Source organism: Corylus avellana, chromosome ca2 (genome assembly GCF_901000735.1).
Source record: "Corylus avellana chromosome ca2, CavTom2PMs-1.0".
Classification (NCBI taxonomy): domain Eukaryota; kingdom Viridiplantae; phylum Streptophyta; class Magnoliopsida; order Fagales; family Betulaceae; genus Corylus; species Corylus avellana.
In genome coordinates, this window is record NC_081542.1 from 49,965,012 (window position 1) to 50,035,241 (window position 70,230).

The 70,230-nt window shown below is 36.2% G+C and overlaps 9 protein-coding genes and 1 pseudogene across 9 annotated transcripts; 6 read left to right on the forward strand and 4 right to left on the reverse strand.

The window, feature by feature from the left end:
• The first annotated feature begins 1,788 nt into the window (after window positions 1-1,788).
• LOC132171071 (calcium-transporting ATPase 12, plasma membrane-type-like) lies at window positions 1,789-5,242 on the forward strand. Its single transcript, XM_059582287.1, has 2 exons — window positions 1,789-2,314; window positions 2,425-5,242. The coding sequence occupies exons 1-2, from the start codon at window positions 2,069-2,071 to the stop codon at window positions 4,843-4,845; spliced, it is 2,667 nt and encodes an 888-aa protein (XP_059438270.1). The 5' UTR covers window positions 1,789-2,068; the 3' UTR covers window positions 4,846-5,242.
• Window positions 5,243-9,085: 3,843 nt separating this feature from the next.
• Window positions 9,086-12,335, forward strand: LOC132171072 (putative calcium-transporting ATPase 13, plasma membrane-type). Its single transcript, XM_059582288.1, has 2 exons — window positions 9,086-9,331; window positions 9,442-12,335. Exons 1-2 carry the CDS (start codon window positions 9,086-9,088, stop codon window positions 11,857-11,859), a joined length of 2,664 nt encoding a protein of 887 aa, XP_059438271.1. The 3' UTR covers window positions 11,860-12,335.
• A 3,151-nt stretch (window positions 12,336-15,486) lies between these two features.
• On the forward strand, window positions 15,487-15,894 carry LOC132170183 (uncharacterized). The gene has a single exon (XM_059581075.1). The coding sequence runs from the start codon at window positions 15,487-15,489 to the stop codon at window positions 15,892-15,894; it is 408 nt and encodes a 135-aa protein (XP_059437058.1).
• A 3,155-nt stretch (window positions 15,895-19,049) lies between these two features.
• On the forward strand, window positions 19,050-20,126 carry LOC132172723 (glucan endo-1,3-beta-glucosidase 4-like). Its single transcript, XM_059584280.1, has 3 exons — window positions 19,050-19,160; window positions 19,312-19,563; window positions 19,906-20,126. The coding sequence occupies exons 1-3, from the start codon at window positions 19,094-19,096 to the stop codon at window positions 19,938-19,940; spliced, it is 354 nt and encodes a 117-aa protein (XP_059440263.1). The 5' UTR covers window positions 19,050-19,093; the 3' UTR covers window positions 19,941-20,126.
• A 1,796-nt stretch (window positions 20,127-21,922) lies between these two features.
• On the forward strand, window positions 21,923-24,147 carry LOC132170958 (CASP-like protein 2B1). The gene is made up of 3 exons (XM_059582120.1): window positions 21,923-22,267; window positions 22,372-22,504; window positions 23,720-24,147. The coding sequence occupies exons 1-3, from the start codon at window positions 22,035-22,037 to the stop codon at window positions 23,972-23,974; spliced, it is 621 nt and encodes a 206-aa protein (XP_059438103.1). The 5' UTR covers window positions 21,923-22,034; the 3' UTR covers window positions 23,975-24,147.
• A 670-nt stretch (window positions 24,148-24,817) lies between these two features.
• LOC132172553 (protein NAR1) lies at window positions 24,818-30,148 on the forward strand. Its single transcript, XM_059584068.1, has 11 exons — window positions 24,818-25,143; window positions 25,354-25,424; window positions 26,162-26,315; window positions 26,588-26,774; window positions 27,043-27,169; window positions 27,815-27,989; window positions 28,082-28,131; window positions 28,213-28,384; window positions 28,784-28,910; window positions 29,097-29,188; window positions 29,723-30,148. The coding sequence occupies exons 1-11, from the start codon at window positions 25,018-25,020 to the stop codon at window positions 29,873-29,875; spliced, it is 1,434 nt and encodes a 477-aa protein (XP_059440051.1). The 5' UTR covers window positions 24,818-25,017; the 3' UTR covers window positions 29,876-30,148.
• Window positions 30,149-31,039: 891 nt separating this feature from the next.
• Window positions 31,040-34,043, reverse strand: LOC132170386 (uncharacterized). Its single transcript, XM_059581351.1, has 5 exons — window positions 33,400-34,043; window positions 32,321-32,539; window positions 31,770-31,868; window positions 31,454-31,558; window positions 31,040-31,371 (listed from the first exon to the last, which is right to left on the reverse strand). The coding sequence occupies exons 1-5, from the start codon at window positions 33,949-33,951 to the stop codon at window positions 31,159-31,161; spliced, it is 1,188 nt and encodes a 395-aa protein (XP_059437334.1). The 5' UTR covers window positions 33,952-34,043; the 3' UTR covers window positions 31,040-31,158.
• A 1,819-nt stretch (window positions 34,044-35,862) lies between these two features.
• Window positions 35,863-38,830, reverse strand: LOC132170385 (cytochrome P450 71D8-like). Its single transcript, XM_059581350.1, has 2 exons — window positions 37,942-38,830; window positions 35,863-36,794 (listed from the first exon to the last, which is right to left on the reverse strand). Exons 1-2 carry the CDS (start codon window positions 38,824-38,826, stop codon window positions 36,171-36,173), a joined length of 1,509 nt encoding a protein of 502 aa, XP_059437333.1. The 5' UTR covers window positions 38,827-38,830; the 3' UTR covers window positions 35,863-36,170.
• A 10,974-nt stretch (window positions 38,831-49,804) lies between these two features.
• On the reverse strand, window positions 49,805-52,769 carry LOC132170185 (cytochrome P450 71D8-like; annotated as a pseudogene).
• Window positions 52,770-66,877: 14,108 nt separating this feature from the next.
• On the reverse strand, window positions 66,878-69,713 carry LOC132172394 (cytochrome P450 71D8-like). Its single transcript, XM_059583883.1, has 2 exons — window positions 68,829-69,713; window positions 66,878-67,705 (listed from the first exon to the last, which is right to left on the reverse strand). The coding sequence occupies exons 1-2, from the start codon at window positions 69,711-69,713 to the stop codon at window positions 67,082-67,084; spliced, it is 1,509 nt and encodes a 502-aa protein (XP_059439866.1). The 3' UTR covers window positions 66,878-67,081.
• Between the last annotated feature and the right edge of the window lie 517 nt (window positions 69,714-70,230).

Sequence of the window (70,230 nt, forward strand, 5' to 3'; positions counted from 1 at the left end):
TAGGGTTTCATCTCTAGCAGAGAGCGCTGTCACAGGGGGAGAACCCCTGTTCTCTCTGTTCTCCCCCTCCTCCTCCTCATCCTCTTCTCCCCTGGCTTAGAACTAACCTATTTACTTAATGTCCCTTGCTCTTTAGGCGTTTTCTTTCTCTCCCTCCCTTTTATGATTTTAGGATTTTGGCCCGCCCTTCTCCATCCGCCATGCATGTTGCTAGATCAGGTTTGGCCCCGGTTTGTGTCGTCCCTGCCCGATTAACAGCCCGTCACTTGGTCCACCTTGCTACCCGGATCCGCCAGTGCCCATCACACCTTTTGCGCTGGATTCGTCTCTCCAGATGTGGATTGATTTCGGTTTTTCCTTTATGTATGTCTTTTGGCGTGTATTTTGGTGTGTTGTTTTTGTTGCCTTACCTGTTTGTCACACTTTGTTGGTAATCTCTTGGGAGATTCACTCAAACTCCTCCCCCAGTTTGTTCTGTGTGTGACGCCGATCTCCTCCGCACCCACTCTGCCGCCCACTGTCCGCTGTCGGGTCTTTCCTCGTGTCCCCCCGCGATGAGCTCCAACGCCACCTTCCGCATAGGTTTCCTGCCAGCACGCAATCGGCTTCCTTCTGGCTGCGGTTACTCACTTAATGTGATTCTCCGGTTTTATTCTATTTGTATTTCTGTTTTAGTTCCTTTATTTCCTTGTACGCTTTTATTTCCTTTTTTTTGCTTGTAATAAAGCTCTGTCCCCTTTTGATCTATATGCGTGATGCCTTCTGAGTTATTTGCTATGGTCCAAACCTTTACATTGGGGATGTGAACGTTATCCTGGATTTCGGCTTGAGGAAGAAGAGTTTCAGTTGGGGGTTTGTCTACCTCAGTTTCGAGGAATAAGCACTACCTATGCATTAGTTTGAATCTGTTTGGCACATATATGTTTTTTAATATATAGATTAGTCATGGGTTAGTGGATTGGTTTTGGGTTTGGAATGTAATACGTCATCTATGATGCTTGTAACCTCGTAGCTTTGGTTATGGTTGCTTGTAAGAGCTTTATACTCATGCTTTTTATGAATGAGACTAATATAGATTCCGTTTTTTTTTTTTTAAAAAAAAAAGCAGCTAGCTGTACAGACTCCAAGGAAAAAAAAAAAAAATAATGAGGAAAAATACAAACCCTAGCCACCTCAAAGAAAATAGCAGAAAACTTTGAAAATTTGAAATATTATTTTTCCAAAAAATAACACAAACCATGCATATGCTTAAGTTTGTAGTGCTCTCTAAGCAAAGAGATAATATTCCGAAAATAAGATATTACAGTGCTATTAATTTTATGCCCCCTCCAGCTCCATTCCTCCAAAACAAAACAAAAAAAATTGTTAAAAAATATTTTTTAACCTTTAAATTTTTTTTTTTTTTTTAAATTACCTTTTTCCCTTTTAAAAAATATTTTTTAACCTTTAATTTTTTTTTTAAATTACCTTTTTCCCTTTTTATTTTGGCAGCTTGGATTTTATATATATATATATATATATATAGTCCGGCCTCCTAAAGCTAAATTCTTAGCTCCGTCCCTGTAGACTACCGATCCTAGAATGACAACCGAACTCCCAATCTTCAATTTAGAATTTTGAACTTAACCATAAATGCTCCTAATTATTTTGTAAGTATCTTGTGCATTTAGTGCAAGACAATGATTATAGATTGGAGAAGAGAGAGAAAGCTTCAATTTTTTCTTCTTTAGTTTAACAGAAAATTGAAAATGACGTCAGAAAATATGAAAGAACAATCTAGATTCGCATATAGTAACTAATTATTCCTCATAAAGACAACATAAATCGTTATTTTACGTTATAAGTAGTATCTGCAACTGCGTATGATGTTTCAATGTAATTTCCCTCCACGCGGTCCTTCCCTTCCCTATAAATACCCGCCGCACATTCCTAAACTCGCAAACTCTCTGATCCTCGCATATTCATTTCATTTCTATCAGCATCTTCTACTACATTTGGCAACATTTTAATTAGCTTTCTTCCTTCCCTGAGAAATTCAAACAAAATTAAAAGACTCTACTTTGGAGATATGTCAACCGAGAGCTCTGACCATGATGGAGATCTGGAGTCCCAGCAAACGGTTTTGCTAATAGCAGCCAGTGGTAACAGTACTCCAAGAACCCGTTGGAGCAGGATTTATCTGATTCTTAGAGAGCAAAATCGCAAGTTGAGAGAAGATGGAGCTGCTCAGAAGGATTCTCTCGGTCTTGAGAGATCAACTTCATCATCTACTTCTTGTTACAGTATCATCAGCACCGATATGACAGGAGAAGCAGTAAGTTTTCTGTCTTAGCTTGTCTCTCCTGGATTTCTATGGTGCCTCATTATATGCAATTTTGGTTACTTCTATCACCATGTATCTTCTAACTGATATTTTAATTACAGGATCTACAAAGCAACGGAAGTGATCAGGAAATCTTGTCCGCATCAAATGAAGTTTCAATAAATATTGTAACTACTACAATATTGGATGGTGCAAGTAACGCAAAACTCCAACAAGAAAACATAGCGAGAATGGTAAAGGAGAAGGACCGAGATTCCTTACACAATTTTGGAGGCATCCAAGTAATCGCAAAGGCTCTGAATACTGATTTAGAGAAGGGAATCCATGGTGATGAGCAGGATCTACGCTCTCGACGCCTAACCAGCACGCTCTCCACAACACAGGCTCCTAAGCAAGGCTTCCTTCAAATTCTCGTAACATCTTGCAATAGTTACATTATTGTCCTTCTCTCCGTGTCCGCCGTGCTGTCAATTGGCTTTGGGATGAAGGAGGAAGGCCGGAGGAGTGGCTGGGAGGATGGAGTAGTCATAATTGTTGCCATAATAATACTTGAACTTGCACCTTCCCTGCGTGACTTCTGGCTCCAGCATTCACAGAAGACGTCTCCAATGTCAAGGCAAAAGCCATTGGAATCAGTTGATGTCTTCAGAGGGGGATGCCCGCAGAAAGTTTCCCTAGGAGATGTTTTGGTGGGTGACATAGTATGCCTGGAGAGGGAAACTCAGATCCCTGCTGATGGTTTGTTCATATCTGGGGAGCTTCTAGAACTAAATTATGATGGTGTAGAGTCCACCATCGATGAAATGAACCCGTTTCTTTTCTTTGGCGCAAAGGTGGTTGGTGGAACTGGTCGCATGCTGGTTACATCTGTGGGGATGGATACGACATGGTGGCAGTTGATGAACCAGGTTACTCAAGCCCTCGACAGGGCCCCATTACCTGCTAAAATTGACAGGGTGAGCACTGGCTCACAGATTGTTGGGCTCTCAATCTTGATCCTCATCCTTGTGGTGTCGTTCCTCCATTTCGAGCTTAGCAAGGAAGATGCTGGCTCTAACCAACCAGATTTCAGGGGAAAACCAACTGCAAGCAGAGAGATAATAGATGCAATAAAGAGAATTGTCATCAAACCAAATGGGAAGACCAGTACCTTAACAACTTCACTTACTATGTTGCTGGTTGGCGTAACGGAAGGAATCCCTTTGGTAATTGCGCTTGCCATCACTTATTGGAACAGGAAGATGCTGTCTGACAAGGCCTCTGCTCAACAACCTTGGGCTTGTCTCACCATGAGTTCAGTCACAACTATTTGCATTCACTCGCTGGCATTTGAAATGTTGTGCACAGGGGAGACAAGAAAAGCAATACAAGGTTGGGCAAATGCTGGAGTTCGTGTCATTTTTGTTTCAGATGCTAATGTCTCCGTGTTGGAAGGCATAGCTCTCGAGTGTGGGCTGCTTCCCAGCCCAAACAGATTGGTGCTTGAAGTTGAAAACTTCCAAAAATACAGCGACAAGGAGAGGATGAATGAAGTAGATAAAATCATGGCGATGGGAAGTTCCTCCCCTCCAGACAGGCTCCTTCTAGTGCAGTGTTTGAAGAAAAAAGGCCACAAAGTAGCAGTCGTTGGAGGCAAAATAAATGACATTCCAGCCCTAAAAGAAGCTGATGTGGGGATTGTGATAGATAGTAGTTGCAGCTGTGAAATGGCCAGAGAATGTTCTGACATCATCATCAGGGATGGCGACGATTTCAGTTTCTTGGTCACCATTATATGGTGCGGAAGATGTACTTACGACAACATTCAGAAGTATATCCAGCTTGAGCTTACCATGAACATTGCAGGGCTGTTGATAACCTCCATCACAACAATGTCATTCGGATATTCTCCAATTTCGGCAATCCAATTGCTTTGGGCTAATTTCATCGTGACCCTTTTGGGTGGCCTTGCATTACTGAGTGAGCCGCTGATGGAGGAGAACAAGCTGCCACTCATGAGGCAAAGTGGACCACTGATCACCAAGGCTATGTGGAGAAACCTAGTCAGTCAAGCTCTATATCAGGTTGCCATCTTATTGACCTTCCAATTCAAAGGGCAAGCAATCTTGGGCATCAGCCAGAAGGTTAGTCAAACCATTATCTTCAATAGTTTCGTTCTTTGCCAAGTGTTTAACCAAGTCAATTCAAGGGAGCTGGAGAAGAAGAATGTCTTTAGAGGCATTCATCGTAACCCATTTTTTTGGGTGGCCGTGGTTGGTATTCTGGTGCTGCAGGTGTGTTTTATTGAGATTGCACATATCCTTGTCGACGATCCAAAATTGAATTGGTTGCAATGGTCCGTCTGTCTTGTAATTGGGATGTTATCATGTGCTAACGATTGGGGTACAAAGTGGGCTGCAGGTTGCATCAGGGGTTGGTTTACTGGGCCATTTTGCCCAAATATGGGGGGAACCACTAGCATGACACCCTCCGCTCCCTCAGACTCTGCAACTCTTGAGCTGCCACTAATGAAAACTACTTGACACCACTCTCATCATTCTAGGTTTATACTAATTTATACTTTTACTAAAAGGGCATTTACTAAGTGAATTCAAGTCCATTATCTTAGGTTTTTGGGTAGAAGTTGAGTCGTAATATGTATATTAACTTGTTTGTATTCCTTCTGTTCCCTACGCACCATATATAAAGATTTGTGCACATTTAATTTGACTCCCTTTCTAAGCACCATATATAGAGATTTGTAAATCTGGCAAACAACATTCTGATAACAAGGAAAATAGAGCAAGTTCTGATACAAAGAATCACAAAATAAAATTCAATTAACAGCTTGCAGACGAAGGGTTTGAACCATACTAGAGGCAGCCATATTCATTCATATTCTTTGAATTAAAGAGAGGAAAAAAAAAAAAAAAACAGAAAGTTTGTGAAATGGAAAGCATAGAAGAAGAAAGAGCAACTCAGAATCAAAGAGAAACAGAGAGAATACAAATGACATTTACTTGAGCACTTGATTGGCACACTTGCCACTGGGTATAAGTCGAACGGCTTCAACAGCAGCGTTGACTTCTGTTGAGGAAGACAAAGACTTAACGACTTAACGTCCGTACGCCTCGCCTCGCGTGTGTATGAGACAAAGTGGTAGATCGTGCAAGCGACTTGAAAGATTTGGGCGGCTGAGTCCGGCTTTTGTAATAGTTTCGTGCCTCATGGGCTGAATTTGGCTTCATGATGGACTGGGCTCGTTTCATTTATCAATGTAATTGCCGAGCAATCATGATACCCATCTCATTTCGCAATAAGTTGATAATTTTTTACACGAATTTAACATGAAATTAACCGATTTAAGATTGAAAAGTTTGATTCATTTAATTAAATAGGTCGGATTATAACTCACATATATAATTTTATACTCATGTCACGATATGATTTGAGCCCAACATTCCAAATAATATGAGACATGTGATTTCAATATAAAACCTTCTTAAAGATATATTTTTCTTTTTTCCAATGAATTTCAGTTATTTTCTAATGGATTCCAAATTCCTTTAGGTTAATATTGGTTAACTTTTGTTTCTACACCCTCCATTGTGTCGAAAATTATATAAGTTACACTTGGATTTTACCTCCTTAGGCTTGGGCTAGGAGCTTAGATTTGGGTGTGTTTGTTTTTTTTTTTTCTTGGTTGAATAAGATTTGTGTTCTTAGACCTCTCTAAGAGCATCTCTAATAGCATTAGGTATTTTACCTAGTGAAAAAGTACAATTCTTTATTTTAACTATTATTTTTTCACTGCACTCTCTAATAGATTTTCTATTTCATTCTCTACTTGCTTTAAAATATTATTTCTCATTCTTTTTTTACTATATTATTGACAACACTTAATTAAAGGAAAAAACAAACACATATATAAAAATCATTCATAAAAACAAAAATAAACACATATGAGGAACATTCATCTCACATGCAGGAACTAATTCTTAAAATTAATAGCATAAATAAATTTTTTTCATCCAATTGCAATTGATTTGTTTTCATCTGTGTGTTTCTATGCAATAATTTTTTTTTTGGATTAAATTTTTTCATCCAACTGCAATTGATTTTTTTCCATCTATGGGTTTCCATGAAATAATTTTTTTCTGCATTCAATTTTTTCATCCAACCGTGTGAAAAAATTTTGTGAGCGAGAGAGATATAAATTTTGTATGAAGAAATTTTGTGTTTTAGAGAGAGACGTCGCAGATGTGAAGAGATGTTCAGAAGAAATAAAAGATGTTGGGAGAAAATGGGTGAAATAAAGAAATAATGAACAAAAAAAAAATAAACAATATTTTATTTATCTAGTGTGCTACAGTGAATAGCTCCAAGCTATTTTGTTGGAGCTAAAAAAAGAGTAATAATAGTTAAATATAACTAATATTAATCTTTTAGCTAAGCTACTGGTGATGCTCTAACAGTTAATATTCTGGTGTGAGAGTTCTAGAGTCTCTTAATGGGAAAGATACTGCACTTCTTTTTGTATTATAATTAGGGCCTATTTTTTTTATTTTTTTTAAAATACCTGTATTATTTTTCTTTATCAATAATACTATTATTAGTGATTCAGCCCGAAAACGGAAAACTGCTCCAATAACTTTGACCAAAAGAAAGAGGAAAAGAAAAAAAACTCTTATTTCAAGGACTTCATCCATAACAAATAGAAAACTCATACGAGAGCTTGAAGCTTCGAGGGAAAGTCCTGGAAAGACAGGGTTGTCCATCTGAAGCCGCAACCACAAAGAATTCAAAGGGCAGAAGCCGCAGAGCTGCCAAAAAGTCAAAAATGATTAGTCAACCAAATGTGCACGTACGCAATTATAACAAGAATAAAGTTCTCTTCAATTAGGTTGGAAGAATGTTGTTGATTTTTTTTTTTTAAAAAAAATAGTTTATTAAATTTATGATGTCAAACCAAATTAGAATTGTTCTGCGTATAAACCATAAACATAAACTAATTAAGAAAAATACAAACCCTAACCACTTCAAAGAAAACAGCAAAAAAATTTGAAATAATGTTCTTCAAACTGAATTGAAAAATAACACAAACCATATGCTTAAAGATAATATTCCGAAAACAAGTTACAAGATAGTACAGTGCTATTAATTCAGTATCTAACAACTCAGCATATGCCAACAAAGGCAAAGGTTATATATGCCCCCTCCGGCTAGGGGTGTACAACCCGGTAACAGTTATTTTCTTATAACCGTAACTGCAACCAGTTTAGGCTATTATTCCATTTTAAAAAATTGCAACTGCAACTAACCTAAACCGGTTATTTGGTTATTGAAGATAGTTATAAACCGGTTTTCATAAATAATTTCATAATTTTTTTTTCTTTTTTAATACAAAACTTCAAATTTGTTAATTCAAAGAAGAAACAATGTTCATATTTCTTGTTAATTCAAACTACTAATATATTAATGCCATTATTTATTTTTGTTTTATCTCATATCTCAAAATGTCATCAGATAATTCAAAACAATTACAAATCCAAAACAATAAGTAAAAAACCCTACAGCTTGGTTACATGTACACCCCTAAAACAAACCACTCTACTTGTACACCCCTACCTCCGGCCCCTTTCCTAAAAAAAAAAAAAAATTCAAATTATTAGAAAGATTTTTTTTAAAATAGCATAAGGTCTTATATATATATATATATATAGGATTTGGTTTACATGCTATTATTAAAATTACAGCATGTATGTTGTAGCTTAATTAACGGTTAAGATTGAATTTCTCAAAATCTCTATTCATTTTCTCTCTCCTATTAAATGATTCTAAAAATAAGTCGACTTTAAAATTGAATCTTGACCGTTGATTAAACTACAGCATACATACTGTTATTTTAATAACAGCATGTAAGCCTTATATATATATATAGTTCGCTCCCTAAAGCTAAATTCTTAACCGCGTCTGTATGTTGTAGTTTAATCAATGGTCAAGATTGAATTTCTCAAAATCTCTCTTAATTTTTTCTCTCCTATTAAAAGCTTTTAAAAATAAGTCAACTTTTTTTTAAAATTTTTTTTTGACATGTACACAAGGGAAGGGAGAGAGAGATTCGAATTAGTGACCTCCACTTCATTAGGCGTGGTTCACAGTCAATTAAGCTATCCTTTGGAGACATAAATAAGTCAACTTTAAGATTCAATTTTGACCGTTTTAATATATGCTGTTATTTTAATAACAGCATATAAGCTGAATCCTATTAACTTATACAAGGTCAATTTAATTAAATGCTCCTAATTATTTTGTAAGTATCTTTTTTCTATGTGCATCTAGTGCAATTAATTATAGATTCGAGAAGTGAGAAATAGTTTCAATTTTTTTATTTTTTATTTTTGGTTCTTTATTAGTTTAACAAAAATTGAAAATATGACGTCAGAAACATTGAAAGAACAATCAGTAGATGAGATCGTTATTTTGGAGTCTTTTGACCGATCGAGCCAACGCTTGTTCCAACACCTGCGAGATGGCTACAATTGTTGCATTACGATTACGAAATTTCAATGTATTTCCCTCCACGCGGTCCCGAATCCCCGTGGGCCTATAAATACCCCCGCCAGCGGGCGCACATTCCTAAAACATACACTTGCAAACTATCTGATCCTCACATATTCATATTCATTTCATTTCTAAGATTATTGTCTTCTACTACTTTTGGTAATTTCTTCCCTTGAGAAATTCACACAATTAAGTCTTCTACTACATTTGATTGGAGATATGTCAACCGAGAGCTCTGAACATGATGGAGATCTGGAGTCCCAGCAAACGGTTTTGCTAATAGCAGCCAGTGGTAACAGTAATCCAAGAACCCGTTGGAGCAGGATTTATCTGATTCTTAGAGAGCAAAATCGCAAGTTGAGAGAAGATAGAGCTGCTCAGAAGGATTCTCTCGGTCTTGAGAGATCAATTTCATCATCTACTTCATTTTACAGTATCATCAGCACCGATATCACGGGAGAAGCAGTAAGTTTTCTGTCTTAGCTTGTCTCTCCTGGATTTCTATGGTGCCTCATTATATGCAATTTTGGTTACTTCTATCACCATGTATCTTCTAATTGATATTTTAATTACAGGATCTACAAAGCAACGGAAGTGATCAGGAAATCTCGTCCGCATCAAATGAAGTTTCAATAGATATTGTAACTCCTACAATATTGGATGGTGCAACTAATGCAAAACTCCAACAGGAAAACATAGCGAGAATGGTAAAGGAGAAGGACCGAGATTCCTTACACAATTTTGGAGGCATTCAAGTGATCGCAAAGGCTCTGAATACTGATTTAGAGAACGGAATCTGTGGTGACGAGCAAGATGTACGCTCTCGACGCCTAGCCACCACACTCTCCACAACACAGGCTCCTAAGCAAGGCTTCCTTCAAATTCTCGTAACATCTTGCAATAGTTCCATTATTCTCCTCCTCTTCGTGTCCGCAGTGCTGTCACTTGCCTTCGGGATCAAGGAGGAAGGCTGGAGGAGTGGCTGGGAGGAAGGAGTAGTCTTAATTGTTGCCCTCATCATACTTGTACTTGCTCCTTCGCTACGTGACTTTTGGGTCCAACATTCACAGAAGACAAAGCAGGAGCCATTGGAATCTGTTGATGTCTTCAGAGGGGGATGCCAACACAAAGTATCCATCGGAGATGTTTTGGTGGGTGACATAGTATGCCTGGAGAGGGAAACTCTGATCCCTGCTGATGGTTTGTTCATATCTGGTGATCAGCTTCTAAAACTAAATTATGATGGTGTAGAGTCAACCATCGACGACATGAACCCGTTTCTCTTCTATGGCGCAGAGGTGGTTGGTGGAACCGGTCGCATGCTGGTTACATCTGTGGGGATGGACACGACATGGGGACAGTTGATGAACCAGGTTACTGATCAAGCCCTCAACAAGGCCCCATTACCAGCTAAACTTGACAGGGTGAGCATTGGCTCAACCATCGTTGGGCTTTCAATCTCTATCCTCATCCTTGTGGTGTTGTTCCTCCGTTTCGAGCTTGGAAAGGAAGATGCTGGCTCTAACCACCCAGATTTCAGGGGAAAACCAACTGCAAGCAGAGAGATAATAGATGCTATCAAGAGAATTGTCATCAAACCAAATGGGAAGACCAGTAGTGCCTTAACAACTTCACTTACAATGTTGCTGGTTGGAGTAACGGAAGGAATCCCTTTGGTAATTGCGCTCGCCATCACTTATTGGAACAGAAAGATGCTGTCTGATAAGGCCTCTGCTCAACAACCTTGGGCTTGTCTCACCATGTGTTCAGTCACAACTATTTGCATTCACTCGCTGGCATTTGAAATGTGCTGGACAGAGGAGACAAGAAAAGCAATACAGGGTTGGACAAATGCTGGAGTTGGTATCATTTTTGTTTCAGAAGCTAGTGTCTCTATGTTGGAAGCCAAAGCTCTCGAGTGTGGACTGCTTCCCAGCTCAAACAGATTAGTGCTTGAAGTCGAAAACTTCCGAAAATACAGTGCCAAGGAGAGGATGAATGAAGTAGATAAAATCATGGCGATGGGAAGCTCCTCCCCTCCAGACAGGCTCCTTCTAGTGCAGTGTTTGAAGAAAAAAGGCCACAAAGTAGCAGTTGTTGGAGGCAAAATAACTGACATTCCAGCGCTAAAAGAAGCTGATGTGGGGATTGTGATAGAGAGTGGTTGCAGCTGTGAAATGGCCAGAGAATGTTCTGACATCATCATCAGGGACGGCGACGATTTCAGTTTCTTGGTCACCATTGAAGGGTGCGGAAGATGTACTTATGACAACATTCAGAAGTATATCCAGCTTGAGCTTACCATGAACATTGCAGGGCTGTTGATAACTTCCATCACAACCATGGCCTTAGGATATTCTCCAATTTCGGCAATCCAATTGCTTTGGGCTAATTTCATCGTGACCCTTCTGGGTGGCCTTGCATTACTGAGTGAGCCGTTGATGGAGGAGAACAAGCCGCCACTCATGAGGCAAAGTGAACCGCTGGTCACCAAGGCTATGTGGAGAAACCTAGTCAGTCAAGCTCTATATCAGGTTGCCATCTTAGTGACCTTCCAATTCGAAGGGCATGCTATCCTGGGCATCAGCAAGAAAGTTAGTAAAACCATTATCTTCAATAGTTTCCTTCTTTGCCAAGTGTTTAACCAAGTCAATTCAAGGGATCTGGAGAAGAAGAATGTCTTCAGAGGCATTCATCGTAACCCATTTTTTTGGGTGGCGGTGGTTGGTATTCTGGTGCTGCAGGTGTGTTTTATTGAGATTGCACATATCCTTGTCGGTGATCCAAAATTGAATTGGTTGCAGTGGTCCGTTTGCCTTCTAATTGGGATGTTAGCATGTGCTAACGATTGGGGTACAAAGTGGGTTGCAGGTTGCATCAGGGATTGGTTTACTGGGCCATTTTACCCAAATATGGGGGGAACCACTAGCATGACACCCTCTGCTCCCTCAGACTCTGCAACTCTCGAGCTGCCACTAATGAAAACTACTTGACACCACTCTAATCATTCTAGGTTCATACTAATTTATATTTTATTTTAACACCACTCTCGAGCTGCCAGTAGTTATATATATGTTGTAGTTGTGCATATGTATATATGGATAAAGTTTTTTTCTCTAAATTTGCTAGCGTTAACGTTCTGTTTGTTTTTGTTTTCCTATTCTCAAGCCAGGAATTACAGTGTGTGCAAATTTAATTTAACTCCCGTTCTAAGCACCATATACAGAGATTTGTAAATCTGGCGAACAAAATTCAGATAACGAAGAAAATAGACCAAGTTCAAATACAAAGAATCACAAAATAAAATTCAATTAACAGATTGCAGACGAAGGGTTTGAACCATACTAGAGGCAGCCATATTCGTTCATATTCTTTGAATTAAAGAGAGAAAAAAACAGAAAGTTTGTGAAATGGAAAGCATAGAAGAAGAAAGAACAACTCAGAATCAAAGAGAAACAGAGAGAATACAAATGACATTTACCTGAGCACTTGATTGGCACACTGGCCACTGCGTATAAGTTGAAGGTTTCAACAGCAGCGTTGACTTCGATTGAGGAAGACAAAGACTTAACGACTTAACGTTCGTACGCCTCGCCTCGCGTGTGTGTGAGACTACGAGTGGTAGATTGTGCAAGCGACTTGAAAGATTTGGGCTGCTGAGTTCGGCTTTTGTAATAGCTTCGTGCCTCATGGGCTGAATTTGGCTTCATGATGGACTGGGCTTGTTTCATTTATCAATGTAATTGCCTAGTAGCCGTCTCATTCTGCAGTAGGCTTAAAAATTTTTACACGAATTTAATATGAAATAAATTAATTAAGATTGAGGAGTTTAATTTATTTAATTAAATATGTTAAATAATAACGACATATATTTTTTTATATCTATGTCACAACACAATTTGAACTCACCATGCGTTGATCAACCATATTTTTCTTCAGAATGATTATAATAGGCTTTGGGGCACCTAGTCTTTCCTTCCACCTTAAAAGCAGCCAAACTATGATATGTTATCGGATTTCTAGGGAAAAGGATCCTCTCCATTTTAAAATCCCTCCATTTCCTTCATTTAGTGCATTTTGAAGGGTATTCTAGACAGCTCGGGATGGAAAAGAAATAGGAGCGCTACTCTGTTCCATCACATGGCAATTGGTATTTAATGCCGCCCGACCGGCAATAAATTGAAAATATCCATTGTTAGAGCCAGTGATTTACTCCCCATGACCCAAACACACGCAACTTAGTCGAAGGGCGACACGTGATAGTACCATACAAGGAAGGCATAACCTTCGACCAAAGAGAACATGGTTCAAAAGGAAAGGTAAACACTAGACTCCTCACTCCTTCCTCTCAAGGAATGGGAGTGTTTTTTTTTTTTTCAAGATCTTTACTAACTTATGGGTCATTGCAATCCCCTTAATTAACATGAATCTTGCTGTACAAATTTCAGCTTCTGGGTATCCATTCAACGGGATACTAAATTTGTAACTTCTTGTTATACATTCACAAAAGAAGTCAGAAGATCTTTCTAGTTTTAACTCTCTCTACGGAATACGTACTAACTTTAAATTGTTTCTTTCTTGGTGTTTGAAAGCATTTTTAATTAAAATGCTCATTTTTTCTTTCATCCGGATTAAGAGTGAGTGAAATCCCCTTCTAACCCTTTCTCCCTTTTAATAAAAAAATCAGAAAAGGAAAAAAAGAAAAGAAAAAGAGCCATCTTGGCCGCGCCAAAGGGACCCATACATCCAGACGCAGACAAGGCGCTAGGCGCTTGCTATAATCACTTACCAGGCATGAGGCACCACATGGGCAATCGCATCTCATGATGAAATAGCCGCCCAACCCTCATTTGGTTGTTGCCTTCTTAAATATATCGGTTGCAGCTTTCAACCAAATTTAGCAACTCTGCTTGAATTTGTGGCCTGTGCTTGTCCCCATAAAATACATGTAAAACGGTAGTGCAAATATAGCTGGCGCTTCTCTTAGGTTGTTAAATAATGATGATTATTATTATTTTTAAATGATAGTTTAATCGGCTGTAAATCACGTCTTATGAAGCAGAAGTTAATAGTTTGAATCCCTTCTCTCCTTCTCTTGTGTGGACATGTTAAATAATAATAATAATAATAATAATAATAATAATGATTATTATTGAACTTGAAAAATAGTCCAACCAAATACAATTTAACCAAAATTAAATAAAGCGGTAAAGGGATTAAATGAGGTGAAAATATTTTGAAATTTTTTTCAAAAGTAAAACCATTATGAGGGTAGCAAAACCATAAGAAATTTATCAAGTATAGGAAATTTAAATTAAGATCAGTTATTCAGTCTCGTTCGAACCTTGTTCAATCGCCCTTGCGACAGATCCTCTTAGAAGCTTGATCTTTAATCCTTTAAAGTCCTCTATTCGACCGACCTTCGATCCCCACTACCCTCGAAAACTTAGTTATTGAGATGCACTGAAACCGCATTTGAATTCCTTTTAACCGGCAGTATTTGATCTTCAACAGCCAGATTTGGACTCCAATTTAAGAACCAACTTGACAACTCAACCTAGACTTACAACAAAGGTAGTTTTTACGCCAAATTTGCCGACAAAAAACCTAACAGTAACTTAGGACTAAATCAATGCATATGTTACAACTTACTTGCCTGCTTATGCTTACATATGTATACTGATATAAATGATAAAGCATATTGGATAGGCCATGCCACTCAAACTGTGCATTTCTATAACCAATGTAAATGGATAAAATGGAGATTTTTAATTGCACGCCTTCTTTATCTATCAATGGAAATATGTCTTCTCAAACCGTCTTTCAAACTTCAAAGTTCGAAGAAAATAATAGAGTTGGGAGTTGTTTGTGCTGCGCAAAATGAAGAAGCATCCAATCCGGCTACAGTAGCATCTGCAGCTTTCATCTCTGCATGCCATTCCCAGCCAAAAACTCTAAGACAAAAACTATAGTGAGAGAGACAGAGAGAGAGAATGTTGGTATGTTTGTCTTTGTCATACATTATTGTTCAATCAAAGCATGATGACTTCCCAAGATTTATATATATTTCTCTCTTCTTACCCTTGTCCTTTTCCTCTCGGACTACCCCCCACCTATTCTGCTTTAACAAAGGAGAAAAATTTATTAGACAGAGGATTTGAAAGAGAAATATTACTTTTAGGATTTGATATCCATGCACCTAAAGGCCACCAAAAAAGGCTAGCTCCATCACCTCCAAAGCTAATTTAAGACCCCTTTTTGGGGCAAGCTGACACTGGATATCATCCAACTCAATATTCCTCCAAACACACCCTTCCATGAGCTAGTTTCAACATTCTCTTGGACTTTTCTCCAAACCCTTTTCTTCTTTAGCAATGCTGTTGCCTCTCTCCTCTCGTACACTACAAACAACCTCCTTAGATTTGGCCACACAGCCTCTTCTCTTTGGACTTTGCACCCTAGCTGCCGATTCTCATTCCTTTTTCCAAATCATTTTAAAATTCATATTCCAACAACTAAACTCGCTTAAATTTAATTCAAAGCAACGATCTTTACAATACCCGATTGCCTATATATATGCGCAAAGCCATTCAAAACTCCTTAACAAGCTACTTTCTCAAATGGGTGGAGAAGACCAGGATTCCACTGTCATCCATTCCTCCATTGCTCTCCTTCAAGAGAGGTTCAGGCAGCTGCAGAGAGTGAAAGAAATGAGAGAGGAAAGAGAGCTGATGAGAATGCTCGCCGAACCAAATAAACATCTCAATCTCCATCCTCCACCCATGCCTTCTGAGCAGCCATCGAAGTTATTTTTCCACTCTGAGCTCATCATCCCACCAAGATCACCTCCCCAAGCTTCTCTCTCTATTTCGCCTCCATCTCAGAGCAGACGTGCAGATTACCCTGTCCGCGACACCCCACTCCTCGTGAATTCATGGCGCCACACAGATGATCATAGATCCTCTGTGAATGAATTCAACGACTCTGATTCTGATCACTCTAAAGTTGATACTTCTCTTCATCTGTAAACGACCACATCCACATATATACTCGATCTAGCTCTTTCCGGTAATGTAATATTGGATGAGTTGCCATATTATTAGTACCATAAGACATGTGCTTGCCTTAATCGTGTTTTTTCATGAAGCCGTCGAAGGTTTTCAGTGTATAAACGTCCGTCGAGCCGGCATAAATATTGTAGCTCGATCTGTTGAAATATTTTGGTGGTGCTGATCAGTAAAATAGATGAATAAAATTTATGGAGTCTATACATATGTACGCGTGAATGTTACAATATTAATGAAATAATTAAATCAACAATCTCTTATTTATTTTGTAAGTTTAATTAATTAACCTCGTATCAGAGTTGAGGTCGTGAATTCTAGGCTTTGAGCCTTGTCTTCATAATTTATTTTTCATTTTAATTAAATACTTCATGTATCTAACCTTACTTATTGAAGGTGAATTCGAGCTTACACTTGAATAGTTAATTAGTTCTCATGTCAATGATAATAAGAACACATGGCTAGAGTCCGACAATTTCATAGGTTGAAAGTGTTATTTAAAACAAAATCACGAAAAATATATCGTTTGAAAGTGTGCTTTTAAAAATTTATAATTTTAAATGTTAAACTGTAATTTTAAAAGCCAAATCGCTATATATTTTACCAAATACTTAATTATATTTTCGGGAATGCTACATTTTAAAGCCAAAAATCCACTATAACATACTTTATTTTTTATTTTTATTTTTATTTTTTTCTAACTTATGACTCAAGTTTTTAGATTCAAACAAAACAAAATGGAAGGGTTTGTTGAATCTAAACTTATGACTCAAGTTTTTAGATTCAAACCGTTTTAACCTGAAAAATTAATAAAGGATTTAAGGTCCGTTTGGAATTATGGTTTCAATAAATGCGATTTTAAAAATAGTATTTTTAAAATCACTACTTTTTAAAATCTCAAAAGCGTTTGGTAAAACATGGTAAAAAGAATTTTTTTATTAAATATTTGTTATGCGAATTCATGATTTTGGTTTAAATTCGTACTTTTTCAAATTAACACCTTCTAGCTTACTTATTGAAATCACATATTTTTTTCCTATTTTAAATTAAGTGATTTTTAAACCGCAATGCCAAATGTCTTACGTTTTGTGATATCTTTAAAAAACGCCGATTATTCTTGCGAAATTGCAATCCCAAACACAACCCTTAGTTATGTCCCTAATTACACATATATATAATTATATATACTCCAATTAAAATTTTAAGGAACCCTTTTGTTTAGTAGTTTGTTATATTTCCAGTACTGCTGATTAGCGGTCTGATTTTTGTTTGCTGATTAATTAGCAGCTTTTATTTTGATTAAAATAGGTAACCCTGGTCAAAACGACCACAGATTAATTGATTGAAGTCTCTAACGATGTAGTTTAGGACCAAGTACACCATTTTATACTACTCTTTGTCGTAGAGTCTCCAGTCAAAACGACAATATGTCGTTTAACTTGAAGTTGGTTGTCCTTGTTTGACAATTGAGTCACTGACAAGCCACACGGAGCTGGCTACGGTCATGGGCCATTGGGCCTCCTGTGGACATGGATATCACCTCACTGCCCCTGGTCCCAACGAACTTGCAAATCACGTCGGAATTCAAAAGGGAAGAAAAAAAAATATATCGACAAACGTTTAATTTCTCAGCTATTATCTTTTAAATCAATCTATTACATCAATTTTTTTTTTTTTAATTCAATCTATTTTATATATAATAGGGCATTTAATTCTGATTATATATGACTTGTTAATTTATACAGAAAATAAAAGAAAACTTATTTATTTCTCCAAAGAAAAAAAAGGAAAAAACAAAAGCAAGATGCACTAATGCTTTTTCCCTTTCAGTTTCCTTGGCAAATGGGTCATCCGGATGCTTTCATGCTGATCATAGATGTGTATGACATCTTTTGAACTTTCATACGAAGACCAATTAACTGTAATAAAATTCCACATGAATATATTACATGCATATGTAGTTGATCACACACCCGACCGGCCGGTCGACAATTCATACTAACTTGAGCATGGGTAGCATTCCCGCCGACAATCCCGACAAGTTTCCGTGCTTCCTACTATTGTCCCTCTCGCAAGCATTTCCACCTGGGATGCTACCCATGCTTAAGTTAGTAAAAATTTCTTAAAGAGAAAGTATGGAAGGAGAAAATCATAATAATAGAGTTTCTAGGTGTCACCTTCTCGTTGAACATGTTTTTAGTAATGTATGGTGCTCGACCTATGTCATCTAATGAGATCTCTTACCACGTATCATCTTCTTATTGAGTGTATTGAGTATAGGCCTACGCGGGTAACAAAAATGCATTCTTGCCTCTAGTGGGCTGCAACTGTTACCTAATTCCTTGTTAAAAATATATAGGACAGTTATGGTGACGTAGCGAGGCAATGATCTCCTAAAATGTGCATATCTTTAGTCCTAGAATGACTAATGGACCAATCCATCTAACTTAGGAGTGTATAAGTGGTTATGGTTGGTGATTTTTTATAACCGTTTACAAAAGCAGTTATGTGGTTAACGGTAATAAGCAATTAGCGGTTATTGGATGGTTATAACCGTTCCACTTCTATACCTCTATAATCTAGCCCAAAGGCTTGTGGGTTTAGGCCTGATTGTCTCTAGATTGGGTGCATCAGCTTGAGTCCAATTTCTAAATTTGGATCCTCATTCTCAATCTATTACATATATACTCTAGAACCAAGAGTCTAGAATACAATACGAATCACTAATTTACCAACTTAAGAACAGAATAACTAATTAATATCAACACGTCAGGATCCAGTCAGCAACAACTGATAAACGGTCGGATAAATATTTGGTAATCATTACATATATATTCAGCAAAATTTACATTGTGAGATTAGAGCAAGCTAAATGGATTATATGATCATTCACTGGTGAACCATTTGGTCCTTTTTTCTCTCTCTAACAGTGAATTAAAGAGGGTAAGTTGGCATGTTAAAGAAAGCTGGTCTAAATTTGCTTACGTGACATTGAAGCAAGGCATAGAGAATAGAATCTCAACTTTCTTGAAAGCTGAGAATTTCTTTGATAATCTCAAAGTTACTTCATAATATATTCGACTAACTATTGGATCTGATGTGAATGTCCAGTTCCCAGATATAGATTGAACCACCTGCAGGCTGCAGCAGCTTCTGGAGAACAATGTCATCTGCTTTGCCAAGAAATCTTCTAGCTCTGCTCCTTTTGACACTTGCTCTGCAAATATCTGGTATAATCATCATGAGCCCTGTTTAATTTTGGAAACAAATCTTTTTAAGGATACCAATGCATGCACATGCACAAATCTTTATTTCAAACCACTCCATTTTCAAAGCACTCCACTTTAAATCATTAAATTCTAACTTGTTTGATAATGTTAGATGGGCAATTCGACGGATGGTGCATAGCTGATGAGCAGACCCCAGATGATGAACTGCAGAAAGCGCTGGACTGGGCTTGTGGAAAAGGAGGTGCGGATTGCAGCCAAATACAAGTAAACAAGCCTTGCTACTTGCCAAATACAATAAGGGACCATGCCTCTTATGCCTTCAACAACTATTATCAGAAGTTCAAGAGCAAAGGAGCTACTTGCTATTTTAACTCAGCTGCAATCGTCACTGATCTTGACCCAAGTAAGATGCCTAAAAGATCCTGCATAAATCATTTCAACTTATATTATTAATTGGATTTCTCTTTTGTTGCTATTTAATTAATTAGCTTCTTAATTGGACCCACAACGCTAAACGAGGAAAGAAAAAGAACTATATATATCCTATTCATGTTCAATATCATTCTTCGAGCCTATTGAATGATGGCAGATGACCAACAATTTTTCTCAGAATTTCTGAAATAGATCTTAGTGACCTCAAAATGAATGTAATCTTGCTTTTCAATCAAGTTAACACAGATCCATAGAACAGATCCATTAATGGAAAAGATCATGATCTCATAATCTCCTCTATCTTTGGTGGCAGGTCATAATTCATGCAAGTTTGAGCATATTCCTTGAATGAAACCATCGAATATCTGCAGTAATGTCATAGTATACAGATCGGTTTTATGCTATGTAATGGCAAATGCCATAATACATGCAAGTTTGGGTATCTTCCTTGAACGAGTTCATCTAGTAATTGCTGTTAAATTCTCTCTCTCTCTCTTTCTCATAGAATCTTTGAAGGGAATGCTTTTGTTTACAGTTACTTTTCTTTGTTTCCAGTAACTTTTGTTTCCTAAAGTATTTATTCTCCTCTCTTTCTTTGGCAACAAATTGAACAACTTTCGTACTAGAAGGAATTCTTTCAAACCGGCTCGATTGCTTGAAGGAAAACTTATTTGGAAGATAAAAAACTAATATCCATCTCATAAGTTAAAATGTGCTGGTCCATATCATATGCAATAAAGGAAGATTGGAAGTATGATCACTTTCACATTCATAGATAGGCATGCATATATATGGTGATATAAAGATGAGAGACGCAATGCTATCGTATTGCTCACATACAGAGATTCGCCCGAAACAAGGGCCGGCGGGGAGTGACAGTGACTCCTCAAACCCCTGAAACTCAATAAATTTTTTCCATTACGGCTACCAATCTCCTTTGCCATCTCTATCAACCAAAACCACACGTCCCAAGACCCCTATTGTTGAATTCAAAGCGAAAAACAAAACAAAACAAGAACAGTAGGAAAAAAACAAAGATGGGATATAATCATATCTTATCACCCACATTATGACATTAGTACCAATAGCATGCAAGCCAGTGCAGCTTCCACTTACAATTAGAGTTAGCAAAATTTTTTTTTTTTTTTTGGTATGAAATTGCGAATATGGCACCAATTCAATAAGAAATTAACGAGTTATATATGGTTAAATGATTTAACCCGTTTAATTAAATAGGTTGAGTTAAAGTTAATTTATATAATATTATACACATGCATTAACATGATTCGAATATAACACGCGACATTTATGATTGACAATTTTTTACACAACTTGCTACGTGAACCCAAAACGAACTTAACACAAAATTAATGGACAAATGTTAAAAGATTGTGACTTGTTTAATTAAATGGTTATATTTAAGATTAAGCTATATAATTTTATATCCATATTTTGACATAACTCACAAACTCAACACATAAATACAAATTACGGCGGCCCTAATCCTGGGGTTAGGTGTGCTCAGCTGCTTGAGTGGGGACTTGCAAAGAGGGTTAATGGCTGCACTTCATCATGGTAACGTGTGAACATGATCACATAACCTACCACCCAAATGGCCCACCATATTGACCAAATCAACACTAAAAATGAAAATGAACCACTTTAATCATTCCTATATCGCACTAAGAACAATATCATCTTAAAAAAAATTGTTCAATACACACTTTAATTAATTATCTAAATTAATAGAAAAAGGGAAAAAAAAATGCTACAATGTTTATATAAATATAAAGAATTACTGTAACATTACCTTAGTTTTAAAAATTGTTAATTTAATCATTAATTTATATCCCAATAAAAGAAATATTTAAAACAAATTAGAAAACAATTTGAAGCTGGGGACTGAAGCCGCCCAATGCCCTTGTTCTAATCCACAAAAGAAATGGGCATCATAAAATTCCAGCACACCTTCATTCAATGAGAGAGGAGAGGATTAATGGCCCTCTTCACCTTATCTGACTCTTTCTTGGGAGAAGAAAAGAAACCATTGCCTCTTCCCAGAAATTGAAATAAACAAATAAACCTAGTAGTTCCTAAAAGTAAAAAAGAAAAAAGAAAAAAAAAATGGAGTCCCCTAAATACAAAACAAGACGCGTGAAAGCTATGCAAACCCCCCCACACACACACATTCAATGCTTACTAGTTACTTCTATGTATTTGGAAGCGGTGCCCCTCGAGCATTGACCACTTGGCAGGCATAGCAAATACAAAGGAGTTAAAAAGAAACAGGAAAAAGTTGTGTCTCTGTCCTTGTGTCAGTGGGTGTATTTAAGTAGTGGAAGTTTGTTGTTGGGTGTGAGACTTGACTTGCTTTCCTCTTGCTCTGTACTCTCTACTAGTATCTTCTTCTTCTTCTGTTTTGAGTGTGGATCTTGGGGAAGGATGAGTTATGTGGGTGTTGGTGTTAGTCCCGGCCCTCCCGGGAATGTCCCAGTGTATCATAATACAAATGTGAAGCTAGCGGATAGGAGCGTGCGAGTGGCAGAACTTGTTTTGAGGTCTGTGATTTGTGCTTTAGGAGTTCTTGCAGCTGTTCTTGTGGGGACTGATACCCAGGTCAAAGAGATCTTCACAATTCAGAAGAAAGCTCGATTTACAGACATGAAAGCTCTTGTGTAAGATCTCAAACATGAAACAACCCTCTCTCTTTCACTCTCATTCTGAGGTTTAAAGGCCTAATTATTCCTTGATACTGTGACCAATTTCAATTATTATGCAGGTTTTTGGTGATAGCCAATGGGATAGCTGCTGCCTACTCTTTGGTGCAGGTGCTGCGCTGTGTTGTGAGCATGGTTAGAGGAAATTTGCTTTTTAGCAAGCCCTTAGCCTGGGCCATCTTCTCTGGTGATCAGGTTCATTGCATTCTATATTTTCTTTTATGACCCTTTTATTTTCACCAAAATAAAAATGTTCACTTTATATCTTCCCTTTTTTCACATGGCATGCATGAAAAGCCTAGGGCCACCGCCCACAATATGATTTGTACCTTACTACCTTAGACATTATTAATATGCTTCATGTTATAAAATAGGCTCTGTGTACACCCATGATCCATATTGACAAATAGCAGCATATTGGTATAGGATTTGAACCGTCAGTGGCCTTTGGTTGTGTTGATAAGGTCATCTAAGATTACATCTCTTTCCTTTTCTCATATGGACAAAGTTTTCTCTAAACTGGGATGCATTTCTATAAGAACAGAGGAAAAACTGAAAAACTCTGTTTATGTTAAATTGCATGCTACATCTGTGCTTTTATCATTGTGGTAGCTGTGACTAATGTTGATGAATCTCAATCAAACAAAATTACATTTAACTATTTATCTCAAAAAGTAACTAATATCTTTTTATGGAATTTGAGAAATGAATATCGAAATAAAATTGAATGTATATATACTAGGTAGATGGGGCTCCATGTTTTTTCTTTCTTTACAACAATGGTACAGCCTCCTAGTATTGCGAGATCATTAATAGATCGAAACACTTGTCAACACCAGTTGCATGGGTGCCATTTTGCAAATAGTATAAGCATAGTTTGCCTTCTCTCTCGGACCATGTGCCAGCAAGTGTCTCTGTTTGTCACTATCATAACCGGCTATACATTAATTCTTAGAGTCTTGAGGGAGGTGTGCTTATGTCAATCATCAGCACAATAAGGCCATATGTGATGGTCTGGACACACCTGAACAGACCCTTTCAGCATAACATTTGAAATGTGAAATAAATGGAGCTTTGGTATATGAATTGTGAGCTCCATTGATGAACATACAAGTTTGTTATTCTGACTCTGACGGACCTGACTAGCTAGGGGATAAGAAGCTGTGGATCTTCTCTTCTGCTGTCATCATAAATCAGAGAATGTGATATCATAAATGTATTAATTTGAGTACTGTACTTTGGCTGGCAATCATGACTGCAGAATGAGCTGCCAGCCGGGTATATAATATATATGTTCTATACCATGATAAATGTCTCGTGAAGTGTATAAGATTCGTGTTCATTTGAAATTGGAGTAAGCATTTTCTTTCCATTCATGTCATTTGATCTGATGTTGAGTTGTTTGGGCAGGTAATGGCATACTTGACCGTAGCTGCAGTGGCTGCTGCAGCACAATCAGCAGTGTTTGCAAAGTTGGGGCAGCAAGAAGTGCAGTGGATGAAGATATGCAATATGTATGGGAAGTTCTGTAACCAAGTTGGAGAGGGAATAGCGAGTGCAGTATTAGTTAGCCTTAGCATGGTGGTCCTGTCTTGCATGTCTGCTTTCAGTCTCTTCCGCCTGTATGGTGGGAACAAGCAGGGCAAGAGCAGCGCAAGCTGGTAGGCCTTGAAGACACTCAGTTGTAACTAATTGACCCACCTCTTTGCTCTTGGCTCTTGCGCACATGGGTTTTGTGATTTGTTGGTGTTCTTTCATCTATGTATGATGATGATTAAAAAGTTAGCCTTGTGACAGCCCTTTGAATATGACAATAAATGGAGGCTTGGGTTCTGTAATCGGAGTTGGAATGTTACCATTAAAGTTAGGCTATCTAATCAAGATAACGCTTACTCTGATACTACTTAAAGTAGCTAAAGCTATTTGAAAAAAATGGTTACATTCACTTTACCTCCTAAAATTTTAAGAATTTTTCAATTCGAACCTTAATGTTTAAAAATTGACAATGTACTTTCTTAATATTTTAAAAAATTTTAATTTAGACATTTTGTTACTAATTTTTATTAAAGTTTGACGAAAATCTATGAAATTACTTAAACCATCACTTTATTTTGATTTTATTGTCAAAATCTTGATTAAATGAGCAGCCTTAAAAAAAGATATTTACATTTTACACCCCTCAATCCAATTTTAGTTCACTTTGTTGAATGTTGATGACATTCGCATCCACGTTCACAGAAAAAGATATTATATGTGATTCACATTCACATCAAGTAAGCGTGAGTGGTGGACCGTGGTCGACACGTGCCTTTTCGGCTGACAAATGCAACAACGCACTATCACACACAAGAAGGACCACCAACCAGCGTAATATGACCCTCTTTTGAATTTTCTTTTCAACAAAAGCCTCGCATCTCATTGGCCATAGGGAAAACTTGGTTTGCTTCTGGTTGACATACGAGTACTCCCCACCATTCCACTCCCTCATTTCTGGTAAATTCACCGCCTCTAGGCTGACTGAACCGAACCTTTAAAGCTTCCCAACTCAAATAAAAAAGAAAAGTAAACCCTAAACAGAATCGATTACTGAAAATATCTTCGATTTTCGATTAAAGTCGTGGTTATAGATTGCGGTTTCTGTGGTAATTTTCAAGGGATTCTTTTGGAAGAAACAATTTTGGCTACCAGAGAGATAGGGAGAGGGGGAGATGTCGGAAAAATTCTCGGCGACGCTTCGGATCGGAGATCTGAGCGATTTCATAGCGCCATCACAGGCGTGCATAGTGTCTCTCAAGGGGCTCAAAACTAACCCAACCAAACCCGATAAAGCTGAGGTATTCGCTACAATTTCATCAATTTTTCGCTGTCTATTCAAATTTTGCTTTTTTTTTTTTTTTGGGGGGGGGGGGGTCCTTCATTTGGTTGAATAGCTATTAGTGTTTAGAGGCATAATTTCAGTGGTTAAGGTTTTGCTAAAGTAACCAAGGGATTTGTGAAGTTTCTGTTCATTGGGTTTGATTATGCATTTTTAATTTTTGGTGAAGGTTTCAACTTCTAACAAGCAATTGCAAACAGACCCAGTTAAAATTTCACTCAAGGACTGCTTAGCATGCAGGTAATTCTCTCTTTCTCTCTCTTACTTATTTGGTTTTTGTTATGGCATCTGTTGTAGCTCTGAATAAGCTTTATGCGACAATCTAATAAAGAAAAGGCGAATTTGGGAACAAATAAGGAGTTGGGAGCTTGTAATGAGTGAATTGATGTTTACCAAGGCCTTACCCAGATGACTTGCAATGATTTGGTTGCTTATAGGCTTGTTTGTATGTTTCGATTCAACTAGTTCAAGAATCATTTATTAAGCGTTCTTCGTGGATTCACCTATGCCATTGTGTAGTCATGGCTCGCCTAAGTGGCTTGTTGCAGCTGTTGTTTCACATGGGGGATTTTGTGGGTGTGCCTTGCTGTTTCCTGGCAGGTGTCCTTGTTATTGATTTATATTGTATTAAACCCTGCAGTCCCTTAAGTGGAGGCAAGTGTGGTTTATAACATCTGTATTGAATTTAATTGTCGATATAATTGTGTGTTGTGGGTTTGATGAGCATATACATGTTCCTTACTGTAAGCGGGCCGATTGCCAAATAGTTATTAAAGTGAAGACTCTTGCTTAGATATTCAGGATAAAATGTTTTGGATGGCGATAGTTTGTTCTTGTATGTGCCACAACATGCTCTGTGGTGACCTTCAAGTCGAACATGTTGTCTCTAAGGCTGTAGATTTGTTTGGTTTTGACAAGTCCGCTTCATTTCCTGCCATACCTAAGGCTAAAAATTAATGATTTCATTGACCCTGCAGTGGGTGCGTAACATCAGCTGAGACGGTTATGCTGGAGAAGCAAAGTTTGGATGAGTTTCTTGCTAATGTTAATAAAGGGAAGGCTGTCATTGTTTCACTCTCTCCCCAGTCAAGAGCATCCCTTGCAGTTCATTTTGGCATCTCTCCACTACAGGTGAAACTGAAACATTGCAAATTATATATTATCTTTTTTCTACTTTCCTGTTATTCACCCATGCATGAGGAAAAAATTAATTTACAAAGCGGGTAATTGCCTTTTTCTTTGTTGTATTCAAGTTTAGTCGTAAATTCAATCTATGACCTAAGTTTGCATTGGCTAGCCGCTAAGAAAAGTCTCCAACTGCTCATTAAACTTATTTCCATTCACTATGTAAGTGTGTGCAGACAGTCACTTCTAACAGTTGAAGTTCGTGTTCCAATTTTCAGGTTTTCAAGAAACTGACAACATTTTTTAAGTCCTTGGGAGTAAAGGCAGTCTTTGATACAAGTTGCAGTAGAGACTTAACTCTTATTGAATCTTGTAATGAATTCATCATGAGGTACAAACAAAGCCAATTGACGGATAATGAAAGATTTCAATCATCTCTACCCATGATCTCCTCAGCATGTCCAGGTATATATAATTGCTCCAAATGCTATTATAGTTCACCCTCACTTGCCCACCAAGATAACAAAAGAAACCAATCCTATCCAGACAGACACGGATATGTAATTGCTTCAACCTTGAACCAACCCCCACCCAAAAAAAAAAGAGGAACCCACCTCATGGACAAGACACAGATATGTGGTTGCATTAACGGTTTAGTCTGGATGGTGACTTAGAACTTATCTAGTTGTGTTATAATGTGTAATGTGGTGTCAACATCTTCCTGTAATTGCAGGTTGGATATGCTATGCTGAGAAACAACTTGGATCCTATATTCTGCCTTATGTTTCTTCAGTGAAGAGCCCCCAGCAGACAATTGGATCTATTGTTAAGCATCATATATGCCAAGAATTGGGTGTTAGGTAATATATGCAGTCCAATAAGTCTGATTCCTATATTCTGATCATAATTGTGACTTGAAGCATATCTTCTTTTGGAGTTCTTTGATTATAAAAATAATTTTTTTTCTTTCTATGTTTCAGTGTAAGCTTAATTTGTACTGTTTTTAGGCTATCATATCAGTAGGAATAATTTAGAGTGGTGATGAAATTTAAGAATTTAAATTAGGATTTGAAAAATCAGCAGTTATGTCCTCTTTGCCTTGTTTCAAGTGTGATGGAATAACTACAAGCTGAGGTAGATCTAGATATCATCATATCCGCGTGCGCGCGGGGAGGGGTGGGCGGGTGTTGGGTATTCCAACCCCCTTCCGCATAGACGATATCTATTTCCTCCTTTTCCTCCCCATCTCAACCAAAAGAAAGTTGCAAAATAATTTTCATAGCCCCGTTGCTCCTTTGTATTTATATTTGAATTGTAGTATTAAAATTTTAAATTTTCTATAAGTATAAAGGATAGAATTACTGTCATTTTCTGAGTCTTCTTCTTTTGGAACTTCTGGTAATGGTGCTAAATTTTTCGGTTCAAACTAGATGTGTTGAATAGTCAGTTCTTGATTATGATTTGATTGCTTACTAATTTACATTGCTTACTAATTTACTTATCAGGCCAGACAAGGTTTACCACGTAACTGTAATGCCCTGTTATGATAAAAAGCTTGAGGCTGCCAGGGAGGACTTTGTATTTCAAGTGGAATCTCAAGGTGAAACACATGAAAATGGTCTTAGAATTGCAGAGGTAGACTCTGTGTTAACCTCGGGGGAGGTTTTAGAATTGATACAGGTGAGATTCTTTTTGGACTTTCATTGTTATTGTGTATTCTTTTAAACAATAGCTATCCATGTATGTTAATGTATGGTGGTCAATTTTTGCAGTTAAAAGCAGTGGATTTTAAAGCCTTAGAGGAGTCCTCGCTTGACAGAATGTAAGAACCAGTGTCCCTCTAAGTTTCCCTTTTGTTATAGAGTGAGTTGTTTAACATATAGTTTCTGTGATCTTCATGCAGGGTGACAAATGTTAATGAAGAAGGGCATCTTTATGGGGTCAATGGAAGCTCTGGAGGTTATGCTGAAACAATTTTTCGATATGCTGCTAAAACACTCTTTGGAAGAGAAATTGAAGGACCTCTTGAGTTCAGAACTATTAGAAACACAGATTTCCAAGAAGTCACTTTGGAAGTATGTTCAGTCCTATCTAATTTACTTCATATAGTTTGTAGGCATATGGCAAGGTTATTGTTAGAAACTAAGCTTGTGGTTCCGGAGATGGGCTTCAGAATTTGGAGAGCCCACTGGTTCGAGTTTTTCACTGATATGAACCTAATTGCATTTTGAGTTCTTCACAGTTCCTAACGCTCTTACTCAGAATCATATATTATGTTTTTCACAGGGTTCAGTCTTGTAAATAGCTCCAAATGTTGTAGACTATCTATTGCGATTAGCCCTTGTTACTTGTGCATCTTTATGTGCCCTAGTGCACTTCCTCTACTGCATAGATTCATACTTTCATGGAGCATATTATGCATCTGCATCTGTTCATTGTAATATAATACGATATCACACCATCTTTTAATGTAGGTTGAGGGGAAAACTGTTCTGAAATTTTCTTTGTGTTATGGCTTCCGGAACCTGCAAAATGTTGTTAGGAGAATTAAAAGTGGAAAATGTGATTACCATTTCCTGGAGATCATGGCATGCCCTGCAGGTTTTTTTCCCCTTTTTCCTTATTTTATGTACTCAACAGTATCTGACTTGTGAACACAATGTGTGCTTAATTCTGCCTAATAATTTTGTCTGTTTTTCTTAATCAAAATTTGGAATTTGAATTTGATTATGTGAAATTTACTTGATTTTTTGTGGTAAATTTTGTATTTTGGGTTTGATCGAATAGGTTGCTTGAATGGTGGAGGTCAAATCAAGCCAAAGCCTGGGCAATCTCCAAAGGAGTTGCTTCAATTATTAGAAGCTGTTTATATGGAAAATGTGAGTGTTTATTTGGAGTTCTTGAAGTAATTTCAAATAATTTTGTGGTGTTGTTAGACTCTGCTATTGAATCATTACCCATCCAGAATTTGTATTCGAGCATTATTGAGTAATTAACTTTGCTTACCCATGATAGCTCAGGTGCCAATTTTATACTATTTTCACCCCTGAACGAACCTTAGTGATGCTTGATCTTTACATTTGGAATGTAAAAGATCTATAAGCAAGGGATAAATCTTATTGAGTGGATACCCTCCATAATGGAATCACTGCCCCTCAAAAAGCTCCAACTTAAATCTATTTTGAGTGCTTAGACATATGAGCAAGTGATGCCTCAGATGCCATGGTGATTAAAGTGAACTTATAAAAAATCCTGCTTAGAGTTTTATAGGGTGATTTCATCCGACTAGCATGTGTTACCCTTTTAATTTTTCTAAAATTTATGTATTTAACTTTATCCACAAATTTTCATTTGCTTGAGCATGGCTATGCATGATTCTATGGTTTTTTGCTGTTAATGCTTTCATACTCCAGGTTATGGTAGCTGATCCTTTCAAGAACCCCATCGTGAGAAGCTTATATGATGACTGGCTTGAGCAACCTGGTTCGCAGAAAGCTAAGAGACTCATGCACACAGAATACCACCCTGTGGTAAAAAGCATTACTTCTCAGTTGCACAATTGGTAAAAAAGTTTTGCCGTCCTGACTTCTGATTCCTGAAAAACACTAAAACTTCCCAAATTTCTCTCCGCTTTCTCCACATCAAAGATTGTGTGCCCATCACTTTTGGGGATTGCATCCGTGGAGGACTACAGTTTTGATAGAGTGAACAGATTTTCTTTTTAAATTTTTTACTGATGTACATGCTTTGTATTTTGAATGTTGTTAGCTAGAGAAATATTATTATGTGCTTATGTAATACACCTTTTACGTTCTGTTGCTGTATTTTTTATTTTTTTCCTCTTCTTTGTTAGGTTAACAGGTCCATATAAAATTGCCTTCATTCATGTATGTTCTTGCGGTTCTTTGTCCATTTACTCTTATATCTGAATAAGATTATTGAAGAGGCCGGGGAATGACAGTGCCTGCTTCTGAAACAAATAGTAGTCCTTACATGTATCGTTTTTAACAAATAAAGTTAATTGGTTGCTACTGAAATGAGAACATGCATGTCTTTGCTATGTGCTGGCTGGTTGGCATTTGGTTTTGTTTTATCTGTTGTTATCATGCAAGAAAATTTTCTATTATCGTTCCTTAATATATACTCTCCAAAAATTGTCCCAGAGTTAGTGCAATGGGATGTGTTTATTTATAAATCTCTCAACTCGAAATGAGAGCAAGTTTGATTTGAAAAAGGATCTCTCTTCTTTTCTTTCTTCTATGGGACGAAGACTTGTAACGTTAAGGAAGGAGGGGAACGAGTACATTTGGAGGGTGCAGTAACGGGAGAATTGTATGCTGCCTTCAGGGAGGATGAACTGCTACCGAAAAGCTAAAATGAAATATTTCATTTTTGGGCAAACACGTCACAGTACAGAGAATCGGTTCTTTTCTGGTCACCCTTTCACACGCTTTTCTCTCCTTTTAACTACATAAATCAATAACTCAGTAAACAAAGACTACTACACCTTAATCTACCCCTAACAGGGCACAAGTGAACAATACCCAAGACATGTTTACAGAACTTTACCACCCACTACCTCACTAAGCTAAATCATTTAGCTTCCCACAGCCAAACAATACCAGCTTTCCTCCATTTCCCTATTAAACATCTTCACAGAGGGGACTCCACTTTTCCTTCCTAGCCACATCCCTCTCATTCCTAGCCACAATCCTTCACAAAATAAGAAATATGCCAATTTTCATCTTCTATTGACGTGCTTTAAACATATGGTCCATACACTGATCCAGGTGAACAAAGAACTGGAGATAAGTTCAATGCTTGACAGAAAGTGAAAGGTTGGCATTATCTAAAAAAATTTATGATGCATTTGCTTTCCATATGTGCATTTGGTTTCATCCGACCTACGGGCTGCTCGGGCCATTGTGCTCCCTGTGTTGGCATTCTGGAAACAATCAGAACTTCTGGACATCTTCCTTATACGAGAGTCAAAACCCATCCCCATACTGTTTTCGAATGGGATCTCATCATCTGGAGAATCGTACCCCGTTGCCTCAAATTCCTGTCAAGTATCAACTCTTTAATTTAACTTTTAAGAGCACAATGACAGTATAAAGGAATTGAATACAGGATTGCCTGCTTACCTTGGACCTTGTCTTGGCACAACAGGGCGTTAAGCATGGATTTAAATCCTTGAGGAACATGTCATCTGGACTACCAGGGGTTGTTGGATCACCCGGGCTGAATTCCTGAGTAATTTTTGAACAGATTGTTATTGGGATTATTGCTAAAAGGAAAATTCTTTCCAGCGTCTAAATGCTAAAGACAACTGGACAAGGACTGAAGAAGATACAAGTTTCTCTTTGCTACAAGTAGGTTTGCTGTGATTATAGCAACATTTATATCAACCGGAGCTATTGGTTGTAGTTCGAAATTTACTTTCTATTACTGCATGCATACCAAAGAATTAGACGCCTGTTCGTGATCATATGTTGGTGTCCTTGGAGAACTGTCATTCCACTGGAAACGACCTCTCGATGAATGTTTGTCTGCCTTCACCTGCTCAAGAATTGTAATTGACCTCTATAAATAATGAAAATTTTCTGAACCTTTAAATAAAGCAAAGAGATATAAAAAAGCATTTACTGGAAGCCACACCGCCCACACTTTATCCTACCACCATCCCACTAACCCTATTGGCGTGAAAATGCCAATCAACCTTTAGCTAGCATTACTCTTCCTCATGAGCTAACATAAGTCCCTACATTAGACGCAAGAATAATGCTATATACTACACTTTTGACCTTGTTGATGTGACATTTTTTTTTTAAATAAAAAGTGGTCCAAAGACTGATTAGCAGTGTAGCATTAGCAAAGTGAGATTAAAGTGTGGCGTATAACATTTCTCTATACCCACCAGATAAACTTAGCCCTTCATGTTAGAGGGAAGTTTTCTAAGCAGTAGTGTTTGTTATTGGACAACTCCATGAATAAGTATGCGATTGTCATACCTCAGCAAGATCCTCTGCAAGGCATTGTAGCTGGCCTGTGAGAGAAGTGACCTGCCTTTGGAGGGTAGGGATGAGTTGTTTCGCTTGCTTCAACTCTGACCCTTGCTTATCCAAAAGCTCATGAAGCTGAGAACTCATAACATCGGGGAATAGTATCGCACTCTTCAATGCCTTGATTTCTTCCCTTTGCTTCAAGCACAAGTCCTTCAACTTCTCAGCCTGGAAATCCCAAAGAATATTGTGGTGTACGTAATCAGATTATAAGTAGAGGAGAATGCTCCAATACAAACATCAACCACATTCAAACATCTTAACTATTGCTTCAACACATTGTGGACTATTACAAAAGCCAAGGAAAGTTTTGATTGCAACTGATTTTTATTTTATATGGCATTCTACTAATGAAATGTAAAGATCTTCCATTAAATAAAAAACTGTTTCATGGATATTATGGCATTTTAAATCAGCACTCAAAAATAATGGCTTTTCAGAACTACTGCTGTTAATTTAGTAGTATAACAAATGTATAACTCGTTCCAATCTCAAACCGAAACACTTGAAACAAAATCCTAAATTCAATTATAAATGGCACCATGTTTTGGTTTCCTAGAAAACTGAGAAAAGCAACGGATATAAAATTCTAAATCTTTGATACTTCTCTATACACGCTTACTTAGCAAAAACATCACACTTTGGCCTTCTTTTTCTCATTTAAGGAATAACAAAACAGAATAAGATCAAATATCAATATCCAACATCACAATAAGCCCAAAACTTCAAAACCCAACATGCAAACTTTCCCTTCTTTTCCATCCCATTCTCCCAATCCAAACAGAGGAGCCGATATAAAATTCTAAATCTTTGATACTTCTATACTCTCTCAGTTAACAAAAAACACACTTTAGCCTTCTTTATCTCATTTAAGAAGTAACAAAACAGAATTAGACCAAAACCATCAATACCCAAAATCATAATCAGACCAAAACTTCAAAAACCAAGTTGCCAATTTTCCTTTCTTTACCATGTCCAAAGAACAACAATGAAAAAAAAAAAGAAAAAGATAGACACACTAGACTGACCTCAGTGTTCTTCTCCTCAAGCAAGCGCGTGAGCTCAGCAATCTCCATCTCCTGTTCCTTGTTGAGACCCAGAAGCTCCCTCTCACTCCTCAGCACCATCGCCAACGTCCTCGCGTTCCCCTTCCCCTCCGTCAACGCCTTCACCTCCTTCTTCTTCTTCTCTTCCTCAAACCCGTTCGCTCCCTTCCCAAACAGCTTCTTCTGCAGCCCACTGAAGCTCGTCCCTTTCCTCGCTGTCTTTTTCAGGTCCGCGGCGAGCGCGTCCGACGGAATCACCAGCGCCGTCCGATTCACCGGCTTCGGCTTCTCCGATGACCTCTTTTCCATGAACTTCTTCACCATTGTGGATAAGCCCGGGTTCTTCGACGGCTTGGATTTGGTCAGGGAGAGATCGGGCGGCTTGGGCTTGACGAGCGCACGGGAGGACGAGGTGTGCACGGGCGCAGGGGATTTGAACTCCGCGGACGAGGCCGGGTCGGAGAATTGCGAGGAGGAGGCTGAGGAGCGTGCGTCATACGCACTGTAGCGCGAGTGGGTCCTGAGGGAAGCCATTTTTGGGGGGAGTCCGAGAGACACTTGACGTCGTAGAGCTCAGGCTTCGGCGAGAGAAACAGAGAGCTGAGAGCGTGGTTTTCAGGGTTAGATTAGGAAGATATAAGAAATTTTGAAATGGTTGAAAACACGTGGCACTCTCTGGGTTTGTGTCTTATGGCGCTCTGTCCGAATTCAAAATTTTCGCGTTATGCGCGCGGCGTTTTGTGTTGATGGGGTCCACTAGCTAACTAGTTGCCCCTGGATGTTGTTCAAATTACGATTTTTAACTGGTTTTTTTGCAAATAGAAACAAACAAGGCTCAGATAGGAATATGCGATGCCCCCCCAACCTTTGCATAGGAGTGAAATTCGGTGCAATATTGCTCGGTGTACAATAATTTTTAGGTAAAATAGAAAAAGAAAAATGGTTTTAATTGAAAATTGAAGAAGGTTAGATAAAATAGTATTAAAATAGTCTTTTTTTAATGGGAGAATGTATATTTTGTAAATTCTAGCTATTCATCTCAATCTTAACCCTAAACTTGTACCACGTGCAAATGACAAGAACGGTCAAATCGCTCCTATAACAAAAAAAAAGAGTTTCAATAACTTCAAACTAATCACTTGAGTGCCGAATTAGTCATTGATGATGGTTAAAAGAGGTGATTTGGTCACTTATAATAGCCATTTTGAAAGTGGTTGAACCACTATTTTGCCAAAAAAAACAAAAAAAAAAAAGAATGGATCGACTATCCTTAATTGTTGTTTTGGTGGAGGGGCCAAACCATCCTTATTGTTCAGGGGAGTTTAGCTACTGTAACATCTATTCATTTGGTGTAAGCCACCCTTTTTTGGCTCTATTCTCTATGTTGTTGCAATTTGAGCCATTCATTTTAAATGAATGGTCTAAATAAGAGTTATTGTATGTTAGAAAATATATTTCCTACATTGAAAGGAAATATATTAAATTGATATTGTATGTTATTTACCTTATATAAGAGTAATTGGAATTAGGTTCGATGGTAATCAAATTAATCAGATTTGATTACCATACTGATCTATTTCAATTATCCTATTAATAGGAGTATTTGTATTGTAATATCAATCAAGAAATAAGAATATAATGTAGCAATTTGGGTTTTATATGTGGATGTAAGTTATAGACCGAATCACGTAAAATATTTTGTCTCTATTATATTTTATTTCCGCTATTTATATATTTAGTTATTAATTTCTTCATTGTACACGGTGCAATACCTCACCGGTGTGAACTATTTTTTCTAATTACTAATCTTGAGCTCAAGCCTCAAATGATGTATTAATGCAAGAAATTAACTTTTGTAGGAGTTGGTGGAATTTGTAGCGATAAAAGTTGTTTAAAAAAACAAATGAAAAATTTGTATTTCTAGAGAACATTGAGGCAGAAAATTTCCGATTTACAAGAAGAAAAAAGCGAGATTAATTGAGAACCATTAATAGTAATGCTCTTTTATGAAGCTACCTTGTGATAAAAGGAAAAAGAAAAAAGAAAAAGAAGAGAAAGAAAGAGCTAGCGGGTGTGGAATGCAAAAAGCAAGACAAACCTTTGTCTTATTGAAGCCTACGAAATGGAACATATTCAGCATGCAATGCATGGAGCCAAAAGAGAAACAAGTCAAGGCTGAAAAGGAGGACCAAAAGAATTGGAAAAAGTAAACAAAAGCTACAAGAGCTAACAAGAGGACAAACGAACATAAAAGGGAAACAAAGCAAATCCTAGCCTGTCAAGATAAAACGTTATAGGACTGCAAAGAAGAAGCAAAATCGGCCAGCTCTTTGTTACAGAAAATCAAGACAAAGAAGCCAAAGAGGAAGCAAAACTTGTTCTTTGCTTTTATACTGACAATTTCATTGGAAGTATGTTGTTATGCAAGTTTTATAAAAAAAAAACTAAACCCAATGCCTCCAAAATTTCATACAAGATGAAATATGCAAAAAAAACTTGCTCTTGCCTCTTATTCAATAACTATATGGTTCTTATCCAAGAGTACCCCTTACAAAGCTCTTGGGATAATCAAGGATAATTAGGAAAAATATTACATGGAGAAGAAGGATATTCTCCCCATATTTTTCCTAATTAGAGATTACATAATTACTTAATGGAAAAATACTTTATTCTTGCCAACTAAGCATACTTCTCACCAAAATAGACTGTCTTATTCTTCTTGCTAAATGAGCTGGTTAATAGCTGATCATGCCTTAAAGGGCAAGTGAAGGACTAAAAGAAGTGGGAATCAAATGCAAGTGGTTTTTCCTTGCGACAACACCACCAAAGGCTTCGGTCATGTCTAGATCCTCTGGTTTCATCTTGTCTGGGAGTTCCCAATCAAACCAGTATAATAGTTGAGCAAGAGGAAGTTCAACATTGGCTACACCAAATAAAATTCCTGGGCACATCCTCCTTCCTGCCCCAAAAGGGATAAATTCAAAGTTAGTCCCTTTATAGTCAATTGAACTACTCTCAAATCTCTCTGGTATAAAACTCTCTGCATCATGCCAATATGCAGGATCTCTTCCAATGGCCCATGCATTTACGAAGACTTGGGTTTTGACAGGTATCTCATATCCATCAATTTCACATGCCTCTCTACATTCTCTTGGCATTAACAAAGGAGCAGGAGGGTGTAACCTCAGAGTTTCTTTGATCACCGACTTCAAGTAACTTAGATTCTGAAGGTCTTTCTCATGGATTTTTATCTTCCCTTTGAAGGCTTGTCTTATCTCAGCTTGTACCTTCTCCAGCACTCTAGGGTTTCTCATCATTTCTGACATAGCCCACACTACGGTGGTTGATGAAGTATCAGTTCCACCTGTAAATATGTCCTGGAAAAAAAAAAAAGAATAATGGTTAGGAAATTATTTTGGTAAATTTTTATAAGCTTATTCTTTTTGAACAACTAAAATTTAAGTTACATGTTTCATGGTAGGGCGGTTAACGAACAAAGCTATCCGTGAGTTTGTTTGGACTCGGCTCGTGTGTGACTCGGTTATTAAATGAGCTGTTCGTGGACAAGAAATTTGACTCGACTATTAAATGATACAAACTCATATAAAACTCGACTCGCTTATTGGTGCGACTCGTATATATATATATAGTTTGTATGGCAATAAGTAAAAACAAATATATATTAAGAAACATATAAATATATATGAATTATATACAAAAAAATATATTTAAAACAAACAATACACATCCATTGTTATCCGTGTAGTTGTTCACTTCAAATTTTAAATGGTGTCCTTGTTGGCAATCAATCATCAAAGGGTCATATTATAACAAGCTACAACTACCACTCATCTTTGAGATTCTTAACCATTAGATAACTGACACGTAACACTTATGCTGCATAACATGGGTCCAAGGCAAGGCAAGGCAAGGCAAGGCAAGCCTCATACTTTCTCACACGGCTAACCTTATCTTTTAGAAGGGCACTCTTAGTACACCACGTGGAGAAAATCTGACATGAGGGAGACCACTTCGGGAGATGGAATGGAAAGAAGTCTTGCGCAGGGAAATACGATCTCATTTCAAAGTTATCTCTCTTTCTCTCTTAGCCGACCCTAGTGCGTAATAAGGCACTTAGCCGAGCTCGAGCTTGCATAAGGCTTTTTTCTTGGCGAGTCGAGTCAAGACTTTTAAGCTCGTTATGAGCTTGAGCCTTTGTACAGTATAAATGAGCTGAGCTTGGACAAACAGTATCCGCCCAAGCTCGGCACGTTCGATACGAGCCACTTTGTAGGTTATATGAATTCTATTCTAATCTACGGCTACTAGAAAAAAAAAAAACAAAAACAAAGACCCTAGCCGGCCATCACATAAATTTTCCTGCATCAGTTAATGGAATAGGACACCATTTTGGGATTGCGGTGATTTATCAAGAAACAGTTATAGCAGAAATTGAAGAAAAATACGATGATGAAAACAGAAGGGATTGATGATCCCAAGGATTGTAGCAGCAGAAATACTCACAAAAATGACGCCCTTGATATTGTTGGTCGTGATTGGCAACTCCATTTTACCACTCTGCTGAAGGCCTAAAAGGACGTCAACAAGATCTTCCGTCTTTGCTGATGAAGCACTCATCCGGTTCTCCCTGTGCTCACGGATGATGTTCTCCAGGATCTTGTCCATCTTCGCATGAATCTTCTGTAGCTTAGATTTCGTCCGACTAATCAAATGAACAAATTTATGTGAAGGGTACAAATCAGCCAACTCAAAGCCTCCTGCGTAGGCTACTGTTTGCTTGGTCAATGATAGAAATTCATCTTGGTCTTCGCATTTACTGCCGAATGCTGCTCTACATAAAACAGTTGTGGTGGAAGTAAAAATACGTTCACTGAAATCGATTAGAGATCCTGAAGATGAGTGGATGGAGTTAATGAGATTGTGAACCTCTTCTTCTCTAATAGAAGAGAAGGACTGGACCCTCTTGGCACTTAAGAGTTCCAAAACGCAAACTTTTCTCATTTGTCTCCAGAACTCTCCATATGGAGAAAAGGCAATATCAGTGCCACCATTGCTTATAATTTTAGGGGCAAGAAGTAGTGGCCTTTGCACAAAGGCAAGGTCATGGGTTTTCATGAGCTCGCTGGCCATCTTGGGGGATGACACAAAAAGCGTAGAAACTTCACCCAATTTTAGGTGCATGAGGGGTCCATGCTTCAAGGCTAGGTCTCTTAAAGCATGGTGTGGTAGTGACTTACCTACCAAGTTGTGCAAGTTTCCTATAATAGGTAACTTCCATGGCCCTGGAGGCAATTTCTCAACTTTGGATCTTTTCCATAACTTTAACAGCCAGGCCAAAGAGAGGAGAAGAAGGAAAGTGGTGATAGCTAAGGAATATTGGAGCGCCATCAAAGAAAGGATAGAAGCAAGTGATTGTTCTACAAATTTAAGTTGCAAATTTATAGGGGTGAAACGTTTGACTTTTCGTACTACCTTTTCACCTACCATGAAATGAGTTATGCGCCAAAAAAAAAGGGACGTTTGGAATAGTGATGGTGATGTTTTTAGAAAGAGACATGCTATATGCATTCTTCACACATTCTACCCACCATCTTTTAATATTTTATTTTATTCTTTTAAAACAAACCCAGCCTACAACGTACGACCCACCATCTCTTAATATTTTATTTTAAGTTTTTAAAATAAAATATTAAGAGATGGTGGGCAGAATGTTTGAAGAATGGAAAATAGTATATTTCTTTTAGAAAACATCACTAAAACGTGACTTTTTAATGTTCAAATGATATTATTTATAGAGTAGTGACGTTTTGCACATAAATAGTAATACTATTTACACGTCGACTTTCGTGTGAATACTGACGTGTAAAAAGCAAAATGTCTCTAAATTTGAAAATATTGACACCTAACATTTGCGTTTACAACAACTGTCTACACGCAAAAACTTTGAAAATTTTTCTTTTTTCACTCACACACATAAAACATTATTTTTTAAAATAAATAAATCACTTGGAGTGACTGCGGGTTTGTTGTCATCCTACATGGTTTATTTATTTTAAATGTCATTATCTCGGGTTTCGACTGCGGGTTTGTTGTCATCCTACGTAGTTTATTTATTTAAATGTCATTATCTCGGGTTCCGGTCCTTATAATTAGATTTTTTTTAAAAAAAGTTATTATTGAATCCTCGCTAGTCATTAAACCTGATTTTTTTAAATTTTTTTTATTTTAAGTGACGGGTGATTGGTCAGAGCTACTGGCCCTGTTTGCCAATGGCCCTGGGTCGGTACTGTAGCAATTTTTTTAGGAATATGTGTTTGATTGGTTTTAGTGAAAATATTTTGTGAGAAAAAGTGAAAAAATATATTTTATATGAAAAAATGTAAAAAATAAGTTTTATAGTGATTTTTTTATTTAAATAATAATAAAAAAATAATTAATACGATATAAAAAATAGAGACCTTAAAATTAATTTTGAGGTAAAATTTTTTATTTTTTTGGATTGAGGCCGGCCTGGTGGCGTAGCAGTCCAGACCATTGACAAACAGGGCCACTGAAACTTGTCTAAGTTGTCTTTGTGCGTGATAGTGATATTTCTAGGACAGTGATGTATAGTAGCGTACATATTGGAAAATGCAGTGGAGTAAAACGGAGAAAATCAGTCCATGCATACGAAGATATTTGACGGCTTCTGAAGACTTGTTGAATAGTAATATAGTATTCATATCATGACGGTCAAGTACACCATTATGGATCTTTTACTTTTCTTAGAGACTCCCATCAGCCGCCTTGCATTTCAAGTCCTTTCTAAACAGCGCCTGTTCTTTCTTCATTTAAAAATGGGGAGTGGTTAAATCTTTTGAAATATGTATGCATCGGGCAAAGTTGAGAGAAAAAAAAACACAATACGCAAAGCCATATTTTCTCAGAGCGCGGACACGTGTTTGGATTAGGGACTTCGGTAAAAGAAACTTCCTATGATCATGTCCAAATCCTTTGGATTCATCCTGTATGTATGGGATTTTCCGATAAGAGAGCTTGGTGTATAAAATGCTAATTTTATAGTCTCTAAAACATTTTTGACATCTTAGCTAAACTCATCTTAAATAATAAAATTAAAAACACAGGATTATTTTGCAAACCCTTATTCTTTAGACGTTCTCAAAACAACAGCCCATTTCTTCTTAATCGTCGGCCAAACCCATCCGAAAAACGCAGCTCGTTTCTTCTTCATTGCCGGCCAAACCCAACTTCAAAATCAGATTTTAATGCCTAAAAAATCGATTATAATGTCTTAAAAATCGATTCTAATGCCTTAAAACTTTTTTTTTTTTTTTAATTCAAAACTAAATCCTTGAGAGAAAGGTTAATCCTTTAGGGATCCACCGGATCTCTCTTTCTCTGTTAAATGACAAGGATAAGGAAGAAGAAAAAATGGGAGAGGAATTATCGGCAGAAAGGAAGAAATGGGAGAGAATAAGAAAGAAATAAGGAAAAATTTAGTGTTTTAGGCTGTAGGATAATTTTGTGCATTTTTTGTACTTTAAGTAATGTGTCAATCTCCTATTGGGAGCTATAAAAGACCATTTTTATGCCATGACTACATGGAAGTTAAATTCTTCTAATAATGCCTAAACTAAATAATATTCATAAGCACATGCATGACATCATCCTTCCTGCATATCCCAAAAGGGAGGGATATATTCAAACAACTCCCTTTTTTTTTCTACATTTTTTTTTTCTTTTCTTTTCTAGAAAACAACTCCCTTTGAAATCAATTGAACTACGTACCACCAAACCTTTATGATATAAAACTCCCAACCAAGACAATATGCAAGAGCTCTTCCAATCTTATATAATTAATTCATTTGGATAACTAGAATGTAACCCAAACAGCCCATCGGCAAAAGATTGACTTTTTGGTGCAAAAATATTGGACCACCAGGATGAATTATTGCGTCCCTAGCTAGCTAAACAATTAGAACACGACAGAAAATTTCATCATCAATTTGATTATTCTAAAGACTAGCAGATCAAATAAGACTAAAGTTTTGGACGGAATTTTAATGGACTCTCTTATATATATATATATATATATATATATATATATATTGGTTTTAAATTTAGAAGTGCCAAATTTAAAAATTTGTTTTAAAAAATATATAAAAAAAAAGGGCACGGTTTTCATTCTCAATTCTTTTTGCATTTTTCTTTGTTGGTTCTATTTATTCTAATCAAGGAAATTCCCACCATTTGGGATGATCTATCACTGTTCATGTGACAGAGACACCAAGACTTGTTACAAATTCGATTTACCAGTATGATTGCATTAGTGGTGCTTAGTTCCTCTAAAGCTATAAACCAGGACAGTTTGTTAACCCAATTTTGCGTTAGCATTAATTGTAATAAAAATGCAACTGAAATTATGGTGGTTTTATGTATGCAATCTTCTTCATCATGTCAAAAAGCCGTGATGAAGAACCTGCAACTGCAAGCAAGCGATTAAAGAAGAGTAACCATGCTGACAAGCACTCATTCACACTTAAGCATGGATCACTGTTGGTAATGAGGGGCAAAACTCAACGGGATTGGATCCACTCAGTGCGTTCTTTGATGAGTCCAACTAAAAGAGAATTGTTTTTCATTGGGCTTTAGTCCGTTCGATTCTATTTCCAAACCCTTTGATTCTACAAGATGTGGCATGAAGATCAGTTTGCTATTTTACTGCAGAGTATCCGGGAGTTGTCATCTGCACCAAAACAAAAGGATAAGCATGTACCTTATGGTCACATGGTATTTCCATTGTTTGATGGAGAGGAACCATTGAATTGGTGTTACACGGCTGAGCAGTTTTTTGAGCATTACTCTACACCAGATCAACGAAGGCTGAAAATTGCTTCATTAATTTTACATGGAGGGTACAGCTCTAATTTGGCTCCAAGAATTACCTAAGTTAATTTTTTTTTCTTCTTGGGATGATTTTGCTAGAGCTTTAAAAGAAAGATTTTCACAAGATTCACAGCAACAACAAATAGACGAAATTATATTGTTAGATGATGATTCAAAGGCAGAGGAGTCAATAGGTGGAAATTCAGAAGGTACAAATGACCAGATGAACAATTTTGGGATGTCTGCTTTGGAATTGGATAACACTGACAAGTTGGAACAAGAAGAAGAAGAGGAAAAGGAGTTAAGCCTCTTAGAATCTATCAAAGTGAAGGTAATCCCAAATTCAATTTGTAGCACCAATTTCTTGAGAGAATTCCGCGCCTGTATAGTACCACCAAATTTTTGAAGAAATTTCAACATAATGATAAGACTTATCCTGATGAAGATTACGTGTTTGACAAAATGCTGGAGTCGAAAATAGTGCTAATGATGGATATGTTTTGGGATTATGAGTGGTGGGTGTTTAAGACAAGTTGGAAGCAAAAGACTGCACATGTTGTGACAAATGCAAATTCCAAGATCACCAAAGAAGTAGAAAAGTGCAGAATAGAAAAATAACACAACCACACAAGACATCAAGATTTAAGTGGTTCGGCTTAACAAGCCTACATCCACTGGCGGAGACGATCCAGGAGAAATTCACTAACAAAAAGTGGAGTACAAAGAGTCGTACAAACAAAACCACTCAAACCCAAAAGCCCCAATACACCCCAATCTCACTCAAAAGAGAATTAGATACAAAAGAGAAAAATATTCTCTAAAATTCTCTAAGCATTTCAGCACTCCAAAAGTGAGATCAAAATGAAGAAAAATGGTGCATCTTCTTCTCCCTACAGCACAAGCCTTTCTCTCTCTCTCGGCAGTTTTTTTCTTTTCTTCTTTCTCTCTTTTTCTTGCTAAAGTAGCTGCTGCCCTCTCCTCCTTCTTGATGACCGAATGGCTTCAAATAAAACAAAGCCAGCCTTTTCTCAAAGCTTCTAGAAGAAGCTCAATAGATGGAGAGAAAGAGAGACGTGTGGGAGAGAAAAAAAACAAGACAAAGAGTATGGGATGCCATACTGCTGTGGGGCCCACGGTAAGACTTGTGAAAACAAATCACAAAATCTGACAGCACAGCAGGGTACGAGTGATTTTTGGAGTTCGTTTGTGTTTCAATACTCAAAGGAGGATGATATGTGTTAGAATATATGGAATATATTCCATAATTATGCTAATATTGAAATATTCTTTATTTATGGGTTGATTGTAATTATATATTGGGATTGTAATCAAATCAAGGGGATTTGATTACCAAATTTGTATTTAGACATTGCCCTATAAATAGGGACCTTTGTATTGTAGACAAATCAAGTTAATGAGCACAATGTAGCTCTTATGGGTATTCCGAGTAGTGGATGTAGGTGTCTGACACCGAAGCACCTGTAAGTTCTTTGTGTTCTTTCTATCTCTTGCTTCCGCTCAATATTTCCGCATCATTATTATTTCAACATGGTATTAGAGCCACTTTCTTGTGGACTCTAATTATTTCTCTTCTTTTTATTGTTCAATTTAATTGTCATCATATTTATTTTTCTTGAGAAAAAAGGTGCTGCCAACGTTGTCCACTATGCCTTGCTTCATTGCCGAGGTCAGCAACTTTCAAAAAAAAAAAAAAAAACCATTGGCTCTCACGCACGCTGAGCAGTTCTTCAGCCCATACACGAAACTACTCGGTTCAGCGCAAGCAGTCCAATCCAGACGGATCTCCCATGGCGCCACTGTCCGCAGTTGTCCATCGACGAGTCAGCGGTGCATCCACCGCCTTCTGCGACCGTCGTACTCCAATCCAGCGCCATCTCTGCCGCAACACAGGTTTCTGCGCAGTTCAGCCGGCCTTCTTCAAACACCTATATTAGATGGCAATAGCTTCTGTCTCCGAGCAGATCCAGCCACCGCAACCAGCCACTTCGAGAGCAACCCCGACCTTTTCAATCTTGTTGTTCCATCTCTTTCGACCACAGACACCTACGACAACAGTCAATTTCTCCAGCTATTCAGCCGCCGTCCATAGCTTGCCGCCACGAATCATCTCCCTACAACCAGTGCTTCCACCACTGCCGGCCATAGTCTTCGGCTTCCGTAAAATATGCAGAGGAAGAAAGAAGGGGACAGACAGGCGTGGAGAAACTAGTGAAAAGAGATAAAAAGAACACAAAGAACTTACGGGTGGTTTGGTGTTAGACACCTACGTCCACCACTCGGAATACCCCTAAGGCTACATTGTGCTCATTAACTTGATTTGTCTACAATATAAAGGTTCCTATTTATAGGGCAATGTCTAAATACAAGTTTGGTAATCAAATCCATTTAATTTGATTACAATCCCAATATATGATTACAATCAACCCATAAATAGAGAATATTTCAATATCAGCATAATTATAGAATATATAGAAAATATAATATATTTTCCATATATTCTAACAGCCTTGGCCCGTTGTTGGCCCCTTTTGAATTTTGGCCCGTTGTCAACCCCTTTTGAAGTTTGGCACGTTGTCAGCCCTAGCCCTTTGTCAGCCTGGCCCGTTGTCGGCCCATTTTGGAGTTTGGCCCGTTGTCAGGCCTTTAGAATCTGCATTCACCAACCACCTGCCGCCGTCGTTGGCCGCTCGCTAGCCTCTGTCTCCTCCGGCAGCCGCCACCATCTACGGCTCATTCTCGGCTTCCGCCACCGCCATCATCATTGTTTCGGATTTCAAACTCAAGGTTTCAAAATATTCCACCTTGAGTTTGAGAGGGGATGTTAGAATATATGGAAAATATATTATATTTTTCATATATTCCATAATTATGCTGATATTGAAATATTCTCTATTTATGGGTTGATTGTAATTATATATTGGGATTGTAATCAAATCAATAGATTTAATTACCAAACTTGTATTTAGACATTGCCCTATAAATATGGACCTTTGTATTGTAGACAAATCAAGTTAATGAGGACAATGTAGCTTTTAGGGGTATTCCGAGTGGTGGACGAAGGTGTCTAACGCCGAACCACCCATAAGTTCTTTGTGTTCTTTCTATCTCTTACTTCCGCTCAATATTTTCGCATCATCATTATTTCAACAATATGCATGTTATTTTTTTGAAACATCGATGGCGCTGGAAGAAAAGAATGTGGGAAGGAAGGTCTCGACAACAACCAGTGGATATTCAACTGTAATTGGCGTGTGTTGGCTGAAAACAAATCTTGAAGTTCGGATAGGAGGAATCCTTAGGATGGGAATGCTGGAGCAGCACCTGAATCTGCCACTGTTCGACACCTGTGAACAAGACCAAGGTGTTGTGGAAGAGAAAAGGAATGCAACAAGCCATGTAGGAGAAGAGGTGGCAGTTGCATGGAAGGGCTTGGTGGCAGCTGCATGAGATTATACGTGGCATTTATATGACTCAAAGGCTGCCAGCAAAGGAATTGAGCTTGGCTTTTATATGAGGCTACACCAATGATCTGATTTGTTTGAATGGCTGAGAAGCCTTATATGAGGCTACGTCAATGGAGCTTGGCCTTTATTTCAAGCTCACCTTGTGGGCAAGGTGCTTTGAAGGGGTGAGTAGTGTAACAGGCAAGGTGCTTTGAAGTGGTTAATTAGCTATTTAGTTAAGTTCATTTTGTTATTTCTGTTGTAATTCAGTTGAGTTAGTTGGAAGTTAGTTAGAAGTTGTTAGTTGAAGAAGGAAGTATAAATAGGGTCTTTGAAGATGTAATCAATAGCTTTCGGTATTCAATTGTTCATTTGTGAACTTTGGAGGTTTAAGCATCCTCGAAATGCTTAGTTGTATGATACTAGCTATCTTGAATTACCATTTTCAATAAGAAGTAGCAGTTTACTGCGGCAATTTGACAATAAAAGTTCAAACTTTTCTTTTGAATGTCCAACCAACCATCCCACAAATGAATCCTTAATAACTATTAACTTTTTAATTTTTTAACGCTTTGTTTAATAACAATACTTTTTCTTCAAAACAAAAACATTAATAATCATCCAAAACACACAAAACAGAACTATTTTCATATAACTCACATACATCATAACACTTTTTTCAAACAAAAAACACAATCTAAAAAGCATTAACAATCAAAGCTATATATATCCCCATGTATATATATAGGGTGAAAGAAATGGGAGAGAAGAAGAAATGGAATGAAGAAGAAAGAAATAAGGAAAAATTTAGTGTTTCAGGCTGTAGGATAATTTTGTGCATTTTTTATGCTTTAAGTGATGTATCAATCTCCTATTAGGGGCTACAAAACACCACTTTTATGCTGCGAGTGCATTGAAGTTAAATTCTTCCAATAATGCCTAAACTAAATAATATTCATGAGCTCATGCATTCCTGCACATCCCAAAAGGGAGGGATATATTCAAACAACTCCCTTTTTTTTCTAGATTTTTTCTTTTCTTTTCTTTTCTAGAAAACAACTCCCTTTTAAATCAATTAAACTACGTACCACCAAACCTTTATGATATAAAACTCCGAACCACGGCAATATGCAAGAGCTCTTCCAATCTTATATAATTAATTCATTTGGATAACTTGAATGTAACCCAAACAGCCCATTGGCAAAAGATTGACTTTTTGGTGCAAAGATATTTAGTATATATATTGGACCACCAGGATGAATTATTGCGTCCCTAAACAATTAGAAAACGACAGAAAATTTGATCGTCAATTTGATTATTTTAAAGACTAGCAGATCAAATAAGACTAAAGTTTTTCTCTTTTGCCGACTAATATGCTCCTAATTAATTTAAGAGTACCGTGTCTTATTCGTTATAATGATCACAAGGCATAATTTCATAATTTATTTTGAGTAGGAAAAATAATTATTTCAGAACCATTTGGGGAAACTATCATTTTACCAAATTTTAAGAATAGTTTTTGGTTTTTGAGAAGTAAACAAAATTTTACGACATTTTATCAAACACTTCAATACGCTTTAATTTGTTTGATAAAACTTAAAAAATAAAAAATAAAAACATTAACAACAAACAACCAAAAATACAAAACATTTAAAATTATTATGTCATATTATAATACTTTTTTTTTATATATATATAAAAAAAGCCCTAAAAAGCATTAAGAAAAGAAAATAATTTCGAGACCATCTTCTTAAATAGTTTTTAGGTTCAAAGCTACTTTAACAATAAGGGCAAGTGATGGACTATAGGAGTAGCTAGGAAACAAATACAAGTTGTTTTTCCTTTTGACATATAATCATGAGAAGATGATTTTCACACATATAAATAACAAAATATTATATAAATAAGTTGTTTTACGAGTATCAATAAATAAGCTTCACATCATTCTGGTATCCATTTCTTATGTGTTGTAGAAGCGTCACACACACCACCAAGTTCATTATGAAATTAAGTAAAAATTATTATTATTTAGCTCCTGATTTAGAATGTATTAAGGTTCCTTGAACTACTCTTATTTATCTATTATTTATACGTTACGTGCTTGAGCAATTAAGCATGTAACAGAATGTCGTGATTCAGTTTTTTTTTTTTTTTAATTTTTTTTTAAGGGTATAATTATTAGAGAAATTATTGATGTCAATATTTTTTACCACTTAAAACTAACAAAAAAAAAAAGTTTTTTGTTATAACAAAAAAAAAAAAAAAAAAGTTTCGATAACTTAAAACTAAAGGGAAACTTCACTAAGGACCTCTAAACTTCCACCAGTTTTGAAATACTCCCTTGAACTTTAAAATCTCTCAATTTAGTCCCCTAAACTTTCAATTGCTCTCAATTTGGACAATTCCGTTAATTTTAGCCGTTAAAAATTAAAAAAAAGACCAAAATATCCCTAATTTTTGTTTTTTTAAAAATAAAAAAACGTTTTAGAAGATGGAATTTTATACAAAAGTCAAGGGTATAAACGTCATGTGACGTTTAAAATCTGACGGAGGGGTCCAAATTGAAAGCAATTGAAAGTTCAAGGGACTAAATTGAGAGATTTTGAAGTTCAGAGGGGGGTATTTCAAAACGGGTGAAAGTTTGGAGGTCCTTAGTGAAGTTTCCCCTAAAAGTAATCACTTGAGTGCCGAATTAGTCTTTGATGATGGTTAAAAGAGGTGATTCGGTCACTTATAATAGCCATTTTAAAAGTGGTTAAACCATTATTTTGCCAAAAAAGAAAATGGATCGACTATCCTTAATTGTTGTTTTGGGAGAGGGGACGAACCATCCTTATTGTTAAGGGGTAGTTTAGCTATCATAACATCTATTCATTTGGCCTCTATTCTCTATGTTGATGCAATTTGAGCCCTTCATTTTAAATGGACGGTCTAAATAAGAGTTATTGTATGTTCTAGAATATATTTCCTACATTGAAATTAAATATATTAAATTGATATTGTATATTATTTACCTTATATAAGAGTAATTGTAATTAGGTTTGATGGTAATCAAATTAATCAGATTTGATTACCATACTTATCAATTTCAATTCTCCTATAAATTGGAGTATTTGCATTGTAATATCAATCAAGCAATAAGAGTATAATGTAGGCATTTGAACTTTATATGTGGAAGTAAGTTATAGACCAAACCACGTAAAATCTTTTGTCTCTATTCTATTTTATTTCCACTATTTATTTATTTAGTTATTAATTTCTTCATTGACGCAGAAAATTTCCGATTTGCAAGAAGAAAATTAGCTCTTTAATGAGAAAAAAGAAAAAAAAGAAAAGAAAAAAACGAGATTAATTGAGAACCATTAATAGTAATGCTCTTTTATGAAGCTACCTTGTGATAAAAGAAAAAAGAAAAAAGAAAAAGAAGAGAAAGAAAGAGCTAGCGGGTGTGGAATGCAAAAAGCAAGACACACCTTTGTCTTATTGAAGCCTACGAAATGGAACATATTCAGCATGCAATGCATAGGAGCCAAAAGAGAAACAAGTCAAGGCTGAAGCAAACGAACATAAAAGGGAAACAAAGCAAATCCTGTCACGAGAAAACGTTATTGGACTGCAAAGAAGAAGCAAAATCGGACAGCCCTTTGTTACAGAAAATCAAGACAAAGAAGCCGAAGAGGAAGCAAAACTTGTTCTTTCAAATGCTTTTATACTGACAATTTCATTGGAAGTATGTTGTTATGCAAGTTTTATAAAAAAAAAACCTAAACCCAATGCCTCCAAAATTTCATACAAGATGAAATATGCAAAAGAAACTTGCTCTTATTCAATAACTTTATGGTTCTTATCGATCGAAGACCCCTTACAAAGCTCTAGGGATAATCAAGGATAATTAGGAAAAATATTACACGCATGGAGAAGAAGGATATGCTCCCTATATTTTTCCTAATTAGAGATTACATAATTATTTAATTGAAAAATACTTTCTTCTTGCCAACTAGGCATATATACTTCTCACCAAAATAGACTGTCTTTATTCTTCTTGCTAAATGAGCTGGTTAATAGCTGATCATGCCTTAAAGGGCAAGTGAAGGACTAAAAGAAGTGGGAATCAAATGCAAGTGGTTTTTCCTTGCGACAACACCACCAAAGGTTTCGGTCATGTCTAGATCCTCTGGTTTCATCTTGTCTGGGAGTTCCCAATCAAACCAGTATAATGGTTGAGCAAGAGGAAGTTCAACATTGGCTATACCAAATAAAATTCCTGGGCACATCCTCCTTCGTGCCCCAAAAGGGATAAATTCAAAGTTAGTCCCTTTATATATAGTCAATTGAACTACTCTCAAATCTCTCTGGTATAAAACTCTCTGCATCATGCCAATATGCAGGATCTCTTCCAATGGCCCATGCATTTACGAAGACTTGGGTTTTGACAGGTATCTCATATCCATCAATTTCACATGCCTCTCTACATTCTCTTGGCATTAACAAAGGAGCAGGAGGGTGTAACCTCAGAGTTTCTTTGATCACCGACTTCAAGTAACTTAGATTCTGAAAGTCTTTCTCCTGGATTTGTATCTTCCCTTTGAAGGCTTGTCTTATCTCAGTTTGTACCTTCTCCAGCACTCTAGGGTTTCTCATCATTTCTGACATAGCCCACACTACGGCGGTTGATGAAGTATCAGTTCCACCTGTAAATATGTCCTGGAAAAAAAATTTAGAATAATGGTTAAATAATTATTTTGGTAAATTTTTATAAGCTTATTCTTTTTGAACATCTAAAATTTAAGTTACATGTTTCATGGTAGGGCTGTTATTGAACAAAGCTACCTGTGAACTCCCTTGGTTTCAGCTTGTGCACGACTCGGTTATTAAATAAGCCATTTGTGGACACGAAATTAGACTTGATTATTAAATGATACAAACCCATATAAAATTCGACTTACTCAGTTAAAATTTGTGAACATACTCATATAAAAGCTTGACTCGCTTAGTTAATAAAAATAGTTTGTATGGTAATAATCAATATATATTAAGTATAAACGAATATATATTAAGAAACATATAAATATATATGAATTATATACATAAAAATATATTTAAAACAAACAATACACATCCATTGTTATCCGTGTAGTTGTTCACTTTAAATTTTAAATGGTGTCCTTGTTGGCAATCAATCATCCAAGGGTCATATTATACCAAGCTACAACTACGTACCACTCATCTCAACCCCTCATATTTGAGATTCTCAAACATTAGATAACTGACACGTAACACTTATGCTGCATAATAAGGGTTCAAGGCAAGAGTAATGCTAAGTACCATCTTTTTATCTTCTTAAAACTCTTCTAAAGCTGATGTGACTTTTAAAACCACCATTAAATTTTAGATTAATCATACTTGAATTTTGATCCAATGGTGATTGTGAAAGCCACATCAACTTTAAAAAAATTTTAAAAAAATAAAAAAATGATACCAAACATTATTCCCAAAGCAAGCTTCATACTCTCTCACAGGGCTAACATTATCTTTTATCTTTCTTAAGAAAATCTAGAAGGCCACTCTTAGTACGTACACCACGTGGACAAAATCTGATATGAGGGAGACCACTTCGGGAGATGGAATGGAAAGAAGACTTGCCCAAAGTTATCTCTCTTTCTTACTTTCTGATTAGCCGAGTTCCGCTCTTAATAATTAGGTACTCAACTCGGCTAATGGACAAGTTCAAGCTTGCACAAGTCTTTTTCCTTGGCGAGCCGAGCCAAGTCAGAATTCGTAAGCTCGATTGGCACGTTTATCGCCCAAAATAAAAGAAAGATTCAATATGAGCCACTTTGTAGGTTATATGAATTCTATTCTAATCTACGGCTAAAAAAAAAAAAAAAAAATTTAAAACAAAACTAAACAAAAACTCTAGCCGGCCATCACATAAATTTTCCTGCATTAGTTAATGGATCCCGGAATAGGATACCATTTTGGGATTGTGGTGATTTATCACGAAACAGTTATAGCAGAAATTGAAGAAAAATACGATGATGAAAACATAAGGGATTGATGATCCCAAGGATTAATCGTAGCAGCAGAAATACTCACAAAAATGACGCCCTTGATGTTGTTGGTCGTGATTGGCAACTCCAGTTTATCACTCTGCTGAAGGCCTAAAAGGACGTCAACAAGATCTTCCGTCTTTGCTGATGAAGTACTCATCCGGTTCTCCCTGTGCTCACGGATGATGTTCTCTAGGATCTTGTCCATCTTCGCATGAATCTTCTGTAGCTTAGATTTTGTCCAACTAATCAAATGAACAAATTTATGTGAAGGGTACAAATCAACCAACTCAAAGCCTCCTGCGTAGGCTACTGTTTTCTTGGTCAATGATAGAAATTCATCTTGGTCTTCGCATTTACTGCCGAATGCTGCTCTACATAAAACAGTTGTGGTGGAAGTGAAAATACGTTCACTGAAATCCATTACAAATCCTGAAGATGAGTGGATGGAGTCAATGAGATTTTGAACCTCTTCTTCTCTAATAGAAGAGAAGGACTGGACCCTCTTGGCACTTAAGAGTTCCAAAACGCAAACTTTTCTCATCTGTCTCCAGAACTCTCCATATGGAGAAAAGGCAATGTCAGTGCCACCATTGCTTATAATTTTAGGGGCAAGAAGTAGTGGCCTTTGCACAAAGGCAAGGTCATGGGTTTTCATAAGCTCGCTGGCCATCTTGGGGGATGACACAAAAAGCGTAGAAACTTCACCCAATTTTAGGTGCATGAGGGGTCCATGCTTCAAGGCTAGGTCTCTTAAAGCATGGTGTGGTAGTGACTTACCTACCAAGTTGTGCAAGTTTCCTATAATAGGTAACTTCCATGGCCCTGGAGGCAATTTCTGAACTTTGGATCTTTTCCATAACTTTAACAGCCAGGCCAAAGAGAGGAGAAGAAGGAAAGTGGTGATAGCTAAGGAATATTGGAGCGCCATCACAGAATGGAGAGAAACAAGTGACTGTTCCACAAATTTAAGTTGCAAATTTATAGGGGTGAAACATTTGACTTTTCGTACCACCTCTTCACCTGCCATTGAAATGAGTTATGCACCACCAAAAAAAAAAACAAGAAAAAAGGTAACATTTGGATAAGAGATATGCTTTTCTTCATTCTACCCCCCATCTCCCCACCATCTCTTCACCTTTTCATCTTGATTTTGGGGAAATGGTGGGTAGAATGCATTGTAGCATTCCACTTTGGATAATGATAAAGATGTTTTTAGAATAGTAATATGATAGAGAAAACATCTCTATCATAGTAATATTATTTATGTTCAAATGATATTATTTATAGAATAGTGACATTTTTCACGTAAATAGTAATATTATTTACACATTGACTTTCATGCGTAAATAGTGATATAAAAACAGTAAAACGTCTCTAAATTAAAAAATATTGGCACTTAAAATTTACATTTACAACAATCATTTACACGTAAAAAAAAAATTCTCTTTCGGTCGCACACATATAAAATATATTTTTTAAAATAAATAAATCATTTGGGGGTGGTTGAGGGTTTTATTTATTTTAAAAGTCATTAACTCCGATTCCGGTCCTTATAATTAGAGTCTTTTTTAAAAAAACTTATTATTCAAACCTCGCTAGTCATTTAACCTGATTTTTTTTTTTTTAAGTGATGGGTGACTGGTCGTCAGAGCTACTGAAACTGGTCTAAGTTAATCTCTTTGCGCGTGATAGTGATATTTCTAGGGCAGTGATGTATAGTAGCGTGACTAGCGTCCAATATTGGAAAATGCAGTGGTATAAAACATAGAAAATCAGTCCATGCATACGAAGATATTTAGCGTCTTCTGAAGACTTGTTGAATAGTATTCATATCATGTCAAACTGTCAACTACACCATTATGGATCTTTTACTTTTCTTAGACACTCTTCCGTCAGCCGCCTTGAATTTCAGGATAAGGATTCCCTCCACTTGGGGGGAGAAAATGAGGATCTTATTTTTTTTAATCTCAGCCTTCAGATGAATTTGAGCGTTCAAAATATTCTAATCTCAAAACTCAAACATAAACACAACCCTACAGGATTTTATACTAAATTTAAATTAAAAACTTAATTAATGTAAAAACAAAATGAAAAAAAAAAACAAGGGGCCGCTCCGCCCAAAGCCGCCCATTTGGAGGTGGCGCGTGCCTACCCCATGGCCTAGGCGCCCACCCCCATGGCCAAGGGGTGGCCTCGCACCACCCTAGAAGGCCATGGGGTGGCCGCACGGCCACCCTAGGCCTTCTAGGGGTGGTCACGCGCCACCCCCAAATCTGCTAGGGGTGGCCGCCACCGCACGGCCACCCCATGGGCTTTTGGGGGTGGCATCAGCCCACCCCTTGGCCATGGGGTGACCTCGCGCCACCCCGCTGTGATGGCCACGGGCTGCCACCACCAGGGCCTTTCTGTGTGGTCGCCACCCTAGATCTACTGTAGGTGGTCAAGACAAACCAACCCCACGGGCTTCTGGCGGCTGAGGCCACCCCTTGGCCATGGGGTGGTCGCGCGCCACCTCCAGATCTGCTGTGGCCACCCCCAGCCACCCATGGGATGGCCGGCGGCGGCGGCAGCGAGCCGCCTCATGGGGTGGCTTCTCCTCCAATTATTATTATTTTTTTTAAAAGCAAATAAATAAATGTTTTGATTATTTATAATCAGGTGTGATGGGTTTATTTTTTAGTTTTGTATTTTTAGATATTTTAGACCCTTAGATGCTTTGGATGGCTAAGATCTCAAAAAATGAGATTCTCCAATTACTCACAATTGGAGGGGATCCTGATCTTGAATTTCAAGTCCTTCCAAAAAAGCGCCAGTCCTTTCTTCCATTAAAAATGGGGAGTTTAGGCCTTGTGTGGGAACCAAGATTTTCCAACTCAAACTCAAATTTTTTTTAAATTCATGTTTGGCAATTTTTTAAATTCAACTCAACTCAACTCAAAAATTTTCAATTTAACTCAAAAACTTTCAACTCAATTAATAAAAATTATAAATAAATATTGAACAGAATAAATAAATAAATAAATTTAGGATGGTCGGAACACCTCAAGTGGTGGCTAGACCACCCTTAAGAATCTGAAGGTGACTAATCCACTCCTCAGGGGTGGATCGGCCTCTCCTGAAGGCCAAAGCTAATAGGGTTGAGGGTGGCAGCCACCCTCAACCCCGTCTAATTTGGGGGTGGCAAACCACCCCCAAGTAACGGCTAAGGGTGGTTGAACTACCCTCATCAATTTCGGGGGTGATCAATCCACGAGCTAGGGGTGAATCAATCATGCTCAAGTAATCATTAGGGGTGGCTCAACCACCCCTAAGCAGTTTTTGGGGTGGCTCAATCGCTGTTGGGGGTGGCTCGACCACCCCCATTAGTTTCGGGGGTGGCTGATCCACCCCCTGGTGGTGACTCATCCACCTTTAGACACCTAAGGGTGACTGATCCACCTTTCGGTGGTAGTTTGGCTACCCTTAGGGGTGGTTCAAAATTTCTCCTAATTTTTTTTTTAAAAAAAATTAATTTTGTTTTTTTTAAAAAAAAAAATATATATATTTTTTAATATTTTTTTTAAATTATATATAATTTTACAATTTTTACTTAATTTTATCAATTACTATCTAAATATAATCTCAACTCTTTTTTCTCCTCGATATTCACACTAAAAAAAAACTCACTCAAAAATGAATTGAGTTCAAAACCAAAAAATGGCATTCCCAAACAAGTAAATCTTTTGAAATATGTATGCATCGGGCAAAGTTGAGAGAAATAAAACAATACGCAAAGCCCTATTTTCTCAGCATGCGGACACGTGTTTGGATTAGAGACTTCTGTAAAAGACACTTTCTATGATTATGTCTAAATCCTTTGGTTTCATCCTGGATATATGGGAAAGAGACTCCCCACCAGACGGTTGGCGTATAAAATGCCTATTTTATAATTCTTAATACATTTTTGACACATAACCTAAACTCATCTTAAATAATAGAATTGAAAACACAGAATTATTTTATAGCCACTTCTTCTTTAGATGTTCTCAAAACAGCAGCTCCTTTCTTTTTCATCACCGGCCAAACCCAACCGAAAAACGCAAACTCAACCTCAAAATCAAATTTTAATGCCTAAAAAATAGATTCTAATGCCTCAAAATTTATTTTTTTATTCAAAACTAAATCTTAGAGCATTCACAATGGAGGAGTCATATTTTTATGTAAAATGGCTTCTTAAAACTCACTTTTATCTAGTTTAGCGAAGTCATTTTTAAATGTCTCTACATCCGATTAGCTATATTTCTATTTATTCTATTAAAATATTATTAAAAATAAGAAAAGTTTTGGAAAAAAGAGAACATGTGAGAGGAAAAATGGAAAAAGTTTTGAGAAAAAGAGAACATGCAGAGAAAAAGTAGGAAAAGATTTGGAAAAAAGAGAAAACGGGTGAGAGAAATAATGAAAAATAAAATAACTCCCTTGAAAGTGCTGCTACATTTAGGTTTTTTTTTTTTTTTTAAAAAAAAAACTATTTCAATCAAATATCTATTTTACATTTTCTTTTGGCTAATCCAAGGTAGAAGGTTTTTTAAACATTTGAAGAGTTATTTTAGATAAAAGTAACATTTGGCTCTTTTATTGAGAATGCTTTTAGAAGGGAATGTTAACCCTTTAGGCCTTTAGGGATTTTATCAGCATAAAGGGATCCACAAAATCTCATTTTCTCTCTTAAATGACAAGGATAAGGAAGAGGAAGGAAGAAGAAGAAATGCGAGAGAAGAAGAAATGGAAGGAAGAAGAAATAAATAAAGAAAAATCTAGTGTTTTACACTGTAGGATAGTTTTATACATTTTTTGTGCTTTAAGTGATGTGTCAATCTCCTATTGGGGCTGCAAAAGACCACTTTTATGCCATGGTTACATTGAAGTTAAATTCTTCCAATAACGCCTAAGCTAAGTAATATTCTGCATGACATCATCCTTCCTGCATATCCCAAAAGGGTGGGATATATTCAAACAACTCCCCTTTTTTTTTTTTTTTTTTTGGTCAGAAAACAACTCCCTTTAAAATCAATTGATCGAACTACGTACCACCAAACGTTTTTGATATAGAACTCCGAACCACGACAATATGCAAGAGCTCTTCCAATTGCCGGTGGGGGGGATTTTTTTTTTTTTTTTTGAGGGAGATTGAGCAACTTATATAAATACAAAACCACGTAAATACATATAATCTCTTTATATGTGTTTGTGCGTGTTTATATGAAATAAAGCATAAAAGTCTTACATTTAATCTCATATCATCGCATATACACAATAGTATAAACAAGCAGCAAAATAGCTTAAAAAAAAAAAAAAAACTAACAAAATAGACTAAACACAATCTATATAAGGTCTAAAAAAAAAAAGGTATCTTTCAATGTAAACTTTTTTTCCTACCAATCACCTAGAGCCCAAATAGCAACAATGTTAAGAGTCAACCCAAACAATTTTGTAATCATAAATGATTAAACCATTTAATTTGTGATGTCAAAAAAAATATTGTAAATCTAAATGATGGCAAAATAACTACCGAAAAAACTGATTGTTGGGATTGTTGATTAGAAGCCACCGAAAGAACTCAAACCATTTAACCTTTTCTTTCACATATTCAATCAGAGTCCCAAACCAAATTAAGTTTTTGATTAGAAGTGAATTAGAATATAGAGTGAAACTAAATGAATTGGGTTTTTTTTTTTATTTTTTTTTTTATGTTGAAAGAGGGGGCAAAGTTAAAAAAAAATAAAAAAAATAGAAGGGGACACAAGTAATTTTTTTTTTTTGGGGGGGGGGGGGGACACAAATATTATTTTGGGGGTAAAACTAAAAAAAATAATTAAAAAGGGGCACAAATGATACTTTGGGGGGGGACAAATATATCATTTTTGGAGGAATAAATTTATAAAATTAGTATATTTGAAGGAAATTTATGAAAAATTGAAAAAATTTGGGGGGACGAATTGCCAACTATGGGTCCACCCTTGCTTCCAGTTGCCCATGCATTTAACTTTGATTTTGATTGGTATTAATTTCATATTCCATCAATTTTGCGTATAGCTCCTTACATTCTCTTGGAAGTAACATAGAATTAGGAGGGTACTATAATTAACCTTAGAGTTTCTTTGAACACTAATTTCGAGTAACTAGATTCTAAAGATCTTTCTCATGGATTTTTTTTCTTTCCGTTGAAGGCTTGTCATATTATACCACCCAGCCCATTTAAATTCCGTGTTTTCGCACCGTTACACTCTTCTCTCTCCAACCGTTGACAACAAAAGAAAAAAACAATGAAAGAAAGAGAAATACTACCCACTCTTATTCTCACAGTCCCAAATGCACATTCTTCAACGTGGTATAGTAAAAATCACTATTAAATACAAAATTCAATAATCATTCATCCAAAATCTAATGTCAAAAATTATGGAGTGTGAGAGGGATGTATAGCATTTATCTAAAATAAACTGTTCTTTTATTAAACAAATCCATAATAAGTTAACTTAATGATCTCAATGATAAAATGAGATTCAATACAAGCAGGGGTGGACCTACCTTAAACTTTGGGGGCGTCCTTGGCAACCCAAAGAATTTGAAAGACCATGCAAAAATATAATTTTCTATTAAGACAGGCCAGGATGAATTATTGCGTCCATAGCTAAACAATTAGAACACGACAGAAAATTTCATCGTCAATTTGATTATTCTAAAGACTAGCTGCAGATCAAAAAAGGCTAAAGTTTTTCTTTTTTGCCGACTAATATGCTGCTAATTAATTTAAGAGTACCGCGCGTGTGTCATTCGTTATAATGACAAGGCATAATTTCATAATTTATTTTGAGTAGGAAAAATAATTATTCCAGAACCAGTTGGGGAAACTATCATTAATTTTACCAAGTTTAATTTAAGAATAGTTTTTGGCTTTTGAGAAGTAAACAAAATTTTACGACATTTTATCAAACACTTCCATATGCTTTGTTTGATAAAACTTAAGAAATAAAAACATTAACAAACAACCAAAAATATAAAACATTTAAAATTATGAATACATTATAATATTTTAAAAAATAAAAATAAAAATCCCTAAAAAGCATTAAGAAAAACGAAAATAATTTCGAGACCATCTTCTCAAATAATTTTTAGGTTCAAAGCTACTTTAACAATAATGCCTCAAAGGGCAAGTGATGGACTACAGGGAGTAGCTAGGAAACAAATACAAGTTGTTTTTCCTTTTGACATATAATCATGAGAAGATGATTTTCACACATATAAATAACAAAATATTATATACTGGAAGACTACTCTTTTTCCTTCCCGACAAAAGAAGTTGAGTGGATGAATATATACTAAATCCAACCCAGAATGACAAAATAACTCCCAATTATATTAGAAACTGATAATACGTGACCCAAGGGCAAACAAATTCAATTGAACGTATACTCATTAAAAATGATAATATGATATCATTATAAGTAGTTTATTCCTGTTAGCATTTTATTTATATTATAAATGCTTGAAGTATCAAATCTTTTACCAAGAGATGAATCCAAAACGATGTGGAGTTTATTCAATGGAAATGATGAAAGCAATTAATTAAAAAAAATTCTACGAGTATCAATAAATAAGCTTCACATCATTCTGATATCCATTTCTTATGTGTCGTAGAAGTGTCACACACACCACCAAGTTCATTATGAAATTAAGTAAAAATTATTATTATTCAGCTCTTGATTTAGAATGGATTAGGGTTCCTCGAACTACTCCTATTTATCTATTATTTATACGTTATGTGCTTGAGCAATTAAGCATGTAACAGAATGTCGTGATTCGTCTTTTTTTTTTTTTTAAAGGGTATAATTATTAGAGAAATTATTGATGTCAATATTTTCTACCACTTAAAACTAACAAAGAAAAAAAAAATTGTTATAACAAAAAAAAAAAAAAAAAAGTTTTGATAACTTAAAACTAATCACTTGAGTGATGAATTAGTCTTTGATGATGGTTAAAAGAGATGATTCGGTCACTTATAATAGCCATTTTGAAAGTGGCTGAATCATTATTTTGCCAAAAAAAAAAAGGAATCGACTATTCCTTAATTGTTGTTTTGGGAGAGGGGACGAACCATCCTTACTGTTAAGGGGTAGTTTAGCTATCGTAACATCTATTCATTTGGTCTCTATTCTCTATGTTGTTGCAATCTGAGCCCTTCATTTTAAATGAACGGTTTAAATAAGAGTTATTGTATGTTAGAGAATATATTTCCTACATTGAATGAAATATATTAAATTGATATTGTATATTATTTACCTTATAGAAGAGTAATTGTAATTAGGTTTGATGGTAATCAAATTAATCAGATTTGATTATCATACTTATCTAGTTATTTCAATTCTCCTATAAATAGGAGTATTTGCATTGTAATATCAATCAAGCAATAAGAATATAATATAGGTATTTCAACTTTATTTGTAGAAGTAGGTTATAGACCGAACACGTTCTATTTTATTTCCATTATTTATTTATTTAGTTATTAATTTCTTCATTGAACACGGTACAATACCTCACCGGTGTGAACTATTTTTCTAATTACTAATCTTGAGCTCAAAGCCTCAAATGATGTATTAATGCAACAAATTAACCTTTTGTAGGAGTCGGTGGAATTTGTAGCGATAAAAGTTGTTTAAAAAAGCAAGTGAAAATTTTGTATTTCTAGAGAACATTGAGGGAGAAAATTTCAGATTTGCAAGAAGAAAATTAGCTCTTTAATGAGAAAAAAAAAAAAAAACGAGATTAATTGAGACCCATTAATAGTAATGTGTTGTAAAATTAAAGAAAATAACAAGACAAGATAAAATATTGCAATATGTGAAACTAGTTCTTCAGGAACTATGTATTATTCTTCTTTCTTATTGTGTGATTTACATACAACTCAATACTCCTTTTTATAGGCATAGAATCATAATGGGAGGTTAAGGAATATGAAATAAGAGGGCACATTAATGTATTATATAGATGTTATAGGAATTCTAAAAGATGATATGAATGTGTAGAATTCCAAGAGATGGAACTAAATGGTCATCCACCAAATACATAAATGCATTCATAACACTCTCCCTTAGATGACCATACACTAAGAATATGCTTCGTTAAAACCTTGCCAAGGAAAACCCAGTGGGAAAAAATCTGTGGCGAAGGAAAAAGAGTACAATATTCTTGTGTGCCTTCGTATGCTTTAGGATTGCCTCATTAAAACCTTGCAAAGGAAAACCCAGTGGGAAAAACCTTAGCGAAGGAAAAAGAGTTCAATCAGCATAATCATTTTACTCTCCCTCATTAGCATAAAGAGCTTCAATTGTTTATGATGAAAGATCCTTCAGTCGGCGCATTCCAATGTTATTCACCAACTTCTTAAATGTTGCAGTTGATAATGCTTTGGTAAATAAATCTGTCAAATTGTCACTTGATCGTATCTGTTTGACATCAATATCACCACTCTTCTAGAGCTCATGTGTATAAAAGAACTTTGGTGAAATATGTTTGGTTCTATCACCTTTAATATCCTCATCTGATCTGTGTGATACAAGCAGCATTATCTTCATATAATATTGTCGGGCTATCATTGATTGGGGATAAACCGCATTTTTCTCGAATGTGTTGAATTACTGATCTTAGCCATATGCATTCCCTACTTGCTTCATAAATTGCAATAATCTCTGAGTGATTTGAAGAAGTAGCAACAAGTGTTTGCTTGAAAGATCTTCATGAAATAGCAGTACTTCCACATGTAAATAGATATCCTGTTTGAGATCTACCTTTATGAGGATCAGAAAGAAAACCTGCATCTGCATATCCAACTAATTGTGAATTTGAACCTTTTGAATAAAATAATCCCATGTCAGCTGTTCCACAAAGATAACGTAGAACATGTTTGACCCCATTCCAATGCCTTTGAGTTGGTGCAGAGCTGTATCTTGCTAATAAATTAATTGAAAATGCTATATCAGGTCGTGTGTAATTTGCAAGATACATTAGAGCACCAATTGCACTAAGATATGGTACTTCAGGACCAAGAATTTCTTCGTCATCTTCTCGAGGGCGAAAAGGGTCTTTTTCACATCAAGTGACCGAACAACCATTGGAGTGCTCAAAGGATGAGCTTTCTCTATATAAAAGTGCTTCAGGACTTTTTCTGTGTATGTTGACTGATGAACAAGAATTCCATTTGGAAAATGTTCAATTTGTAAACCAAGGCAAAATTTTGTCTTTCCAAGATCTTTCATCTCAAACTCATTTTTTTTAAATACGTGGCAGTTTTTATGAGCTCTTCTGGAGTCCCAACAAAATTTAAATCATCTACATAAACTGCAATGATAGCAAATCCGGATTCTGATTTCTTAATGAAAACGCATGGACAAATTGAATTATTCCCAAATCCTTCTTTCAATAGATATTCACTAAGACGATTGTACCACATGCGTCCGGATTGCTTTAACCCGTATAAAGATCTTTGTAGCTTGATAGAGTAAATACTTCAGGATTTCGAATTATATGCTTCAGGCATTTTGTATCCTTCAGGGATTTTCATATATATGTCATTATCAAGTGATCCATATAAATATGCTGTAACCACATCCATTAAACGCATATCCAAACTTTCTGTAACTACCAAGCTAATCAAAAATCTAAATGTAATTGCATCCACTACAGGGGAATACGTTTCTTCATAATCAATACCAGGTTTTTGCAGGAAACCTTGTGCAACAAGTTTGACTTTATTTCTCACAATTTCATTTTTCTCATTACGTTTTCGTACAAATACCCACTTGTATTCAACAGGCGATACACCTTCAGGTGTTTGGACTACAGGTCCAAATACTTCACGTTTTGCTAGTGAGTTCAATTCTGCTTGAATTGCTTCCTTCCACATTGGCCAATCATTTCTACGTCGACATTCTTCGACGGTTTGTGGTTCAATATCATCATTACTTCTGGTAATGTCAAATGCAACTTTAAATGAAAATATGTTGTCGACAACAATTTTGTTTCTATCCAATATTTCTCCTGTACTTACATAATTTATTGAGATCTCATTATTTTCAGGTACCTGTTCCTCTTTAGGAGGTAACTCTTCAGGAGATTCCTCTTCAAGAGGTTCCTCTTCAGGGGATTCATTTTCAAGAGAATTTTGTACAGAAAGTTTGGATGAATCAATTTTCGTTGCCTGTTTTGTGGGTAAGGCCTCTTCAAGAGCGCCGATTTCATTTCCTTGTGCTTTTCTCTTCCGGGGAATCTTATCCTTTGCACCAATAGGTCTTCCACGCTTCAGGCGTGCCTTAGACTCATTTGCTGCTTTATTAATTGATTGTCCTACAGGGACTTCTATCTTCGCTGGAGTATTAGCAGCTGGAATGTGAGACTTAATTATTTTCTTGTTGTCAGTAAATGCATCTGGCAATTGATTTGCAATACTTAGCAAATGAATGATCTTCTGAACTTTTAGTTCACATTGATTTGTACGAGGATCAAAATGAGATAACGTCGAATTATTCCAAGTGATTTCTTGTCGTGCTTCTGGCAACGACTTTTCTCTCCCTAGTGATGGGAATATGTTTTCATCAAAATGATAATCTTCAAAACGTGCTTTAAAAATATCACCAGTTAAAGACTCAAGGTATCTAATGATAGAAGGAGAATCAAAACCAACATAAATTTCAAGTCTACGTTGAGGCCCCATCTTAGTGCATTGAGGTGGCGCAATTGGAACATATACAGCACAACCAAAAATACGAAAATGAAAAATATTTGGTGGTTGACCAAATGCAAGTTGCAAAGGGGAATATTTTTGGTAAGCTGTTGGTATGATCCGAACTAATGATGCAGCACGTAATATTGCATGTCCCCAAGCAGAAACTGGTAATTTTGTTTTCATAAGCAAAGGTCGAGCAATTAACTGAAGTCGCTTAATAAACGATTCAGCTAAACCATTTTGAGTATGAGTATGAGCAACATGATGTTCAACATTAATTCCAATTGACATGCAATAATCATAAAATGCTTGAGATGTAAATTCACCCGCATTATCCATTCGAATAGATTGAATTAGATAATCAGGAAATTGTGCTCGTAATCTAATTATTTGAGCAAGAAGTCTAGCAAATGCAACATTACGAGTAGAAAGCAAGCAAACATGTGACCACCTCGATGATGCATCTATTAAAACCATAAAATATCTAAATGGCCCACATTGAGGGTGAATCGGCCCACATATATCCCCTTGAATTCTTTGTAAAAATAATGGAGATTCAAAAATTACCTTAGAAAGAAATGGTTTGATAACAAGTTTAACTTGAGAACATGCAGCACAAAGATAATCACTTGGTAAAAGAATCTTCTGGTTCTTTAAGGGATGCCCATGAGAGTTCTCAATTATTCGACACATCATAATTGTTCCCGAATGTCCAAGACGATCATGCCAAAGCATAAACATCTTTGGATTAAAGCACTTCTGGTGCATCACAACATGTGATTCAATTGTTCTTATTGTTGTATAATACAACCCGGAAGAGAAAGCAGGCAGTTTTTCCAATATGAGCTTCTGGCCTAAAATTATTGAAGTAATATAAAGATATTCGTCACTGCCTTCATTAGTGGTTTCAACATGATATCCATTTAGACGAATATCCTTAAAACTAATTAAATTTCTTCTAGATTTAGAAGAATACAAAGCATCGTCAATACAAAATTTTGTTCCTTTTGGCAATATAATATTCGCTCTTCCAAAGCCTTCGATAAGGTTTGATGAACCTGATATTGTATTGACACTAGCTTTGTTTAATATTAAGTATTGAAAATATTTCTTATCTCTAAGAATTGTGTGTGTTGTACAGCTGTCTGCTAGACACAAATCTTCACCAATCCTCTTGGAATTAATCATTCCATCAATATGACCCATACCTCCATATATAAACAAAATATACATTAAATTTTATTAATAAAAAAGAAAATAACAAAATACAATTAAATTTGACAATGTAAACATATTGTGATTAAGACACAATGAAAACATTTTAATTGTTGTAGGCATATTCATCACCAATCAAAATGTTAGTTTTTGTGTTAGAGTCTACAAAGAAATCATAAACATCAAGATAAATGTTACCCTTTTCATTTAGAGTATTAAGAAAAATTGAAGAATCTTCAGGATTACTGTGATTAGCAAAATTCATTTCAATCTCCTTTTCTTTTATGGAGGCTTGATATAGGTCTACCAGATGTTTAGGCGTACGACAGGTACGTGACCAATATCTTTTCATATCACACATGTAACATTTATTTTCATAGTACTTTGTAGGTTTATTCTGTAAACCTTTGTTTTCATTTTGTTTTGCCTCAGTGTGGTTCCACTTCTGGTGGAATGAAGCATTTCTTTTGTAAAATTTATGAGTATGTTCCTCTTGACCTCTATATTTTTTTTTTTTTACCACGTCTACGTCCACGACATTGTTTCCTTTATTACCATGAAATGAGGTTCCATTTGCTTCAGGAAATAGTGTAGAACCCGTCGGACGAGATTGATAATTTTTCTTTAATAACTCGTTGTTTTCTTCAGCCACTAGAAGACAAGATATCAGTTCAGAATATCTTGTGAAATTACACTCTCGATATTGCTACTGCAAGAGCACATTCGAGGCATGAAATGTGGTATATGTTTTTTTTATAACATATCCATATTAGTGACTTTTTCTTCACACAATTTTAATTGTGAGCTGATTTTAAAGAGTTCATAGTTAGTCACTCTTGAAATCTTGCAACTTCAGGTACATCAAATCATAACGAGCTTTTGGGAGGATAACTATCTTCTGGTGCTCATATCACTCCCTTAAATTATTTCACAAGGTCAATGGATCATTTACCGTAAGGTACTCAATTTTTATATGCTTCAGGCATATAAAATTATAAGATATCATATTCATAGCTTTAGTATGATAACATTCTAGTTCATATAAATCTCACATGATCATAATATGCAAATGTTATAATGTGATTCTTAAAACACTAAAAATTTCTAAATAATTGTTAGAATATTAATTAACAAAATACATAATAAGATTACTAAATGTTAAAGAAACTTACAATAAATTGAGAATACCTTACGGGTAGCTTTTGATGTTGAAGATCAAAAGAACACAACAATTAGCTAGAGCTTCGTGCTGATAACGTGTTGTAAAATTAAAGAAAATAACAAGACAAGATAAAATATTGCAATATGTGAAACTAGTTCTTCAGGAACTATGTATTATTCTTCTTTCATATTGTGTGATTTACATACAACTCAATACTCGCTTTTATAGGCATAGAATCATAATGGGAGGTCAAGGAATATGAAAAGGAGAATATGAAACAAGAATGTACATTAATGTATTATATGGATGTTATAAGAATTCTAAAAGATGATATGAATGTGTAGAATTCCAAGAGATGGAACTAAATGGTCATCTACCAAATACATGAATGCATTCATAACATAATGCTCTTTTATGAAGCTACCTAGTGATAAAAGAAAAAAGAAAAAAGAAAAAGAAGAGAAAGAAGAGCTAGCGGGTGTGGAATGCAAAAGGCAAGACACACCTTTGTCTTATTGAAGCCTACGAAATGGAACATATTCAGCATGCAATGCATAGGAGCCAAAAGAGAAACAAGTCAAGGCTGAAGCAAACGAACATAAAAGGGAAACAAAGCAAATCCTGTCACGAGAAAACGTTATAGGACTGCAAAGAAGAAGCAAAATCGGCCAGCTCTTTGTTACAGAAAATCAAGACAAAGAAGCCAAAGAGGAAGCAAAACTTGTTCTTTCAAATGCTTTTATACTGACAATTTCATTGGAAGTATGTTGTTATGCAAGTTTTATAAAAAAAACCTAAACCCAATGCCTCCAAAATTTCATACAAGATGAAATATGCAAAAAAAAAAAACTTGCTCTTGCCTCTTATTCAATAACCATATGGTTCTTATCCAAGACCCCTTACAAAGCTCTTGGGATAATCAAGGATAATTAGGAAAAATATTACATGGAGAAGAAGGATATTCTCCCCATATTTTTCCTAATTAGAGATTACATAATTACTTAATGGAAAAATACTTTATTCTTGCCAACTAAGCATACTTCTCACCAAAATAGACTGTCTTTATTTTTCTTGCTAAATGAGCTGGTGAATAGCTGATCATGCCTTAAAGGGCAAGTGAAGGACTAAAAGAAGTGGGAATCAAAAGCAAGTGGTTTTTCCTTTCGACAACACCACCAAAGGCTTCGGTCATGTCTAAATCCTCTGGTTTCATCTTGTCTGGGAGTTCCCAATCAAACCAGTATAATAGTTGAGCAAGAGGAAGTTCAACATTGGCTATACCAAATAAAATTCCTGGGCACATCCTCCTTCCTGCCCCAAAAGGGATAAATTCAAAGTTAGTCCCTTTATAGTCAATTGAACTACTATCAAATCTCTCTGGTATAAAACTCTCTGCATCATGCCAATATGCAGGATCTCTTCCAATGGCCCATGCATTTACAAAGACTTGGGTTTTGACAGGTATCTCATATCCATCAATTTCACATGCCTCTCTACATTCTCTTGGCATTAACAAAGGAGCAGGAGGGTGTAACCTCAGAGTTTCTTTGATCACCGACTTCAAGTAACTTAGATTCTGAAGGTCTTTCTCCTGGATTTTTATCTTCCCCTTGAAAGCTTGTCTTATCTCAGCTTGTACCTTCTCCAGCACTCTAGGGTTTCTCATCATTTCTGACATAGCCCACACTACAACAGTTGATGAAGTATCAGTTCCACCTGTAAATATGTCCTGGGAAAAAAAAATTAGAAAAATGGTTAAATAATTATTTTGGTAAATTTTTATAAGCTTATTCTTTTTGAACAACTAAAATTTAAGTTACATGTTTCATGGTAGGGCTGATATTGAACAAAGCTAACTGTGAATTCGCTCGGGTTCGGCTTGTGCGTGACTCGGTTATTAAATGAGTCATTTGTGGACACAAAATTAAACTCAATTATTAAATGATACAAATCCATATAAAATTCGACTCGTTTAATTAATAAAAATAGTTTGTATGGTAAAAATCAATATATATTAAGTATAAACGAATATATATTAAGAAACATATAAATATATATGAATTATATACATAAAAATATATTTAAAACAAACAATACACATCCATTGTTATCCGTATAGTTGTTCACTTTAAATTTTAAATGGTTTCCGTGTTGGCAATCAATCATCCAAGGGTCATATTATACCAAGCTACAACTACCACTCATCTTTCAGATTCTCAACCACTAGATAACTGACACGTAACACTTATGCTGCATAACAAGGGTCCAAGGCAAGCTTCATACTTTCTCACACGGCTAACATTATCTTTTATCTTTTCTTAAGTAAATCTAGAAGGCCACTCTTAGTACACCGCGTGGACAAATTAAATCTGATATGAGGGAGACCGCTTCGGGAGATGGAATGGAAAGAAGTCTTGCGCAAAGTTATCTCTCTTTCTCACTTTCTGATTAGCAGAGTTGAGCGAAGCGCTTGATAAGGTACTCGGCTTGACTAATGGACAAGTTTAAGTTCGTACAAGTCTTTTTCCTTAGCAAGCCGAGCCAAGTCAAAATTCTTAAACTCGGCACGTTTATGGCCCAAGATAAAAGAAAGATTCAATACGAGCCACTTTGTAGGTTATATGAATTCTATTCTAATCTACGGCAACTAAGTAAAAAAAGAAAACAAAAAACAAAAACCTTAGCCGGCCATCACATAAATTTTCCTGCATCAGTTAATGGAATAGGACACCATTTTGGGATTGTGGAGATTTATCAAGAAACAGTTATAGCAGAAATTAAAGAAAATACGATGATGAAAACATAAGGGATTGATGATCCCAAGGATTAATCGTAGCAGCAGAAATACTCACAAAAATGACGCCCTTGATGTTGTTGGTCGTGATTGGCAACTCCAGTTTATCACTCTGCTGAAGGCCTAAAAGGACGTCAACAAGATCTTCCGTCTTTGCTGATGAAGTACTCATCCGGTTCTCCCTGTGCTCACAGATGATGTTCTCCAGGATCTTATCCAACTTCGCATGAATCTTCTGTAGCTCAGATTTCATCCGACTAATCAAATGAACAAATTTATGTGAAGGGTACAAATCAGCCAAGTCAAAGCCTGCTGTGTAGGCTACTATTTTTTTGGCCAATGATAGAAATTCATCTTGGTCTTTGCATTTACTGCCGAATGCTGTTCTACATAAAACAGTTGTGGTGGAAGTGAAAATATGTTCACTAAAGTCGATTACAGATCCTGAAGATGAGTGGATGGAGTCAAGGAGATTGTGAACCTCTTCTTCTCTAATAGAAGAGAAGGATTGGACCCTCTTGGCACTTAAGAGTTCCGAAACGCAAATTTTTCTCAACTGTCTCCAGAGCTCTCCATATGGAGAAAAGGAAATGTCAGTGCCACCATTGCTTATAATTTTAGGGGCAAGAAGTAGTGGCCTTTGCACAAAGGCAAGGTCATGAGTTTTCATGAGTTCGCTGGCCATCTTGGGGGATGACACAAAAAGCGTAGAAACTTCACCCAATTTTAGGTGCATAAGGGGTCCATGCTTCAAGGCTAGGTCTCTTAAAACATGGTGTGGTAGTGACTTACCTACCAAGTTGTGCAAGTTTCCTATAATAGGTAACTTCCATGGCCCTGGAGGCAATTTCTGAACTTTGGATCTTTTCCATAACTTTAACAACCAGGCCAAAGAGAGGAGAAGAAGGAAAGTGGTGATAGCTAATGAATATTGGAGCGCCATCAAAGAAAGGATAGAAACAAGTGAGTGTTCCACAAATTTAAGTTGCAAATTTATAGGGGTGAAACATTCGACTTTTCGTACCACCTCTTCACCATCCATTGAAATGAGTCATGCAACACCATAAAAAAACCAAGAAAAAAGGTGACATTGATAATGATAGAGATGTTTTTAGAATAGTAATATGATAGAGAAAACATCTCTATCATAGTAATATCATTTATGTTCAAATGATATTATTTATAGAATAGTGACATTTTGCACGTAAATAGTATTATTATTTATACGTTGACTTTTATGTGTAAATAGTGATGTATAAACAGTAAAACATCTTTAAATTTAAAAATATTGACACCTAAAATTTACATTTACAACAATCATATCATTTAGACGTAAAAATTATAAAAAAATTTCTCTTTCACTCGCACACATAAAATATTTCTTTTAAAATAAATAAATCATTTGGGGGTTTGCTGTCATCCTAGGTGATTTATTTATTTTAAAAGTCATTAAGTCGGAT

Coding starts and splice junctions, on each gene's coding strand:
- LOC132171071 (XM_059582287.1), top strand. CDS start 2,069: ATGTCAACCGAGAGCTCTGACCATGATGGAGATCTGGAGTCCCAGCAA. Junction 2,315..2,424: donor CCGATATGACAGGAGAAGCA/GTAAGTTTTCTG, acceptor TTTTAATTACAG/GATCTACAAAGCAACGGAAG.
- LOC132171072 (XM_059582288.1), top strand. CDS start 9,086: ATGTCAACCGAGAGCTCTGAACATGATGGAGATCTGGAGTCCCAGCAA. Junction 9,332..9,441: donor CCGATATCACGGGAGAAGCA/GTAAGTTTTCTG, acceptor TTTTAATTACAG/GATCTACAAAGCAACGGAAG.
- LOC132170183 (XM_059581075.1), top strand. CDS start 15,487: ATGGGTGGAGAAGACCAGGATTCCACTGTCATCCATTCCTCCATTGCT.
- LOC132172723 (XM_059584280.1), top strand. CDS start 19,094: ATGTCATCTGCTTTGCCAAGAAATCTTCTAGCTCTGCTCCTTTTGACA. Junction 19,161..19,311: donor ACTTGCTCTGCAAATATCTG/GTATAATCATCA, acceptor TGATAATGTTAG/ATGGGCAATTCGACGGATGG. Junction 19,564..19,905: donor CGTCACTGATCTTGACCCAA/GTAAGATGCCTA, acceptor CTTTGGTGGCAG/GTCATAATTCATGCAAGTTT.
- LOC132170958 (XM_059582120.1), top strand. CDS start 22,035: ATGAGTTATGTGGGTGTTGGTGTTAGTCCCGGCCCTCCCGGGAATGTC. Junction 22,268..22,371: donor ACAGACATGAAAGCTCTTGT/GTAAGATCTCAA, acceptor ATTATTATGCAG/GTTTTTGGTGATAGCCAATG. Junction 22,505..23,719: donor CCATCTTCTCTGGTGATCAG/GTTCATTGCATT, acceptor TTGTTTGGGCAG/GTAATGGCATACTTGACCGT.
- LOC132172553 (XM_059584068.1), top strand. CDS start 25,018: ATGTCGGAAAAATTCTCGGCGACGCTTCGGATCGGAGATCTGAGCGAT. Junction 26,316..26,587: donor TTGGCATCTCTCCACTACAG/GTGAAACTGAAA, acceptor TCCAATTTTCAG/GTTTTCAAGAAACTGACAAC. Junction 27,990..28,081: donor AGGTTTTAGAATTGATACAG/GTGAGATTCTTT, acceptor CAATTTTTGCAG/TTAAAAGCAGTGGATTTTAA.
- LOC132170386 (XM_059581351.1), bottom strand. CDS start 33,951: ATGGCTTCCCTCAGGACCCACTCGCGCTACAGTGCGTATGACGCACGC. Junction 32,540..33,399: donor TTGAGGAGAAGAACACTGAG/GTCAGTCTAGTG, acceptor TGGGATTTCCAG/GCTGAGAAGTTGAAGGACTT. Junction 31,372..31,453: donor GTGCCAAGACAAGGTCCAAG/GTAAGCAGGCAA, acceptor GATACTTGACAG/GAATTTGAGGCAACGGGGTA.
- LOC132170385 (XM_059581350.1), bottom strand. CDS start 38,826: ATGGCGCTCCAATATTCCTTAGCTATCACCACTTTCCTTCTTCTCCTC. Junction 36,795..37,941: donor ATATCAAGGGCGTCATTTTT/GTGAGTATTTCT, acceptor TTTTTTTTCCAG/GACATATTTACAGGTGGAAC.
- LOC132172394 (XM_059583883.1), bottom strand. CDS start 69,713: ATGGCGCTCCAATATTCATTAGCTATCACCACTTTCCTTCTTCTCCTC. Junction 67,706..68,828: donor ACATCAAGGGCGTCATTTTT/GTGAGTATTTCT, acceptor TTTTTTTCCCAG/GACATATTTACAGGTGGAAC.